This window comes from Lotus japonicus, chromosome 4 (genome assembly GCF_012489685.1).
Source record: "Lotus japonicus ecotype B-129 chromosome 4, LjGifu_v1.2".
NCBI classification, from domain to species: domain Eukaryota; kingdom Viridiplantae; phylum Streptophyta; class Magnoliopsida; order Fabales; family Fabaceae; genus Lotus; species Lotus japonicus.
The window spans coordinates 11,471,522-11,543,124 of NC_080044.1; the positions used below are offsets into that span (position 1 = coordinate 11,471,522).

Here is a 71,603-nt window from a genome sequence, read left to right on the forward strand (position 1 = left end):
TGGATCTGATTGGAAACGAGCACATAAATGAACACTAAATAATATGTCTGGCCTAGATGCAGTTAATTATAGAAGTGAACCTATCATGCCACGATAGAGCTTCTGACATACTTTACCACTTATATCTTCTTTTTCCAGAATGCATGTTGGATGCATTGGAGTCTTGGCCACTGTAGATTCCAGCATATTGAACTTCTTCAGAAGTTCTTTAGTGTACTTGCTCTGATGGATATATGTTCCTTCTGGTGTTTGATTAACTTGTATTCCCAGAAAGTACTTTAATTCTCCCATCATACTCATCTCAAATTCAGCCTGCATCATCTCAGAAAATTCTTTGCATAGAGATTGATTAGCAGAACCAAATATAATATCATCAACATAAATTTGCACAATTAAGATATCATCTTTATAAGTCTTGCAAAAGAGAGTTGTATCTACTTTACCCCTTACAAACTCATTCTCCAGAAGGAATGAGCTAAGTCTCTCATACCATGCTCTGGGAGCTTGCTTCAGACCGTAGAGTGATTTCTTCAATTTGAACACATGGTCTGGTTTCTTTTCATCTTCAAAACCTGGGGGTTGATGAACATAGACTTCCTCTGAGATATAACCATTTAGGAAGGCACTCTTTACGTCCATCTGATGTAGAATTATGTTGTGATTTACTGAGAAAGAGATCAATAGTCTGATTGCCTCCAGTCTAGCTACTGGAGCAAATGTTTCAATGTAGTCTATTCCTTCCTGCTGGCTGTAGCCTTGAGCAACTAGCCTTGCCTTGTTTCTGACTACATCTCCTTTCTCATTTAGCTTGTTTCTGAATACCCATTTCGTTCCAATAACATGGACATTCTCAGGCTTCTTCACTAAGCTCCAAACATCGTTCTTGGAGAATTGATTCAATTCTTCTTCCATGGCCAGAATCCAATCCTTGTCCTGAAGAGCTTCATCTATGGACTTGGGTTCAATTAAGGACACCAATCCTTTCAGACTCAGTAAGGTCTCTTCAGAGGGTCTGAAGGCAGATCTGGTTCTGACTGGTTCATCTTTGTTGCCCAGAATCAATTCCTTAGGATGAGCTGCAGTGATTCTGCTCTTCTTCAGAGTTTGTGAGTTAGAGGGACCAGCTTCTTCCTCTGGTTCATCTTCCTCTGGCTCAACTTCCTCTGGAGCTTTGCCTTTGTCAGAAACATTAATGCTTAAATCTGCAAACTTTTCAACTAGCTTTGACTGGTCAGAGTCAAGCTTATCATCAAATCTAACATGAATAGATTCTTCAATAGTCTTAGCATCAGTATTATAAAATCTAAAACCTTTAGATCTATCAGAATAACCAAGTAATAGACACTTAGAAGACTTAGCATCAAATTTATGCAATCTATCCTTAGTATTGAGAACATAACAAACACAGCCAAAAGGATGAAAATAAGAAATGTTGGGTTTTATGTTCTTCCACAATTCATAAGGAGTCTTATTCAGAATTGGTCTCACAGAGATTCTATTCTGAATGTAACATGCTGTATTTACTGCCTCTGCCCAAAAGTGCTTAGCCATGCCAGTTTCTTGGAGCATGGTTCTAGCCATCTCCTGAAGAGTTCTGTTCTTCCTCTCAACAACACCATTTTGTTGAGGAGTTCTGGGACAAGAGAAATCATGTGCAATTCCATAGGAATCAAACAGACTCTCAAACTTGTCATTCTCAAACTCTCCACCATGGTCACTTCTGACACGCACAATTCTACAAGCCTTCTCGTTTTGCACTTGAGCAATGAAGGTAGAGAACACAGCATGAGACTCATCCTTGCGGGTTAGAAACTTTACCCATGTCCAGCGGCTATAGTCATCAACGATAACAATCCCATATCTCTTGCCACCTATAGACTCAGTTTTCTCTGGTCCAAACAGGTCGATATGAAGAAGTTCTAACGGCCTTGAGGTTGAGACAACATTCTTTGCCTTGAAAGGGACTTTTGTGAATTTGCCTTTCTGACATGCTTCACAAAGAGCGTCTGAAGCGAACTTCAGATTGGGTAAGCCCCTGACAAGGTTTAGCTTGCTCAGCTGAGAAATCTTTCTCATACTGGCATGCCCTAACCGTCTATGCCATACCCACTGCTCTTCATTAACAGACAGAAGGCACTTCACATTCTGAGCCTCCAACTCAGATAATCTGATCTTATAAATGTTGTTCTTCCTCTTGCTGTTAAACAGAACAGAGCCATCGATCTGACTTACAGCCCGGCAGGACTTTTGATTGAATATAACATCATAACCCTTGTCAGCTAATTGACTTATTGACAATAAGTTATGTGTTAAGCCGTCTACCAATAAAACATTATCAATGCATGGACTACTATCTACACAAATAGTACCAGTACCAATAATTTTACCCTTTTCATTTCCTCCGAAGTCAACTTCGCCTCCAGGCTTAAGTTTCAGCTCTCGGAACATACGCTTTTCTCCCGTCATGTGACGCGAGCATCCACTGTCCAGATACCATGATTGGTGTTTCAGTGGAGCTATCAAGGATATCTGCAACATAGATAATCTTGTCCTTAGGTACCCACTTTCTGGGTCCTATTTTGTTAGTTACCCCAGAGGTTCTGATCACCTTGGGTGTCTCAACATAATATTTTAAAGGAATATTTGCATGATATTTAGTCATAGAGAAAGATCCCTTTTTAAGAGGGTTTTTTGCAACTTTAGCAGGTACAGGATCAGGCAATATGGTACCAGAGGGAACAAAGCATTCATACAAGGATTTAGCTTTAGACACAGAAGGCTCATTTCTAATTGGTTTAGAATAGCCAATGCCATGCATTCCATTTCTGCTTACGCCATAGATCATTGAAGCCATTAAGCTTCTATCTACGCTTTTAGCAAGGAATCTTTGAAAAGATTTTTCATACTTAGATTCATGCTTACTATCAGAGGCATCGCAGGCAATAACTTCTTCTAACTTAGCAATTTGATTCTTAAGCACAGAGTTAGAATTAACTAAAGCATGGTTATCATTTTTCAAATCAGATATGATTTTCTCATGTTCAGAAGGAGTTTTAGAAACAGCAGATAAGTTCTTTTTCAGCTTCTTATGCTTAGACAACAAGGAGTTATACTTATCCATGATATCAGACAAAGCATGTTTCAGTTCAGAGGTAGAGAAGGAAGCAAATACCTCATTTTCATCGTCTGAGTTAGGATCTCCTTCTGATTCTGAGTCAGAGTCAACAGCTTCCTTTGACTCTGCTTCCTTGTCTTTGACAATTGCCATGAGTCCTTGGACTTCACCATCAGAGTCAACATCCTCTGACTCTGATTCATCATATGTCACCATCAGACTCTTCTTGGTCTTGAAGTGCTTCTTTGGCTTCTTGTCCTTCTTCAATTTTGGACAGTCACTTTTGTAGTGCCCTGATTCTTTGCACTCAAAGCAAGTGACTTCCTTGATTGATGACTTCTTCTGACCTGAGGATTCAGACTTTCCTCTTGCCTTTCCAGAGCCTTTGAACTTGCTCTGCCTGTGCTTCCAGATGCGGTTGAGTCTCTTGGAGATCAGAGTCAGCTCATCTTCATCAGAATCTTCTGATGCCTCTTCAGATTCTTCTTCTTCAGCTTGAAGAGCCTTTGACTTCTCAACCTTAGCCTTTTCAGATTTGGATTTCAAGGCTATGGACTTTTTCCTGAGATCTTGCATCTCTGAGCGCTTCAGCTCATGGCATTTCAAAATGCTGATGAGTTCTTCTAAACTCATATTCTCAACGTCTCTCGTGAGCTCTATTGAAGTCACCAAAGGCATCCAACTTTCAGGAAGACACCTGATGACCCTTATGACATGATCTTTTGTTGTGTAGCTCTTGTTGAGAGGACGTATGCCAGCTACAAGCAGTTGAAATCTGGAGAACATTTCTTCAATGGACTCATTTGGCTCCATGATGAAGGATTCATACTTTTGGATCAAAGACAATGCCTTTGATTCTTTGACTTTCTTGTTTCCTTCATGAGACATCTTCAGAGAATCAAAAATGCCTTTAGCAAACTCACGATCTGTAATCTTCTGGTACTCCTCATAGGAGATAGCACTTAGAAGAATTGCTCTTGCTTTGTGATGTTGTGAGTACAGCTTCTTTTGATCTGCAGTCATCTCTGACCTTGGGATCTTCTTGCCATCTGCATCAACTGGACGCTCATAGCCATCCACAATAATATCCCAGAGATCTGCATCGAAACCCAGAAAGAAACTTTCCAGTCTATCTTTCCAATATTCGAACCTTTGACCATCGAACATAGGAGGCTTTGCGTTGTAACCATCTCTTTGAGTTTCACTGGTGGTGGCAGACATTGTTTTTCACACCGGCCCGGATCACTGAACACTGTTAGGTGTGGTAATCAGAACTTGCGCTCTGATACCAATTGAAGGTATGAAAAACGGTAGAAAGGGGGGGTTTGAATAACGTTTTCAGTACAAAACTACCACCTTAAAGATTTTAACAAATCTTTTCGAGAACTAAGTGCAAAAGATAGAGATAGAAAAGCACACAAGGATTTTATCCTGGTTCACTTGATAAATCACTCAAGCTACTCCAGTCCACCCGTTAAGGTGATTTCTTCCTTCTTAGAATGAAGGCAATCCACTAATCAGGTAAGAGTTACAACTGCACTTGAAACCTACAAGTGACTAACAATTACACTGACTTAGCTCACACTAAGATTCACTCTCTTAGTCTTCTCTAGGATCCGATCAACCTTGATCTCCTAAAGGAAAATCAAACAACTGTTTGAGGTTGGTGTTTACAAGGGTTTGCTTCTGAATAAGCTGAGTGTAAACTAAATAAATTACAGGATGAAAGAAAGCTTAGAATATTTTGAATATCTTGCGCGTGTGTTGCTTCTCGTATGTTTCTTCGCCACTTCTTTCAATCTTCAGCCTCTATATATACTCCAAGGATTAGGGTTGAGCGTTGCATGGGAAATGCTACCGTTGGAGGGCAGTTCTGGAAAATCCAGCTTCTGCTGTGGCTGAGAACGTTAGGTAGGTCGTCAGGAAGGTACACTTGCTTTTGTACTTGGATAGCGACTTGACCTTTTAACCTAGGAGACTTCTGATCAGGGGAATACTTCATATTGGAACTTGTGAAGCCGGTTGATCAGAGTCAGAGGGAAAGCACAGATCCTCTGACCATTGTATCTTCTGATTCTGAACTCAGAGGGAAGAACATGGCCTTCAGAGTTTCTTGCTTCTGGACTTCAGAGTTTCCACTATTCAGCTTCTGGATCTTCAGAGTCTTCTACACCATCAGAACATCTGAACCTTCAGTGTTTCTTGGCTATCAGAACTTCTGGATCTTCAGAGCTTCTAGCGACTGAGTCCTCATCAGAGTTTGTATAGCTTCAGATCTTCTGAAGCTTTTCCACTGTTCATACTGAACATGGTGAATGCGAAAGCGTTGCTTGGGTTACCCTTTATACACAGTGCTTCTGATTTGTGTGAGATTGAGTTGAGGTCAGAGCCTGTAACTAGCACACTCAGAAAAACACGTTAGAGTAACACAATTGTTCATATCAAAAGGTTAACTTGTAATCATCAAAACATAGAGTTGTACTACTAGATCAAAACTTGATCTTACAAATGGTACTTTTCAACACATGGGGCATGAAACCTATTCCTTCACACACGATAATCCCTTGCGCGTGACACGGAGATGGTGAACACATCTTCAAAACATGTTGGCATGACACATACATAGTCTCCTGGTCATATGGCATTCTCTTTCTTGAAATCATACCAACCATGCGCAAAGGAGCACTGGTTTTCATTGTAAACTTGCCACGCAAGAGAGAATTCATAGATCTTCACATACTCATATACCATAACGATTTTGTCATATTTCCTATCAAGCCATTTCTCCACAAACCAAAATGGAATTCCCTGTGATGGAGCAAATAGCATATTAAAGATTGGATATTAAATACATGGAAGAAATTGGGCATGTAAGAATAACTACTCACCATACATTGACCACAGCTAGATTGAGCAAAAGTAATGCGCTTATTGAACCCTGGACCGAATGGAATTTTCCCAACCCGAGGCTCCTTCTCACAAAACCTTGGGTCAGTCCTTCGAATCCACCCAAAAGGGTGGTCATTGGAAGCATCAGAATCATCAGATCCATAGTCGCTATCAGAGGAGATGTATACTATTTCAGCATCATCTTGGGGAGGAAATTGGCTGAAGCTGGCCATTTCGGTTGTTGAACCAATATGCAAAGTGTGTTGTTTGCATACACGGCTGGTGAGGAAAGGGGAGGGAGTTTATATAATTAAATTGGGGGGGGGGGGGTGCTGTGGGGTTTTGGGAGCACGCTACTGACCTTGGGTTTTGGAAATAGGTTTTCTAAATTAATGCATTAGGAAGATAAAACTGACAAAAGCATTCATTCTGGTCAAAATGCAATTACCCATTAAAAACTTACAAAAGCAATTATGATGTGACAAAAGGATTATTAATATTTGATTTCTTTATAAATATAATTTATTACACAATATCAATAAATAAAATATTTATATTTATTTTTATAATGTGGGTTATTAATATTTTCTTCATACATTGAAATAGAAAATTTAATTAATCAAGTGATATTTTGATAATTAATATTCGACTAACTACGTTTTAAAAGATACTGAGTTTTTATAATTAAATGGGGGGCAGGGCTGTGGGGTTTGTGGTAGTTGTGGGTTTGTGCCACCACATTTCAGACATTGGGTCTGGAATATGGGTGTTGGAAATGAGGGGGGGTGGGCTGTGGGGTTTGTGGTACCTATGAGTTTGTGCCACCACATTTCAGACATTGGGAAGACAAAACTGACAAAAGCAATATTTGTGGTTCATATTCAACTGACAAAAGCATTTATCATGTCACAAAAAAATTATTAATGTGTTCCACTTCGTTATAAATATCATTTATTACTCAATATAAATAAATAAAATTATTTTCTACATTGTAATAATTTTTATTATAATTGTTTTCCATAAATTTCAATATAAAATTATATTAATCAAATTATATTTTTTTTATTCGACTAGGTTTTCAATATTATTTGTCAGAGATTATAAAAATATAAAATTATAACTTATATTTGAATTATTTATTCATATTCAATATCATTTACTAAATATTAACAATTATTAATATTATATATCAAAATTATTATCCATTACGTTTTATATTATACATGATTTTATTTTATTTTCGTTTCTAAGTTATGATCTCGACATTTTATTAAGGCCCAAAAGGTCAGCCCGAAAATGCAAACTTATTACGGGTCTAAATGAACCACGGACACAACAACAAAAAATATTTACACATGGACTACAAAGATAGCCCAATTACATAACCACAAAATGGCCCAGTTAGCCCTCTCAAAATCTGGGTTCAACCAACTACCATCTCCTTCAAGCACTTCCAGTTCCAGAATAACCTGGAATTCATATGTTCAACATCCTGCATATTTAAGCTCCCAAATCCCTAGTTTAAACACAAACACCATGTGTTAGTAGTTCAAACCAGTAATCATTCAACTCATCACATTATTATTCACTTTCGATCAAATAATTTACATGGTAACCAATTTTAATTCCATAAAATTCGCACAATCTGTTGACACTGGTTCATGCTCACACACCAAAACCTTCAAGCCTCCAACAAAATTAATTCATGCAGTACTTAGTTGCTTGAAATCCATAATTTCAATCCCTCACATGGCTAAAACTAGATACACGGGAATTAATTCCAATTCCCTAAATCGAATTCACTAAAAACCCCCAAATTGACATAACCGTATGTAATCTGGCATAATTCCAGGAAGGGAAAACCCAATGTCTGGAAACCGAAACAAACCAATTTCATAAAAAGCAGTAAGTCGATGCATCAATTCCCCACAACCCAACCATTCGTTTCAAATGCAAGCACAAAAAACCCTAATTTCATAAAAACCCAACAAATCGAACCTCAAATCACCAATTCGTTTCAAATCCATCCGCAACAAACACTAATTTCATTCAAACCCCAAATTGAAAACTCAGATCACCAATTCCTTTCAAATACATGCACAAAAAAACCCTATTTTCAAAAATACACCAAGCTCGAACCTCACAAAACATAGTTTTTTCAAAACTTAAAATCTACTCATCTGCCACGACGTGAGGTAACAAAAACTTACGCTTGGGTGGGGGCGAAAAAGGCTACGACATGTGTGCACGTTCTGGAGACGAAACCACCACCGCTGTCGAACAAATTTTTGGACGACGATGTCTATAACAGAGGCGACGACAACTACAAGAGCCCATGGAACCCTAGATCGATGACAAGTTGGGCTTCAAACGATGGTGGAAGATGGGTGTGGGTTTCACAGTGGCGTTTGCTATGGATGAACCCTAGAACATTACTCCAGAAGGAATGGGAAAACGAGTGTTCATTTCGAGAATGGGAGTGGATTTAGGTCTGATTCATTTCATTAGTTGGAGTAGGTACGATTAATATTAATTATTACCATGATTTACCACACTTTTACCACAGTGATTTACCTGTAAACGCTTTTTTTTTACACAAAAATTACAACACCTTCTGAACCGGTAGTCGTCACCAGATCTCAACCACACAAATTAAATATTGATTTATCCAATGGTTCACAAATTGTATACACGGGTATCCCCTTTTCTAAAAACTATTTTACATGGTGGGCACAGGTGCATCCCATTAAAGGGGTGTCACCATAGATTTCACCTTTATTGATTTTTACTTAAAACTAATTTAAAATAGAAGGGTATTTTTTTTGGTACAAAAATAGAAGGGTATGATACTCTTTTCTTTTCAATTTTTAGAATACAAATAACTATATTCTAAATTACCAAAGTTTATTATGAAAGAAAACATGATAAATTACGAAAGATGTGCATTTCCTTCATTTTTAGTTACGTACCTTTGCTTCCACCTTCAGCTAAATTGTCTAACCTAACCATAGACAATACCATACCTCATGAACTCTTGTCATCTAGCTTAATACTGAGACCTAGTGTACCTTTTCCATAAGAAAACTAGAACAAACTGAGTCAAGAATCTCAAGCTTATGTAGGAATTGAATCACATGTAGCCTAGATAGAAAAGAACAATGTTTCTCCTTTGGACTTTGGCCATTTGAAAAATTGTTGGAATCTTGCTAGAATTAGATGTTATCCAATTAGAGTCTAAGTTGATAGTAAGTCTGAAGCCACCAAGAGACGAGTTCAAGCAACCTTCACCTTCCGTTTTGAAAAGGTGGAAGATGTATGAATTTGGAAGGGTCGTCTTAGACCATTGCATCGTTTACTACCACTTATGCTTGAAAAGGTGCTTCCCTTCATGTGTGTGCAAGACTTGGTTGTCACATTCATGAGGATGATGCAAGATAGTGTTGGATCGCTGTAACGCCCCAATTTCTCAACTGAGGAGTCACATTAGTAACCTAACAAAGTCTAAGGACTATTCTGCAATCCCTAAAATCCAAGGGTAATTTTTTTTTGAAAATGAGAATGAATACCATAGGGTTGGAAACACATGATAACTTTATTTAAATAACCTGTTTCCCGATATATAGTAATAATAGCTTACAACACCATAAGTAAGGTTCAGAATAAACATGCGCACTTTAACAGTGGCGGAAGCAAGGCTTTAATAACAGAGTTCTACTAAAGAAAGGGAGACTCAAACATAGTCCACAAGAAGAGAAGCAAAGCTGCTTCTTACACCCCTACTCCACCGCTTACAACTCGATCTCCGACTCGAGCAGCTAAGCCTCGGCGGAAGGATTTCCATCGCCTAATAGCGTTAAGCGCCCAAACAACAAGTAGCAAATAGAAAGGGTTAACTCCATGCAATTACCATGTATAAAAGAGAAAATCATGCTATTCAAATTTAATGACCTAGCATGGTAAATGAACTAGCATCATAACTCAACTCATATATCAACAACTTAACATCATAACATTTATTCAGGCATCAACAATCCTCAACAATATAACGACAAATCAGATATCAATAATCCTCAACAATATAACGACAAATCAGATATCAATAATCCTCAACAATATAACAACAAATCAGATATCAATAATTCTCAACAATATAGATTAACTAAGCTATCAACCACTTAACATATCAGATGACAATAAAACCAACAATATGAGTCGATCAATAACGTCTCAAAAGATGGGACGATGATAGGACCACACCTCCTCATCACCACTTATAACGTCTCACAAGACGGGACAATCATAGGACCACACCTCCTGATCGCCACTTAGCGTCTCACAAGACGGGACAATCATAGGACCACACCTCCTGATCGCCACTTAGCGTCTCACAAGACGGGATAATGATAGGACCACACCTCCTCATCACCACTTATAGCGTCTCACAAGACGAGACAATGATAGGACCACACCTCCTCATCGCCACTTAATAACGCCACGAAGGCCACACAGTACAATCCAACAACGCATATGCACAAATATATATCAACAATTTCAAATCCAATAATCAAGACAGAGTAACCCTATGTTACTCTTAATATCAACAAGCATACGTCAACTCAACTCAATGACAGAAACCAGTAAACGGCCGAAGCCTCTCAGAAAACGGAGACACACGTCTCAATAAGTTTACTCGGTCGAGGCCTTCAGAAAAACATTTGGCACAAGCCTCAGAAACAGTCAACATAAGCAAGCATACAACATTGCAAGCATAGTAATCATAATCCAATGCCAATCAATATAAACATCTTCATCTCAAACGCAGGCAGTGCGATAAAAACATGCAAGACTCAAAGACGCGCTAAAACCGAGTTACCCTTACCTTCGTGGGTAGAAGTTGTGCATGGAAGTTGTGAACCTAGAACAAGGAAACACAATCATCAACACAAGCCTCACTAGGAGAAACACGATCTAATAATACTAATCGAAATCGTAAAGAAAGCTTTTAAAGCTTCAGTGTTCCTATTTAGGCACAAATTGACAACGGAGACTTCGTTCGCTAAAACGAGCATAACTCGAGCTACAGAACTCGGAATGACACGAAACCAACGCCAAAATTTCGACAATCGAAAGAGCTACGCTATAGCTCAGGTCATAGAGACCCAAAAATTATTTTTGGACACGGTACCCTAACAAATAGGTTTCGACCACTCTCAAAAATAGGGTTTCCGAACTTTTTCTTCGATCTAAATCAATTCCTAGGTATTCTTAGGCGATATCTAGGCCAGGGAAACTCTCAGAAAAATTATCGGATTGAAAACTGTCGCATGGGTATTTTGGTCAATATTTTTAGCTTAGAAACTCAAAATCAGAATTTCGAAAAACAAATTAGATGGGGTCGACACCAACGACGATTATGACGACTAATCTTACTGACACTAAGCTCAGTCGAGAGTTTTAAGCCCAAAGGACGGAACTTTAGCCAAAAATGGGTATTATGAGCAGAATTGAAACTCGGCGGCAATTCGGCGAGAATCAGCGAAATGTAATCCGCTAAACATGCTTATGGGCACGCAGGGAATAGGTTTAGATAGAAAGATGAAGTTATTTAGACAGTTTTACAAAAAGCTCAAAACTTTGAGCACAGAAAGACATAGAGAAAAGCGACAGAATTGACGATCAGAAGTAAGGATTAGCATCAGTACCTTGAGGCCTACGCGTAGCAACGAACTGTGCGACGATCAGACAAGAATCGGCGAAAAGTTTTTCTCCTCCTCCTCCTCCTCTTGAAACCCAGGACCGTGTGTGTGTGTGTGTTTGTGATGTTTTTGTTTTTTTTTTCATTTTTTTTCAAGCTATTTATAGGAAATGGAAAATGCGGAAAAATGAAAATTTCGCGATTCCGATTTCTCCTGTGCCATCCTCTGTGAATTCTAAGATAGGTTCTGGCGACAGAATTCCGGAACTCAAAATAGGTTTCTTGGAATCAAGGCAAACGATCCAAAGTCGGTGTAAATCTATTTTACCCGAAAAAATACTTTTTGCAGTTGATGTCGGATGAGAAAACTTCTTTCTGAAGAAAGATTAGAAACATCGAAAGAAATGGGTGTACGCGTGTGGAATCTTCGTTTGAAGCTCCAAATAGAAAAAGTCTTCATCAACCGTTTATTCTAGGTTTCTTGAGCTATCAGGGTTTTAGTTTCGGCAAACCTCCGAGAACTAGAATCGGACGTTCGTACATTCCAGGGTTTCGTGTCGAAACACTCGTCAGGGAAAAGAATAAGAGAAATTCTTATAATCCTCTGAATATTTTTGAATTCCGCTTCTACAGTGCTTTAAGAGCGGATTAGCCTTTTACTAATGCTTTCGCCCTAAGGCGGAAGTGAATAAAGCTCGTTCTATAACCTATAGTGATTATAGTACTATTCTTAGTCATTTCCTGAACTTTCTTCTTCATAACACTAATCCAAACATTAAACGCAAGTCAAGTTCCCCTCACGCTGACACAAAATCCTATGCGTGAGTTGAAAATTAATTATTTATTTAATTCTAAAATCCTAGGTCTTACAATCGCCTCTCACCTTAGCTAATCACATGAAACAGATTCTCTTCATGCCTAATATTCGGATTGCCAGGTTTCATTGGATTGAAGATCATGTCTTCTCATCCAAGGATGTTGTCTTTACTATTATTATTTACTTATATCATCCAACATATATCATTTATATTTTGATGTCGACAAAAGATGGATAGAAATAAGAAAGATATGAGTAAATAAACCGCAAATTCCTAGGGTAACATCATTAAAAAAAAACATATTGCAGATGTGTTTAATATGATAAAATAAACACCAAGATTGGTACTTGAATAATGACTGTTCACGTTTCTAGATCTCCAACCTAGAGAAGGTGACACAATAACTTACGATGGTAAACAATTTTACACCATCAACCAATCAGATTTAAAAGATGTGGTAAAATAATTTTTATGAAATTAATTATATTTTTTTTCTATTTTGATGTCACATTAGAGTAAATGATTGAGGTAAAAGCTTTGCAATGCAAGGGAAGGTCGGGAGGAGGTAATTTATAAAATAAAAAAACAAAGGACTGAAGGAGGAGTAATTTAATTCCGAAATCTAATTTGGTGAACCTATCACGAATCAGTAGCAGTAGCTTTGATTCCGCAACGGGACGGCACGGTCGCGCTCACCATTGTTGCACTCATTCCGATCATACTCCCGTCCCCATAACAAAGTTCTAGAAACCACCAATCAACACTAATCCTCATTCTTCGCCTGGCAGTGGCAGAACATGAAGCTGGGGCTGATTTTCCTCTTCATTTCACTACTGCTCCCATTTTCTTCTTCGTCAAAACCCAGCAACCCATTCCTTGGAATCGCTCCTCAAGGTAGGTTCACCTTGCTCCACACACCACATCGTTCTTATAAATTTCATTTTCAATTTTCATTTTCACATTCAACAAATGTATGTATGTGTTTCGTTTCTCACAGATGACAAGTATTACAAATCTTCCGATGTGATCAAGTGTAAAGATGGATCCGGAAAATTCAACAAAGACCACCTCAATGATGATTTCTGTGACTGCCTTGATGGCACCGATGAGCCTGGTTTTCTTTACTTTCACCACCCCAATAATCTCTCTGATTTTTGTTTTTTTTTTCAATGTTAAATTTGTTTTGAGTGTTTGTGATTTTGCTCTGATTTTTTGGCAGGTACATCGGCATGTCCGCGTGGGAAGTTTTATTGTCGGAATGCGGGGCATTCTCCGGTTTACCTGTTTTCTTCTAGAGTGAATGATGGAATTTGCGGTGAGCCGGATGTGTGTGTGTCTGTTTGTAGTAATGGTGTTATTGTATGCATGGTAATTTCTATGGTGTGGTTTGGTTTGGTGCTTAAGCCTAGAAATCGAAACAATGAAAAAGGGGGGAAATTTTGAAAGAAGAAAAATTCTATCATGCGTGAACAAGATCTTATTCGTACACATTTAGAAGGATGTCTAACCCTTGATTATGCATTTATCGATTACTTTTCAACATTTCTTTTGGTTTATAAACTGAACATTTTGGATGTGGCGCCCTTGTTTTGAACTTATATTTTAACTTGATGTTCTCACTGGCAATATTGTAGTTTTCTGTAACATACATATATCGCGAGGAGATTGGAGATGCCTATGGTGAAAAGCTGACACTTGATCTAGTAACATCGTGCATTTTTGTACAACACCTTTAAAAGCATTTTTCTTTCTTTTGTACCAACTTTAAAAGTTTTGTCTGCATCATGGTTAAAAATCGTTATTATCCAATGAATTGCTAGTCTGTAGTTTGGATTGTTTCTAGACTCTTTTGTTTTGTTAGCTCTGAAGTAATTTATTTCGCTTTCCTTCCATAATGTGTAGATTGTTGTGATGGAACTGATGAATATGATGGCAAAGCAAAGTGCCCAAATACGTGCTGGGAGGCTGGGAAAGTTGCTCGGAATAAGCTGAAGAAAAAGATTGCCACGTATCAAGAGGGCGTCAAAGTGCGAAAGCAAGAAGTTGAACAGGCTAAATTAGCTATGGAGAAGGATGAGGCTGAACTTTCAAAATTGAAAAATGAAGAAAGTGTACTTAAAGGGATTGTGAAACAGCTTAAGGGTATCACTTTCTTTTGTTACACCATTTCTTGTATATTACGCGCATTTTTTGTGAAAGGAATTGGTCATAAAAATAATGATAATCTATGAAAAGAAGAAAGGAAAACAGGATGAGTCAAATGTTTGTGACTAATTTACAAATGCTTTATGCTGTACTAGGTAGGATCAAGTGAATGTATGGAGAAATCTGATGAGTGATTCATGAATGCTGTTTTTGTCATGTTCAGTTTGAAGTGTTAGATGCCTTCATTGGTTTAGCGAAAACCTTTAAAATGCATAAGTGTGTGTTTAAAAACTCAGTGGGTTTTCACTTTGGGGGGAGCAGTGATTCTGGGAGAGCTATTGGGATTAGTTTTGGGGAGAGAATTGATTTTGCGACGTTTAACGTGGATCCAAACACCTAAATTGAGCATAAATGAGCAAGAGTGGGATATTATGAACCAACTCTTCTGTTACACATTCAACATATGGAAACACCCTAATTATTACCAATTGATGATTCACATATGACAAAGTTAGGTCATCATCATCAGTATGATTAACATGGGGAAATTGAGGATTTTTCTTTTGGAATTTTTGAAAGTATAGTTGATGATGGGATGGTATTTTCCTTGTTTTGAAAATTCACAGATTTCATGCTATGTTGAGGGTGTAGATTTTCATTCCTGAGAAAAGCAATATACAGTTTTTTTAAAGATTTATCGTATGATGGCAAATTTCTACTGTATCAATATAATTCTTTCTTTAACAAACTCTATTCCTCCATTGCAGAGCATAAAGAACAAATAGAGAAGGCGGAAGAGAAGGAGCGTTTAGAGAAGGAAAAAGAAGAGAAGCAGAAAAAGGAGGCTGAGGAGAAGTCTAGTGAAAAAGAAATTAAAGCTGATGAAGATGTGGAACATAACAATGAGGTTGAAATGCCTTCACATGTTGAAGACAATGATGTGGCAAGTAACCATGATAACATTGAAATTCAAGAAGACTCTCCCACAAATCAGGTTTGATTGAATTTGCGATAAGTTACAGAACTTGACAGTACAATCTGAATGTGCCATATTGAAGAGTTCTGTTCTAACTTTTTAACACACTAATCTGGTATTTAGTTGTTACTATGAAGCAAATTATATCTATATGATTTTCCTGATCTTTTATTAAACCCTTAACATCCTTACATCAACTATGTTATAATTAAAAAACAAAGTAATACACTGTTATGTTCCTTGATGAAACAAACTACCCTATCTCTTAAAACATATAAACATTTTGTTATTAGAAGAAAGTGTGGGGGAATGCACTTGCAAATGCAGATGGTGTGGCAAACCGTTCCTAAAATAGTTTAGGACTCATGTTTAGATACTGTATGATAATATGGATTAAGCAAAGAAAACCAATTAATTCACCGTGAAATTTCAGATGGTATCAGAGCTCCCGATTCGGTAGACTCTTCTTCCACATCAAACCTACCTTCATTGCAGTGCCATAGAGAATCCTTCATTGTTGTTGTTACCTACTTTAGTGCACCTTAATCTCACAACTTTGTACAGCGCTGTTGCAGCTGCCGTGACTCGCTGTCAGCCGTTGTCCTCACCGGATGGACCGCTGCTCGTTTTCCAGCTGAACCCCCTACACCCACAGCCGTCGATCACCAGACGTGCCCTCACAAGTTGCCTCTTCTCCTGAACATCAGATCCACATGATACGCATGAAGCCTTTGTTCGCATCGCCCTTTTGTCTGCCTTTGCTCGTCAACCTTTTCTGCACCTTTTTCAGTCATTTCCCAGACCTGTTGCCCCTTTCCCTGGAGGATCGTAAGGATGAGTTGAGCACACTTTAAGTAACCTAAATGCCTTTTTCACGTTTTGGTCCTTGGAAAGGGTGAGCTCTGTTTCCAAGACAGAAAACGTAAGAAAACAGAGAGTATAACGTTAATCCAAACATATTCTAAGCTGTGGGTAAATGACACGTGAATAGTTTATATTATATTTCTAATCGCCCCCTCATGGAAGAGCCCATTAGGCTTGGAGTTTGGACAATGCATAGAGGTTCTGATACCATGTCATGAACCAACTATTCCAAAAGCTTAAGCTGTTGGATAAATGACACATACATTATACATCTAACAAGACCAAAAGAGATTCGTCTGCAAGCTGCACACAAAATCTTACAATACCTTAAGTGAATTCTAGAAGGAGGAATTCTATAGGACTAGATATGTGAAACTTGAAGCTTATAACAGATGCTGACTATGCAAGGTCAGTTGTGGGCAAAAGGTCGACTACTGGGTATTGCACATTTCTTGAGGAAACTTTCTTGGAGAAGCATAAAACAAAGTGTAGTGGTACATTCCAGTGCAAAAGCGGAATTCCGAGCCATGGTACTAGGTGTATGTGAGCTACTCTAGCTCAAAACCAATCTAGAAGAATTGTAGATCAAATGGGAAGAACCAATAAGGCTCTATCGTGATAACAAGTCCATCAGCATAGTCGATCATCCTGTGCAGTATGATATGACAAAGCATATTGAAGTAGATAGGCGCTTCAAACTGGATAGTGGCTTGATATGTACTTCAGACATGTCCTCTCAAGGTCTACTGGCAGACATCCTCACCAAAGGACTAAGCAGCCACTTCTTTGAGAAGATTGTCTCAAGGCTAGGAATGGATAACACCTATTCACCAGCTTGAAGGGGAGAGTGGGAAACCATGTGTGTGTGAGTGTCCCATTTTAGGAAAGTTGTATAGTGGTTACAGTGATTTATTTCCTGTACAAATTTGTGTGATTAATCGCTTAAATCAGGGGTTCTTTGATTTTTCCTGTTTCCTAAAATAGTTTAGGGCTCATGTATACATTTTGTATGATCATTCAAAGTAAGCAATGAAAACCAATTCATTCGCCCTAAAATTTCAAAGATAGAAAGATAACTAATAATGATTGTTTTGTACCCATCATTTGGCAAACAAATTACTTCTCTCTACACTTTGTTCCTTCACTTGTGTGTGTAATCATGTTGCACTTTCCCATGTTGTAGCTAGTGGTTTAGTTCTTCTATTTTAACACTGAAAGCTTTCTTATAGGACGGAGCAGGGGACAAATTAGCAGACGCACTTGATAATTCTGATGGAGCCACTGATAGTCCTGGAAGTGAAGGATCTTTGCATCATAAAGTAGAAGAGGTTTTGTTGGTTGTAAATTTTATTTTCTTCTGAATCTTTGTTAATTCAAGTGGCTTTTCCTGCCATGCATATTAGATAGAAATGTTGTTGATCATTTTCAATTGGTTTTCCCTCAATGTAGAATGCAAAAGAAGCTGAGGAAGAGCCTGCTGTTAAACCCGAAACTGATTTATTGACCGGAAAGGAAGACTCTTCTGAAGAAGTCATCAATACGGTATTCCATTCTCCTTACTTTCATAGCATGATTGGAGTTTATTCATATTTAGTATTCCTCTCATAGTTTCACATTTCAACTAGTTCATGCTGTTTGAATTACTTATTTGATATGATTAGGTAATAAAAAGATGTTGGTAGGCTCTTCCAATCTGGTTGGTTATTGTCGCATAACTTCTCCCTAAAATAAGATTATTTTTTAGCACAATATATAGCACATGGTACGTAATACGAGAAAGAGTTAAGTCAGCCAGAGTGAAAGGTCTCATATTATTTTATTGTCATAACAATCACCACCACCATCAAAGCCTTTTCCTTCTTGGTGGAGTTGGCTAATGAATCAAATGACACCATCAAGTCCTGTCGCTGATCATTTTTTATGATAGACCGTTTTAAACCTAGTTCTCTCTTAATGGTATGATTTTGTTTTTATTTCATTGTACCTTTAACTATTGAATCATCATCTGTTAGATATATCGTATAAAATCATTCATGTGTCTTGACCCAACAACTTAAGTTTTTGGGATAGTTGGTTCATGAAATGGTATCAGAGCCTCTATGATGAAGTGGTTTAGAGTTTGATCCTTCTTGTTCTCATTTGTCGGATCCTTGTTGTTCTCATTTGTCGGATCCTTGTTGTTCTCATTTGGGCTGTTCCTTTTCCAGCCGTACCACCAGGTTCGAGCTTTCCCTCTCATCGACATCCAAGCCCATGTTAGCTTCTTCTCTGAAACTTCAAGAGCCTGAAAATAGTGCTCTACCTTGATTAGCCACCAATAAGCATTTTCTCCATCAAATTCTGGAATCATCTTGCTTTCCCTCTTGTAACTAACTTGTCTCCTTTCCCATTTCTTCAAGATTCATGGTTCCACAGCACTTGGATGGGTGCTCTGATACTAAATTGATAAGAACTGGAAGATGAAACAGAAACTTTATAAAGATAATAGAGAATAATTCTCTTGGTTTTTTACTAACTCAGATTTTTGAGAGCCTGTCTCTCCACTCAGGTTTTCGAGAGCATGTCTCTCCACAATTATCATTCCCACAATTTTCTAAATGCCCTCCATAATCAGTTTTGCCGCCTATTTATAACAATTGAACATACCCATTCCTAATAGTCATAACTACTCCCAACAGCTACATCAATTCAAGCATGACTATTCCTAACAGTCATAAATTGTTCACTCCCGACAGTCATAACTAATCATAAGATTCACATCTATTCAGGTATGACTACTCCTAACCGACACATCTGTTCAGGCCTAATAACTGTTCGTAACAGACACATCTGTTGGTTAGCACCCGTTGGGTCGCAACTGTTGGGTCGAGCACCTTATCAGTCAGCAACCCACCTCTATGTAGCACCAAGGTCCTCTCTACTTTCTATTGAGAACTTTAGCTGCGCAATAAGTCACCCAATCATCAGCCTGTCTCAAAATCCAACTAAAAACTTACCACTTTTTTATTGTCTTTGAAAATCTTTAACTACCTCATTCAGTATTAGTACTTATTCATCATATTTTAGGAGTGATTTTGTATGAATATAATTACGATGGTTAGAGTGCATGGCTTGGCTTATATTTAAAATACTAGCTACTAGTTTCATAACCTTTGGCATTGAATATACTCAAGCTATTGGTCTTAGAAGTGGTTATATCTAAAATTAACAACTTAGTTCATGTTGTGTCCTTTTTGAACTCTTGTCTTCAGTTCTTACGATATCTCCTGCTCTCGAGCTATTCTTTTCTTTACTATATAAACTGTTGGATTGCTCAAAAGTTATGGGTAAAGTTTTAGTTTAAAAATACATTAAACCTCACAATTTTAGGGGAAAGATGTATCTGAAAATACTGAGGGGTTATCAAAGGAGGAATTGGGCAAGCTTGTTGCTTCTCGTTGGACAGGAGAAGATACTGGTAAGAAAAATGCCGAAGCTGATACCTCATTAGACAATGAACATCAGGATGATCTCCCAAACGTCGAAGAATATGAAGGATATGCTTCTGAAACCGACGATGACAATCACAAATATGACGAAGAAGATGAAAACGAGGAAGAATATCGAGAAGAAGAGCATCATGATCATGACCTTAGTTCCTCCTACACTGATACTGAACCAGACTTGGCAGGTTTGTCATATATAATAATACAAATTTGCTTCTAAGTTTGGTATATTGATAGACTTGTGATTAGATAATTCAAATGAACTCAGATGATTCCACAACAGATAGTCCTTCTTGGTTAGAGAAGATACAGAATTCTGTACGGAATATTTTTCAGGTTGTTAATATATTCCAGACTCCAGTGAACCAGTCAGGTACACGTTTAACATTTTACTACCCATATCTTTTATCCGGATAGATTTGACTTATGCCTTTCGCTTGTTCTTTAGATGCTGCTCGTATACGCAAGGAATATGATGAATCAAGTACCAAGTTGTCTAAAATACAGTCTAGAATATCGAGCCTGAAAAAAAAGCTAAAACAGGATTTTGGTTAGTATGACACTGGTGATATTTGTCAATATCATAGCATCTAAATCGTTGATGTATTAGTGATGAAATTGGGGAATAAACTGAAGTTAAACTTCAATATACAGGTCCAGCAAAGGAGTTTTATTCATTCTATGACCGATGCTTTGAGAGCAAGCAGAACAAGTTGCATTTTATCTCCTCTACCAGTTTACTCTCTCTGTTGCATTTAGCATTTTTTGAATCTGAAAATTAGGTAGTCCTATTCATCTCACTTTCTTGTGATGGAAACTTGGGTTCAGGTACACTTACAAGGTCTGCCCCTATAAACAGGCTTCTCAGGAGGAGGGCTATTCCACCACCCGCTTGGGGTAAGGTTTTGGTTGCTAGTTGTAATTTTTGTTAGACTTCTTTTCTCCAGTTCAAGAGAATGCAAGCATTAATTGGTTAAAATAAATATTTTTTTCCTCTAAAAATACAAAATAATTCAGTTTCCTTCGTTTTACAGTCGCTGGGACAAATTTGAGGATTCGTACAAAGTAATGGTATTTTCTGAAGGTGATAAATGCTGGAATGGCCCTGATAGGAGTTTGAAGGTATATGTTTTCAATTTTGAAAATTATATGCAGTCGTTTCTTACAGTTTTGCTGGACTATTTTGTATGTATTCCTTCTGAAATAATTAGATTCAGTGAGTTGATTAGATGTAAAATGTTTAGAAAAATTATATAAAATTCAATTTTTTCTATAAGCATATTAACAGATATAGTAGTGCATCCTGGGTTTGCCACTGATTCTCAGGGGGTTCTAGTTTGTGAACTGTGCGAGTACATTTTCAGTTTCCATAAATTCCCATGAAAGCTGGCTCTGAATTTGTGGACCTTCTTTGATTAATGGCTTTATGTTATTAACAGGTCAGGCTGAAATGCGGGTTGACATATGAGATTACTGATGTAGATGAACCAAGCCGCTGCGAGTAGGGATTGATATTTTCTGCTCTTTTTGTCAATTTTTTCTATTTGATGCTTTTTCTTTTTCTCATTCCTGTCTCATGGGCCATCACAGGTATGTAGCTTTATTAGCTACCCCGGCCCTTTGTCATGAAGAAAAGCTGAAGGTACTTAACTGATTACATGATAACAAATGTTGTCCTCACCTTTATATGGTATTAATGGGTAACTTTGGAACGTAACAGGAATTACAACACAAACTAGACAAACTGAATTCGGAAATCCCAGAAAAACATGATGAGTTGTAAACATTCAGGATGGATTTTAGCAGGTAAGTTTACTGGGCGGTGCGCAGAGTGATTCATTGCATGTGTGGGATACACGATGAAAAACCACGCAGAGCCAAAGTCATGGTGGAGAATTAACTTCCCTTAGTTTTTCTGGCTGCCCATCGTGATTTTAGCTTTACCGTGGTTTCCTTTGAGACTTGAATTCTGAGATATCAAGTTATATTTTTTGAGCAGGTAGTATGGAGATCATAGAGCAACTGAAGAAGTGGTTCCCATAAGTTTTGTATGGTAGAGCTTACCCAAATTTGATATTGGTTGGGGTTAGGGAGGGCATAGGAACGGCTTTGACTTGATGTTTGGTAATCCTTATGGCCGCAACGTTCTACTAATGACTAATCCCATTGCACATTTTTCTTTTATTAACTCACAATGACTACCTGGTCTCTCTGTCTCTCCTTGTACTTGTCAATTCCATTTCCAAATACTTGATAGCCAAAGTAACTTATGCCAATTTTTTGTTAGAATTGGATTGGCAATATGTCAATTTTTAGATGGATAAATGGTTCGAACAACCATCATCTCTCTAATACCATACTGGAAATATGTGGAATTTGCATATTTTGTTTGCCTAGTCTCATGAGACATATAATGATATGGTTTAGTGTTAAACAATTCTTAAATTTTTTTTGGTCTAACAATTCTGGCATTCGTCTCAACCTAAAAAGCTTGTAAGGGCATCCCGGTCGTTACACTCAACTCAGTTTAGGGGTGTTACTTCATAAGGGTGTTTTAAGATATTGCTCCAAATGTCTGATACACAAGATGGTGAAATAACTTGTTCATAAATATCTTTTTTCAAAATTAAACATGCAATTACCAAATAAAAAAATTGTCCAAGAAAGTCATTGTGAATCTATATAGGAAAAGGCATGACATTAAATTGAGAATAAATACAATTAATTTTTATTGGATAAATGGATGATGACAATATTGATCTGAGTGAGTACAAAATGTATAATACACAACAAAATACTCACTTTGGTCCCTGAATGTGTCACCCGTTGTCAACTTCGTCCCTAAACTTTAAAAATCCATTTTGCGGTCCTTAAAAGTGGCAGACGTCAGTCAAATTAGTCGCTCCGTTAGTTTTGGTCAACTAACAGAGATGACGTGGCTGTTAAATGTTGACGTGCTAAACGTTAGACAAATTAGTCCTGAATGTGGTAAATGTTGAGCCACACAATCTAATGCATATATTATGAATTTAATTATATTTATGTAAATGTTAGATGTTAAATTGAAATTGAAATGTAAATATTTAAATTATTTTTCTTCATTTCCTCATCTTCATCATTCTTCTTCCTCTCCCTCACCAGACCCTAGAACCTAGAAACCAGAACAAAAACACAATGAGTTCTGAAAAGATTCCCATGTCATTTGCCCTTGCTATTGCCATTAGGTTTTCCAACGCCTATTATTCTGATTCCCCATTTTCAAATTATCAATTCCATTAGAACCCATTTTTTCGAATGACAAGTGTTACCCATGAACCAAAACACTATTAGCAAAACATTGGAATGATACAAAAAGATCTAACGAATAAAAAAATCAGCAAAAGACATCATATCAACGAACAAAAACAAATTCCCACCATCAAAATCGCATAAAAAACCAAAAAAGCGCGTCAAAAAAGGAAATTTGGAAGGGGCATGGAAGTACCTAAAGAGGGTTAGGGGTAATGGAAAGGGAGCATTGAGATTAAAGAGCAAACAGAAAGGAAGGAAAAAGATGGAGAAGGGGCATACGAGGATTGTAGAAAAGAGAGAAGTGATGAAGAAGAGGAAAAGCGAGGTCACCGTTGAAGATTGAAGAAGGCAAGAAGGGTATGTTTATTTTGTGTAGAGTGAACGAACACAACACTTCCATTGGGTTTTCCGTCAGAGAGATCAAAGCAAACAACATCGTTCTTGTTGTAACTCAATGCAAACACCTGGTTTCGATCTCACTCGAGTGGTGGCTGATAGTGTCTGTGGGTTCTGTTGAAGATGGTTGAAGTGAGAGGAGGGGAGAGAGGGAGGGAGAAGGAGAAGAAGAAGGGGAAAAGTCTAAAAACTCCAGGTGCAAAGTCTAAAGTGCCTATAGAGCACCATGGAGCAAAATATTAATTGTTCACCCTAGTGGACACTAGGGATGGCAACGGGTAAGATCGGACACGAATTTTACAATTACCAAATCCAAGCCCAAACACAAACCCTTATGGCGATAAAATGAAATCCATGCCCAAATCCATTGGATTTCGGATTCACCCGAAGCCCAAACCCAAACTCATTAGTTACGTAAAATAGCAACCCGATCTTGAATGTACTTTCATAAAAAAAAGTGAAATTCATATAAAGAAAAACAAAATTACTATTCATCATCCTCATCCATCACCAAAGTGAGACAACAATAGTTTAGAGTTTACTTTTTCAAACATACAAAAGTACAATTAATCATCAAACACTAAGAACAAAGTTTATAAATATATATGTATGAGAGTTTTTTTTTGTAATTTTATGTTTCGGGTATCTTTGAGTTTGAGTTTGGGCAGGTATGGACACATATTTAACTAATACCAAACTCAAACCCATAAATGGCTACAGTAACCGGCAAAACCCAAACCCAAACCCAAATCCAGTCAACTCGAATTTTACCCGTCAAATCGGATCGGATTTGGGCGGATACTCATGGGTTTGAACAAAATTGCCATCCCTAGTGTACACCTAAAGTAGGTCAGCCATATGTCCAGCCTTCTTTTTTACTTTATTAAAAAAAATTAAAACATCAAGAGTAAAATACACTCACCCCCCTCAAGATTTGTGAGAATCACACTTAGCTCCATTCTTATCCAAAATATGGACTCCACCCCAATAATAATCTCACAATTACACTTAACTCAATTATTCTCTAAATTCTACACTCCACCCCACCCCCTTCAACACCATCCAAAAAATGCTAACGGAATATTCTTTTAACTCAAAATTAATTAATTTAAATATAAATACATTACATTATCTTCTAACTAAATAATATATAAACTTGTTTTTTAAAAAAAAAAGTAGCACGAGATAATCATTGCTCATTCAAGTAAACAAATCATTGTTATTTGGAGAGCAGCACAAATGATTTACAATAAAGCATGTTCTGGCCTTCTTGGTGTAATTCCAAATTCATAGAACTAGAACATTTCTTAAACGAGAACAACTTCTGTTTTACTTCTTCCAGATCTGAGTTACGTAGCTTCCAGCTAAGTTTGAAATCATCCTCTTCAAGGCAACAACATTTTCCATCACAAATTTGGCAAAACTTAACTCAATGTCAGAACCATCAAAACTCAAAAACTTTACCACTAAGTTTACTAAAAAAATTTGTCAATAAGTTTACTAAACTTTCAAAATATAATTGTGTTATGACGATATGTGATTACCTTAGTTATTAGGTTGTATGAGCACTTAAGCACATGGCATTTTAAGTTCTAAAATATATGTTGTTTAAGGTTATACACAGGTATTAAGAACTCATCATTTGATAAATATTTTGACTGAAATACTCCATATTTAAATTTGAGTTATATTAGAGAGAGAAATATTTTGACCATAATAAACATCAAGTTTAATTATTATTTTTTATTTGGAGGTATTCAAAATATTTTATAAATATTTAGAATATTTACAAAATTATAGTACAATTATTATTTGGTTAGAGGATAATGTGATTTATTTATCATTTATATTTTAATTAATTAATTTGAGTTAAATGAATATTCTGTTAGCATCTTTTGGATGGTGTTAAAGGGGTGGGGTGGAGTGAAGATTTCAGAGAAGAATTGAGCTAAGTGTAATTATGAGATTATTATTGGGGTGGAGTGTATATTTTGGATAAAAATGGAGTTAAGTGTTATTCTCACAAACCTTGAGGGGGTGAGTGTATATTACTCAAACATCAAATATTTGCAAACTAAAAAGGCCCATCTACCTCATCAAAAGGGACAAAATAATACACATGATATGTTTTTTTTTAAATAATAATACACATGATATGCACTCATAATATTTTATTTTTGACGGTGACACTCACAATTTGACACTTATATAATCTTTTTAAATTTTCATTCAAAAAAGATTTAAAATAATAATAATAATAATAATAATAATTTGACCTTGTACTAAAAATCTTTGAAATCTTTTTCCCCTGTAGGAGTATATATTTATTCGCCGCATCTTGTCCGATTGTGCTTTTCTTGGAGAACAAGTGGCTTTACTTTCTTCGCTATAAAACGCAGACTCAGAATCAGGTTGCTACTAATCTCAGATGGCGACGACGGCGTTGAACGTTCCACAGATGAGGCCCAAGACGAAGATCGTCTGCACGCTCGGACCTGCATCGAGGTCTGTGCCCATGGTCGAGAAGCTTCTCCGAGCAGGCATGAACGTCGCTCGATTCAACTTCTCTCATGGCTCCCATGAATACCACCAGGAAACGCTTGACAATCTCAGGGCCGCCATGGAAAACACCGGTATTCTCTGCGCCGTCATGCTCGATACTAAGGTATCAAACTCTTTTTCGTTTTCTGTTTTCTTCCAAACCCCTACGTTTTGTTTGATTGATGATTGGTTACGTTTCTGATAGGGATTTAGACTGCGTTTTTGTGTGTTAATGTATGAGTTAATCTGAGATAGTGTTGCTTAATGCACCTTTAATCACACATAGATTAGGGTTAACTGTTCAAAAGATGGTAAGTATTCACAGCCTGTTTAGTTGCCAATAGATTAGTTATTTTTTTAATAGGCGAATGAATGTTAGTTGTTAGTAATGTTAAGTAAATTAGTCGAGACAATGCTTTTGCTTTTACCCGAGTCAATAATGAAAAGGAAGTTGAACTTACTTTTCGCTTAAGGAGTGAGAAACAGGATCCGATGAGTAAATAAATGGACACTTATTGAAGGAAATTGTTGGATAGACACTTGATTGGATGGGTGATGTGAAGAGGAGTCATATTATGTGGTAATATATGATGAGAGGTATAGGAAGAGAGATGTGACATATGATGTGGTCGAGAAAGAGAGATGGAGATAGAGAGAAAAACGATGACTACTGATTGAAACATAAAACATTCATTGCATTAACTGTTAGGAAAGCTGCATTTTCTAATAAATATATGTCATTTTTTTATTGCTTAACCAATGATTTAACTGCTGTCATTAACATCTAATTATTAGAGTTTGATTTGATTGAAATCAATTTTAATAATGTGTAGTTACATGTCAAATCCCTTCTAATCTGGTTTTATATCGAGCTCAATGGCGTAGTGGGATGAGGCTTTGTTGTTGTTGTTGTTGTATAGTTACATGTCATGATTAGGTCGGTTCACTCTCTCACCTGGTACTCATATATTAGTCCCATCAAGTGAAAGATGATAGGAGTTGGTTTTATACTCAATCTTACATGGATGGTTAATATCAGATTTAAGTAAAACCAATCTTGATAATACATGTTCGATTAGTTAAGTTTATGTTTTCTCTATTTCACATGAACAGACTCACACATTATCCATAATTATGAAGAATAGTTTATAACCTGATCATTTGGGCATATTGTGTTTCTTATCATGCATTGAATGCTTATTCGGAATGAATCCAAGGCATAGCTGTTGTTTGACCTAATAAAGTGAACTACATTCTCAAGTTCCTTTCATATCCATCTTTCATTTTATGTATCTATCTACATTGATGTAGGGGCCTGAGATTCGAACCGGATTTCTCAAGGATGGCAAGCCGATCCAACTTAAACATGGTCAGGAAATAACCATTTCAACTGACTATAGCATAAAGGGAGATGAGAATACGATCTGTATGAGCTACAAAAAGTTGGCTGAGGATGCGAAGCCTGGGAGTGTCATACTCTGCTCAGATGGCACCATATCATTTAAAGTCTTGTCATGTGACACAAAATTGGGTTTGGTTCGATGCCGCTGTGAGAATTCTGCCATGCTTGGCGAGAGAAAGAATGTTAATCTGCCTGGAGTTGTAGTTGATCTCCCGACTTTGACTGAAAAAGACAAGGAAGATATCATGGCCTGGGGAGTTCCCAATAAAATTGACATGATTGCGCTTTCTTTTGTTCGAAAAGGTTCTGATCTGGTGGAAGTTCGGAAACTGCTGGGACACCATGCTAAAAACATTCTTCTCATGTCAAAGGTATGATATGTTATTGTCATCGTCATCAATTCATCATTATTACTTATTATTATCATGGAAAAAATTAGTGATTTTGGAGCTGGTTTGAAAATGTGTCTGAGTCAAGTATGATGTCAAGAGGTTCAGGCATTATCATTGTTAATGTGAGTTATTGGATAGCATCAAACAAATTTTTGAAGATCTTTTAAGGGACTATCTTTCGAGATTCTACTAATGATTGTTATCACTGATACATGTTAAATTTAATTACTTATTTCTGATCATTTTTTTCCTCTCTATTACTTTGAACGTGTGTGGCAGGTTGAAAATCAGGAAGGGGTTGCAAATTTTGATGAAATCCTTGCAAACTCAGATGCATTTATGGTGGCACGTGGTGATCTTGGAATGGAAATTCCAATAGAGAAGATATTTCTTGCACAGAAAGTGATGATTTATAAGTGCAACATCAAAGGAAAACCAGTTGTTACTGCAACCCAGATGTTGGAGTCAATGATCAAATCTCCTCGGCCAACAAGAGCTGAAGCTACTGATGTTGCAAATGCAGTCCTGGATGGCACTGACTGTGTGATGCTTAGTGGTGAAACAGCTGCTGGAGCTTATCCAGAACTTGCTGTTCAAACAATGGCTAAAATATGTGTTGAAGCAGAGAGCACCCTTGACTATGGAGATGTGTTTAAAAGGATAATGGAGCATTCACCAGTACCTATGAGCCCATTGGAGAGTCTAGCTTCTTCTGCTGTTAAAACAGCCAACTCAGCTAGAGCTGCTCTTATCTTGGTTTTAACTAGAGGAGGAAGTACTGCAAAATTAGTGGCGAAATACAGGCCAGGCATGCCAATTCTTTCTGTTGTTGTTCCTGAGATTAAGACTGACAGCTTTGACTGGTCATGCAGTGATGAGGCCCCAGCCAGGCATAGCTTGGTATTCCGAGGATTAATTCCAATTTTAAGTGCGGGTTCTGCTAGAGCTTCTCATGCAGAAACAACCGATGAAGCTATAGAATTTGCGATTCAACATGCCAAGACAAAGGGTCTGTGCAATAATGGAGATTCTGTTGTGGTTCTGCATCGTGTGGGTAATGCATCAGTCATCAAAATCTTGACTGTGAAATGATCTCCAGTTAAGAGTACGGTGAAATTCTACAGCAGTTTTGACAAAAACAATTTTGTGGGGAAGTGGTCATCACATACATTTTCTGGTTTACATTGGATGATGCAAAACATCAATTAATTTTTTAGGATGGTTCCTATCCATATCTTACTGTTTTTCTTTTTGATGTTTGATTTATAGTTCTTGGTTTTCAATTTTGTGGCGACTTCTTTTCATTTGTTAAGATTACGTACGAAAGATTTGGTATACTGAAAGTGGCCATCTTCAGGATTTTGATTTTCTTACTGGCAGTGTTTCAGATCTGAAATTTGTGGGTACGCATATATGCACAATTCTCATTTTATGTTCCCTTTTTCACTTATATTTTCACTTTCGTGCAAACTTGATTATGGATGAAAAATCATGTCAATTTAGTGAACTTATATGAATTTTATGTTGAAAGGAGAGTTAAAGTGAGTGTTGTTAGCACTACTCTTATAAGGTATCTAATTGCTAACAAATCACAATATTTTGAAGGCTTGGAACTATATGTGAATATGTCCATTAAGTCTTGGCACTATATGTACTACATCCATTAAGCACATTCCTACCTGAATTGTGGCTTTCTACTGGTTCCTTAGCCTAGTTAGCTGAAGACTTATGTAGCGTTTGGAAGCTCAATAGAACGGAACAGAACATAACAGGACCACACAATTAATTACATATATATCCTTACCATGTTTAATGTTTGATTACATTAAAAGTATATTCAATAGAATAACTTTTTTATATATATACAAATATAACTTATAAAACTTAAAAATTATTATTATTTTGACTTTCATCACGTTCTCCAATATTGATTTTCAAATTTCAATCTCGTTCATAAGAACAACGTCAATATTGATAATGAATACTGGTTTTCAATCTCATTCATCATGCTCTCCATATTGATATTGATATGATGTTATCGTGCAGTCGAATAAATTGTTATAAATAATCGTGAGAGCAATTGATGTTACTGGTAAATGATGAAAAAAAAAGAAGTGAATTGATAAGGTGATATAAGTTTTAAATTCATGGGCAATTTTGTCTTATAATTGGGTGTCCTGTTCTGTTCTCTTCCGTTCGACCATTTTTTACAGAACTAAAATGTTCTATTCCAAAGCCTTATGTCATGTTTTGTTCCATCTTAAAAACATAACAAACACTGAATTTATTCTTATATGTCTACCAAACGCTGCCTAAGTCTTCTAACATATATGGGCTAGCCCCACTTTTCAACCACTATCTATATATTGCGCTAAAATCTCACTTAAAAATGTTGATTTTATAAAAATAAAAAAATAATTGGCACATCAAAAAGATAAATTGCACCCTTAAGAGATTGATCCATGGACCTTTTCAACCAACCCGCATGTCACTTAGCTCTTACCACTTGACATATCGTTGGAGGATTGATTTTATAAAAATTAAACCAATAAATGTGTTAAAAATAATGTATTGCCAACATATAAAAAAATGTACCGTACACTATAACATAACCAATTCTGCTTTTTGCGGTTAATTTTTATCTATCAATTAATGATTTAATTTTTCTAAAAACGTATAAATAGAGTTTCAAATAGGGCTTTTCTCAGCAACTTAGTGCAAAGCCCTCCAAATTCCGCAGCTGTGGGCGGTGATTTGTGAATGGAAAGCAGAACAAAGAACTTGTAAGATTCAGTTGAGTGATTCTTGAATTTGCATTATTCATGATGATGGACGATTTGCCGGACGCACTTCTTTGCCACATACTTTCTTTTCTCCTAACCAAGAAAGCCGTTGCCACAAGCGTTCTCTCCAAGAGGTGGATTCATTCGTGGCGATCACTCACCATTCTCTACTTTGACGATCAAGACTATTTCATCCTCAGAGGCGGCGAAGATAAGGGCCATGCTCACTTTGCTCAGTCCGTGAATGCAGTCATCCTCTCCCGAGATGATCACCAACCTATCCACAAATTTCGCCTCAATTGTTTCAATGCTAGTTCTAAATATCTTGATATTCTCAATGTCAACGCATGGCTTAATGCGGCAGTGGATCGCCATGTTCAGACCTTAGATATCTCCCTCTGCTGTGAACGACGAACACCGTTAATCTCGTATGTCATATTCAATTCTACCACTCTTGTGGTTCTCAAGCTGCAGCTGTTAAATTTGGAACCTCCGGTTTCCTCTCTTGATGTTGACCTTCCGTTGCTTAAAGTCCTGCATCTGCAAAACGTGGTTTTCTCAAAACACGATTGTCTCGCAATGCTTCTTTCTGGATGCCCTATTCTTGAGGATTTCAAAGCAAGGGATTTATGTTTTGGTACTCATGTTACTGACAAGGAGTTTAAAACTTCACCTAAATAATTACATTTTTTAAGATGCGTTACAACCTTAAAAACATAGAGTTATTTTGAAACGGAGGAAGTACACAACTAAACAATCATACAGAATCCACCTCTCTCCTATCTCTTCTCCACCTCAATCTACCAAACACAGTATTAACCATTAAGTTACTATAGATCCACACAAGCAACCTAATTTGGTTATATACTAGGAGTATGCTTTTTTTTTTTACCTAAATTGGTTTTGCAATAAAAATATTCCAATAAAAAAGGAGAATCTAAATGGAATAAATTCGACGAATCCAATCCAATATATAAAAAGAAAAGAAAAATAGACAGTACCACTGTCACGGAAACCCAGCAGCCAACAAGGGTCAAACAAGCGTTGTCTGATCGGGAACAAGTGGCTTTCCTTCCTTTTTCGAAAACCAATCAGAGTTAGGTTGCTGATCTGAGATGGCGACGGCGACGGCGACGGTGGCAGCAGAGAAGAAGCCCAAGACGAAGATCGTCTGCACGCTCGGACCCGCATCGAGGTCTGTGCCCATGGTCGAGAAGCTTCTCCGAGCAGGCATGAACGTCGCTCGATTCAACTTCTCTCATGGCTCCCATGAATACCACCAGGAAACGCTTGACAACCTCAGGGCTGCTATGGAAAACACTGGTATTCTCTGCGCCGTTATGCTCGACACTAAGGCATGAAACTCTTTTCTTTTCTGCTTTTTTTAATTTTTGTGATCTTGCGTTTTCTTTGATATACTTGCTAAGATGATATGAGAGTCGATCTGATAATTAAAATTAGATTTAAGAATATCATAAATTCAACTAGTTTTTCAAACAAAGATTCAGAGATATCGAAGAGGGTAGCTCAGTTGGCAACGCAGGCTGCCTGTGTGGGAAGAGCTCTCGGGTTTGATCCTCACACAATATACTTTGGGGGAGGATAGGAGCCTTAACTAAACTGTGACTAAATCTCGAATCTGACGGCATCCAGAAGGTGACTTGGATACCGGATGTTTATACCGAAACGAAGATTCAGAGATGATATAATTAGCGACTTTAATTGAAATTGATAGTACAATTATACTTGATAGTTAGTTACCTTTACCTAATACCGTTAAAGCACTTTGAATTTCTCGAGCTTGGTTCATTACCTCATGATTGTTGAAGCCCATGGCTGGTTTCTCATTGAATCAACTATTACTATAAAAAGAACTTTAGAAGATATGCACCCTTCAAACATTTTCCCACATTCCTTTTCCAAAACAACTTTCTCTTCAAAACTTGCAAACTTGTTGGATTTCCATTCTTTGCTCATAAACATTCTTATTAGAGCTCTCTTATTATCATGAATCCACACCAAGGTTACAGAAGATATATCAAAGTGAGTGATGTTTGGTCGATCATTCCCTTCCGTGAACTTTTGGAACAAATATATGAGAAGCCCTTGAATATATGTAGGTTATGATCATTCTCCCCTTTGAATTTGTCAACTCATGAATGGGTATCTCCTTCTCAAAGTCTTATGACATAAATTAATGTAGTGTGCTGCAGAAGGCGTTTAATATATTTCTTCCTTTTCTCCATCCACATCACTTTAGCAACTTTTTGATTTGCTGCTATGTATATTACAACTTTAACTACATTGTCATGACCAACCTCTTTCACAACTTTGTCAAGCCATCTTAAGATTTTGTCCGCTGTTTTGGATATGTGGGATGAATAATAGGCTTTAAGACCATTGTAAAACTGCCTTCTTACCTATCTTTCATTTTATGTCTATCTCATTGTTGTAGGGGCCTGAGATTCGAACTGGATTTCTCGAGGACGGCAAGCCTATCCAACTAAAACAAGGTCAGGAAATAACCATTTCAACTGACTATAGCATAAAGGGAAATACGAATATGATCTGTATGAGCTACAAAAAGTTGGCTGAGGATGTAAAGCCTGGGAGTGTCATACTCTGCTCAGATGGCACAATATCATTCAAAGTTTTATCATGTGACAAAAAATTGGGGTTAGTTCAATGCCGCTGTGAGAATTCTTCCGTTCTTGGTGAGCGAAAGAATGTTAATCTGCCTGGAGTTATAGTGGATCTCCCAACTTTGACTGAGAAAGACAAGGAAGATATCATGGTCTGGGGAGTTCCGAATAAAATTGATATGATTGCTCTTTCTTTTGTTCGAAAAGGTTCTGATCTAGTGGAAGTTCGGAAACTTTTGGGGAGCCATGCTAAGAACATTCTTCTCATGTCAAAGGTATGTTTGTTGTTTTTTTTTTCTTCTGAAAAGATAAGTGATTTTGGAGCTTGTTACAAAATGTGTTTGAGAATTTTGAATCAATTATGATATCCTGGAGATTCCTGTTACTTCCACATGATAGGTGTGATTGGATATCCTTAACAAATTTGTAATGTTCTTCAACGAAAATTGGAGTTTCCTCTGAAATTTGCTACTTCAAATGTATGTGGCAGGTTGAAAACCAGGAAGGGGTTGCAAATTTTGATGAAATCCTTGCAAATTCTGATGCATTTATGGTGGCACGTGGTGACCTTGGAATGGAAATTCCAATAGAGAAGATATTTCTCGCTCAGAAAGTGATGATATATAAGTGCAATATCCAGGGAAAACCTGTTGTTACAGCAACCCAGATGTTGGAGTCAATGATCAAATCTCCTCGCCCAACCAGGGCTGAAGCTACTGATGTTGCGAATGCAGTCCTGGATGGCACAGACTGTGTGATGCTTAGCGGTGAAACAGCTGCTGGAGCTTATCCAGAACTTGCTGTTCGAACAATGGCTAAAATATGTGTTGAAGCAGAGAGCACCCTTGACTATGGAGATGTATTTAAAAGGATAATGGAGCACTCACCGGTACCCATGAGCCCATTGGAGAGTCTAGCTTCTTCTGCTGTTAGAACCGCCAACTCGGCTAGAGCTGCTCTTATATTGGTTTTAACTAGAGGAGGGAGCACTGCAAAACTAGTGGCTAAATACAGGCCAGGAATACCAATTCTTTCTGTAGTTGTTCCTGAGATTAAGACTGATTCTTTTGATTGGTCAGTCAGTGACGAGGCGCCTGCAAGACACAGCCTGATATTCCGTGGGTTGATTCCGATATTAAGCGCAGCTTCTGCTAGAGCTTCGAGTGATGAAACAACTGAAGAAGCTATAGAATTCGCAATTCAGCATGCCAAGACAAAGGGTCTGTGCAATAATGGTGATGCTGTTGTTGTTCTGCATCGTGTGGGTAATGCATCAGTCATCAAAATCTTGACTGTGAAATGATGATCTCCCCTTAAAGGAGCTCTTCAGCTTTGTTTGGCTAAACTCTTTGATTGTTGGAAAGAAGTCTTGTCATGCCTTTTCCAGACTACATTGGATGCGAAACGTCATTTAAACGCATTTATTAGTCTGGTCCCCAGATTTTTCCTTATCCATATATCACTATTTTTGCAATATTTGCCTTATTATTGTAATAATCATTTGGTAAATGGCGACCTTCTTATCATTTGACATGATTATCATGTATGAACCTTTTGGTAAACCGAAAAAGTGCCCGACCTTGGGGTCTTGGTTTTTTATAGTCTTAATGTTTCTTTTAGCGTAGGTATCCACCGCCGACATTAGTGACTAATTCTCTGGCTACAGGTGCTCGCACTAGGCGGTAAACAACTAGCTATGAAATGCGCTCCATTCCTATGGGTGAGCATTGAACTTCTACCTCATGTTTAAGGGACACAAAATGTTTATCATGGTTTTTATGATCTTGATGTTGACAGAGTGCTCCATTATCTGTTTTGGTCGAAATTTGTATGGTTTTCAGATTTTAATTATCAGGTATTAATTTGAAATTTGATACACTTCAATGTTTGGATCCCCCCTCCTTTGTTGCTGCATCACTGTACTTAGATGCAATTAGCTAGTTTTTCTCTTATGTTAATTTTCCTCTTGTAACAAAAAAAAATACTGGAATAAGATACTTTTGATTGATTTTTTTTTATTGTTGATTGATTTTTATTAATAGATGCTTATTGATGCCTCAAGTCAAAAAAATTAGAGAAAAAACAGTCCCTCAAAATTTGAATTACGTGTAGTTTAGTCTCTAATTTTTAAAAAAATGTATTTGGCTAATTAAATTTTGTAAAGTGTGCAAAATAACCATTTCACTAATATTTTAATTAATTATTCATGTTCAATTTATAAACTACCCCGCTTACCCATGACGCTCTGTCCTTTGTTTCTCTTTATTTTATTTCATACAATTTTTTTTTTATCTTTGACGGATGTCACTACCTGTTTGAGAAACAATTGCATGTCATTTGTTATGTTCATAAGCAAAGTGAGTTTTATTACCAATGAGATTTCCGCCATGACATTTACACTTTTTTCGGTTTAGAAGAGAAAGAGAAGCAGAGTTAAAAGAAAGATGTAAGAAATAAAATAGGTTTGGCTTGATTGCACATTTGGTCCCCCACATACACCCTTTCACGATTACGGTCCTCCACAAAAATCAATTGCATAACACCCCTTAACAAATACCTTCGTTTGCAAAATTGGTTTTCCGTTCACTACTTAACAATTTCTGAAGAAAAAAAATTCAAAACCCAAAAATCTATCATCTTCATCTTCTCCTCCCACGATCTTCATCATCTTCTTATATCTGCTCCATCCACTACTTAACTTTTTCTATTTTTTCTTTTATTTCTGTATATATAAAAAGTAACTTTTTCTATTTATATCTTTATATATGAACTGTTTCGAGAAGGAAATAAATGGAATAAATATATTTTGCCTGCTTTACCTTGTAACTACAGATTTACTGTTTTAAAAAAAATCTACAAATTCACTAACTGCCTTTCTAATCAATCACTGGAAAAAAAAGAAGCAAAGCTAAACAAGAAAACCCAGAACAAAATATTACATTCCAGACATCTTTTCCACCTAGATGCAGCACGCAAAGCTAGAATGCAGCGTGCAAAATTGCTTAACCATATGCAGATCGGTCAGTAATGGGAAACTCGAATCTTTTGACACGTAACTAGAATGGCTTCCTTAGCTCAACTCAGGCATATTCAGGTACTGCTTTGAGTTAAAACTTTGGATACCATTTTTACCATAGAATTCACCAATCAGGCACCTCTCTTTCCGACATTTACCATGAGAAATTTGCGAAGAAATGCATATGATACAAGACCCTCCCATACAGGCTGATGAATAATGAAAGAGAAACTCATACCCCGATAAAGGAGTAGGAATAATGCTTTTTGAGCTCTAATTTTGAACAAGTTCGATCTTGATTTATACAATCTCTTCCTGCAAAGGATCAGAGCATATAGTGACTGTCTAAAATATAAATACAAAATCCATAGAATTTGAAAGATAACTAGATCATATTCATAATAAGAAATTTAAATATCAACCAAGTTTTGATATGGGGGTCAAGATGTCAGTAGACACATAGCATCAACTCCTTTCTTTGAAGTAAGAAACAAAAGTGAAAAATATACGGGCAATGACCTAATTTACTTGAAACAGAATTTGTGTGACAAAAAAACATCTTATGCAGTACTGCCATATATGTGAACTGTTGTAAATTCTAGGTGCTTGCATACATGAAATCAGGGTAAATACAATATAATGAAGTTATCATGTTGCAAAAAGTTATTAGTCTACAAAAGAGCATATCATCAACAAAAAGGCATATATCAATCAGATACTTACATCCACCGCCTGGAAAGATTTGCACTTGGATGACTTCTGAGAACCATTAGAGGCTGATGTTGACTCATTCTGGGTAATGTCATTATTACACATCTACAGAAAAAAACCAAATAAAATGAGAAAGATAAAGCATAATTAGGATTATCCAAAGAGAAAAATATGATGGGCCCACAAAACTTGCATCTCCAATCAAAGTATACATACAAAAGAAAGAAAAGAAGGGAAGGGGCATAAAGTGCACTCAAAGAGAACAGAGAATTCTAAACACAGTATTTGAGAAACTAAAAATGAATGCTCGGATCAATGATTGTCCAGTACAAGATTATATATGCTCTAAATGGTGACAACGATTCACTAACAGCTAACCACACTAACTGCAAAATTGACTGGAACTAACTCCAACTAAGTCCTAAGGTTAGGGATTTATGACTTAACAACAGATAAGGTTGGGTGTATTTTACATTATTAGCTTTAGCAAATTGACTTACACTAAGCAAATTCTTAGTTATTTAGGGAACATGCAGCTGGTATTTGAGAATTAAGCTAATCGAGGGGATAATGGGAGACTTAAACCATGTGGAACCTTGTCAAGAGATGGATAAACCTTGTCCATTGCCTATGATGATTTTCTCGGGGTCCTCAAATGGATAGCATTGCTAAATATTCTGAATATTGGGCAGTCCCTAAAATGGCTACCAATTTGGTGAAACTATTTGCTAAATGAGTTGAGGCTTAGGATATTCCAATAATAGGAAAAAGAATTATTTTAGGAAGGAAGTGCAGGGATCTAACAGAATGGACAGCTGTTGTGAGGGGATTGGTGGTTGAGATGTTAGGGAACATACAAAGGAACATAAATATGAAGCAAATGGGGGCCGAGTGGGGAAAATGAAGCAAATGGGGGCCATGTTGCGGCGATATGCCTGAAAGTGTTTACGGATACTTCGGTTGGGGTGTTGGGGATTATGCAAAGGAAGTGAATATGAAGCAAATTGGGGGCTGGGTCGAATAGGCCATCTTTCAGGTTCTATGGGATTGGATTGGATGTAGCCACTGGGCAGCGAAGTCACTCTTCTCTGATACAGTTTCCTTCTTTTTCAGTATTTTGGTTTCTGCAAATAAACTGTAATCAGACCTGTTTTTTTTTTCCATGTTCTTAATCTATTCTATAGTTATCTCATTTCCTATCAGAATGGTAATATATAAGAATATGATAATAAATATTAAATCTAAAGTCTTCTGTCTAATTAAGGTTCCTCAAAGGAAATGAAAATTCCAACAGATATCAAACCCTTCCAGTGTGAAAACTTAATAAAATGCCAGTGCACAGGTACTAGTGTAGATAAATAGCAAAGCAAAGTGTCTAACCAATAACAATTGATAAATATTGAAGCAAACATAAGTATATGGTTCAGTGAAAAATTTAGCCTACCCCAGATGTATATTTGTTTTCTTGACCATCCTCAAACAGAGATGAGTAATATGCTGGATCATATATAGAGCCTCCGAGTATCTCATTGGAATTAGAGCATTGTCTAACTACAGGAGGGGCCACAGGACTCAAAAAACTATTCCGTAAGTCAAAATCAGCTACTCGAGAAGCTGTGTCTACATAGGAAGCACCCAGCCTGTATATTTGAATCCATAACAATGAGGAAAATAGCCTCACTATAAAACCAACAATTTGCATTGCCAGAGTAAGTTTCACTGAAAATATGAAAAATGCTGCATAACTCGCCTCAGAGATATTCCTGCAAACACAACGCTTTTCATCAGATATGAATGAAGAACACAATCATAGTCGTTTTTTTCAATTCATAGAATCATAGAAAATTGGGTCATATAAATTTGTATTATATACTCTGTTCACTGCGCACAGCAGTAACTTCATATGATAATTAATAATACTTGATCTGGATATACTAATTTTTTTTTTGTTACAGATCTGGATATACTAATTTAAGATGCGTGTTTTTGAAATTAGTGTTGAGATTGGGAAAAGAAAGAATGAAGACTTTAAATGATATCTTATTAGAGTACTATGGTGTGTAATGAGATGTGATACAAAATACTATCTCAATGGTCGTAATTATAGTAATAACGTGCTACTGTAGCATATAAACACAAGATTAGACCCACTAATAAATAACATGCCTGTCGAGAAATATAATGAAATCAGGAATTAAATCCAAAGATATGTTCCTCAATTAGATGACTAATTTATTTGGTTTGTGGATTTAAGATATATTATGAAACAAGCTAACATACTACAAAATACTCAGTGTTTATTTGGTTTGTGGATTTAAATGAGAAAATGTATTTATTGAGAGGATTTTAAATGATTTGATGCAAAATAAATTGTTTGGATATTTAAAGAAAGAACTTTTAAAATAGTGAGTATTTTATTAGGGTAATTTCTTGACCTAAAAAACAAGGGATTTAAAATTTTAACACCTTACAAGGAATTTTGAAAATAATCATGTTTTACTTCTCACAGAACCCAATTAATTTTTCCTTTCCTTTCCTTATAATTCCATCCAGACAACATATTTTATAAATTTCAGCAAGACAGCAACGGAAAAGCATCAATTTAATTTCTTATTATTTTAAATTCTTCAAAATTTTGAATTGAATCATCCAAACATAGAGTCAAGATATTCTAACATTACCCCTCTAGTTCAAGTTAACTACACTACAAGCTTGTTACAAATAATAATTAAAAACAAAAAATAACAAAATCATACAGTGGGCTCTACAAAATATAGCAGGAAAAACAACTCAAGGAAGTAGCAGATACCGGAGAGATGTGCATTGCAAGTAAGATAATTTAGCAAGATGGCTGAGATGATGATCAACTGAAAGAGTCTGTTTTAATATCGCATGAACAAGCAAGAAGTCACTTTGCTGGAAATTCTCCCAACAGAAATTTTCTAGCAAGAAGTTTGACGTGTATTCCTTGGTTAGTTAGTGAGTTAGTTAGTTAGGAAGTTAGCTAGAGGGTTAAAGAGGAACGCTATAAATAATGAGACTTAGAGAGGAACTTCTTGTCTGGGATCATGTGTAATTGGGAAGTGGGAACCAGGTTCTCTCATATAACCTGGAAATTCATTTAGTAAATTCAATACAATCAGTTTCCTTCATCTTCAATGGCTGTTCCTAGCGCAATTATACTTCATAAGGACTAAAACCTCTCCAAGTTCAAGAACAACATCAGAAAGCTTCAAACAAGAAAAAAAGAAAAGAAAACATAGGAGACCCAATGAAATTAGAAATTAAATCTGGCATTAAATCTAAGGCTGGTATAATCATCATTGAGTCAAAAAGTCACTGTCGCAGTGATATGTCACCACAATGAGGAACAATGCACAATAGCAAAAAGAAGGAAAAAGTATAGTTTTGACCGTCATCAAATGCAGAACCAGTTGAAAGAAGTGAATGATAGATACAGTCATTTAAAAGAATTAGTTAGTTAACAGAATTGAAGTTATTTAGTGGGTTAGGAGTAAGGCATGTTGCCTATAAGTAGAAAGATGGTTGGGAGGGAGACGTGTCTAATCATTTGAGAATGTATAGGGCCTTTAGGCATTGGGAGGCTTGGTACACCCTCGAAGTCCTGCTATTATACAAGGGAGGATTTTCCCGATTTTGAGAAATAAAGATACAAGTTCCTATCAACTGGTATCAGAGTTTCAATCTTAGAACTGTGGGCAGTGAATCATGAAGAAGTCAGAAGTTGTTCAAGGTTTGGAAAGGTGGAAGAAGGACATCCTTGACATTCTTGAAGAAATTAGAAAAATAACTGCAAGATGGAGTACAAAGCGTATGGAGATACCAATTTGAAGGAGGGAATGCATATAGGTGGCCTATCAATGTGGAAAGGAAATTTGATACCATGAGTATATCTAAGGAGGAGAAACTAACTTGGGAAGCAGAAGCTGCGAGAGACTTACACTTGGTGGCTTAGGTGGAAAGGAAGCGATCCACATGCAAAATGGCGGGAGTTCGTGAAAGCTTTGCTCAAGAAATTCCAGCCAGAATTTGATCCAAACTTGTTATTTCGAGGCTAGAGACAAGTGCAAAAAAGGAAGAAATGGGAGAAATACTTTGTCAAATTATAAACTACAACTAAGAAATACCGCATAAATCAAGAATGGAGGATTTTGAAGGAAAAATTAGAGGGTGGAGTACAGAAGTCTCAACGAGAAAGAGATCCAGAAAAAATGTTCTGGGACCAGCAGTACAAGGCAAGTTTCGCGGACATGAAGACCAAGCTTCCTTCCGCCTGAACTTCCGTACTATGGTGCGGGTATGGTGGTGGTCAAACAGACAGGGGCACAGATATGTGGACCGAGAAGACTTAGTGTGCAGCGGCCAAGGAGACCCCTATAACCAAAGGAAAAACATCAAGATCAAAGACCATGTTTTGGCATGAAAGCGCCCAGGCATAGACGCTGTGCCAGAGTGTAGCGGATATACTCTCCAGCCACTTGCTGAGCAAATGGGCTGAGCCCAAACAAACTGAGAGAGTTGGATAAGTGCAAAGGAATTACCTTATGGACTTATTGGGCCAAATTCAACCTGGTGATGGTATTTAAGATCAAAGGACAATAGATCTTCTGGCAACACACGGGATGTTTCAACTGAGAGGGCATTCTTACATGCCAATGACTGGATCTTTATGCTTTCAGCAATGTGATCCAGGAGGAGGCTGTGATTGTCCCCATTATGAACCTTTGGAAGCATTGTTCAGTTTCTGTGCTTGTACTCAATCCTTCCCCTTGAGGACAAGATGAATGTTTAGGGGGGGGAGTATTGATAGCTACAGTCAGTTAATAGAATTGTTATTTAATAAGTTAGTCAACAGAATAATAGTTTGCTAGTTAGCTAGTGGGTTTGTGAGTAAGGCATGTTGTTGAAAGGGAGGGGTGTCTTTGGGACTTGGGAGGCTTGGCAGACCCTTGAAGTTTCTGCTATTGTCTCTGTAATAAAGGGAGGATTTTCCTATTTTGAGAAATAAAGATACTAGTTCCTCAAAGAATAACTGAGATTAAGAAAAGGTTGTCAAGAAGTTCTGGATTTCAGGGAATTCTAGCAATGAACAGAGCTAAGTCACGTAGGACGATACCACTGTAAGATGTTGAAACTAAAGTTCATAGGGATTGAAAGAGGGGAATCAGAGGATAAAGATTCTTATTTCTGAATATTTAATGAAATTCTCAAGAAAAAGACCATATCTAGGATTAAAAAGGGGGAAGTTAAGGCATGTAACATGAAAGATTGTAACACAGGTTGTAAGTTCCAAACTAAAATGGAAAACTTAGATTCAAACACATACAGACGCACATATAAAACACAACATTGTATCAGGGATACTCAGATCCTACCTAAAATGGAAAACTTAAATTGAAAGACCAAAACGTGTTTAAATAACATATATGAGCAAAATAACCATATTACCACAATAGAAAGTACATGCATTCAAGTTTGAAAGTAGGTCCATGTTCTCTGACTACAGAAGGACATTACCAAGTTGAAAGAAATAAAATTAATGTCTAAAATAAGAACAGAACCAAAGAAAAATGAGTTATGAAACGTGCAAAACAGAACAACATCAAATTTAGAGAAAAACTTTGAACAGGCCAGGGAAGAAGCAGAGTAGAGTGATAATGAATTTCAAAAAAAGATGACAGTAATGTAACCGGAGTGCAAAGGTGGAAATGATGACTGAAAAATGCCAGTAATGATGATTACCAAAGGATACTTGGAAAACAATGATTGAAGGATATTGACCACTAAAGGACGTTGGTCACAACTGACAACAGCTGTAAGGAATATTGCAGCATACACTCAGTATACCAACTGCACTCATTGTCATAGACTAATTGCTCATTGCCTCATTGTACTCACTGCACACACTGTAATAGCGGCCACTGTTGGTATTATCTACTACATCTAGTTTTAACCAACTGTAATAAACTCTAGCTATTGCTTGGATTCCTTGTATATATTTTCCCCCAGTCTTATAATTGCTACAGTACTCGAGAATCTCAGTTTGTGATCACAATCTCTCACTCACTTTCTCTCTGATTCTCTTAAATCTAAATGTGGCATCAAGAGCCCCTAATCCATTTCAATGGCTTCCACTCTGAATCTAATAGGAGCAAATCCTATGTAACACACTTCCAGAGATAAAGCCCTGTTTGGTCTGCCAGATGCAACATGTCATTAGTACGAAACCTATTGCATGTACAAGAATGACTTAATCTTAGCGGGAAGTTCACTTAGAAAATGAGTTTTCTTAGAGAGAAATTTCACTGTTTTGTTAGGAATTGGAAAAAGGACAAATGAAATGAGTCTCACAGTGCAAGTGTTTCCAAATTCAGTTCTTTTTGGTCATTCAGGTATTGAGAGAAGTAGAAGCCCAAAAATATGTTGGCACCTGATAGAAGCTGGATGAGGGATTGTTTGGAAAAGAATGTCAATGGAGGTAAAGAAAACCCTCTAGAAAGACATAACTCGGACGCAAAGATCTGCCAAAAACATGTTACAAGGGCAATTAGTCTGCTCTAACAAGACACAAAGGTCAGCGGCAGGAAAGAGACATCTCCGTGGGGCATAAGTTTCAGTGGCCTCAAGTATGTCAGTTTGAGTAATTCACATCCCATCCTGCCCACTCTCGGGTAATTTTCTCTCTGCAACCTGAAGCCACACGATTGATACACTAATGGGAAATGCCACACTCAGTCCAACTTGATGCCACAATTGCAATGCTGAGATATACATACATAGCTATCAAATGAAATGAAAAATATCCAAGAACTCACTCTTCTTCTCTCTAGTCCCAGTTTGGATTAGCTTCTAATTTATAGGAGCTTTGCAACTGATATAAGCATACGGTTCATAATAAACGAAAAATTACCTCATAAGTTTATAGGTATCTATCTATTAGGGTTCTAATTATTAGGGCTGTTAGGTTAATGAAAAACAGTATTCATTGGTTCTTGGTCTCAACTATATAGTCTACACTCTACCATGGTTAATCAAAAATAAATTACAGTACGCACCAAATTTCGTGAGTGAAGAGAATGAACCAAGAAATATCGAGCAAAATGGCGCAGAAGAGAAGGAAAGCATAGGTGCGGCCAAGGCTCTGACTGCTACTCTCAATGGCAACCAAAGCGAACAACGCGATTGCAACATTTATGAGCGATACACCATTGTACAATGCTCCAAGCGATCCAATCAACGCGCATCCAATCTAGCATTTTCAGAATTCAATACATTAACATGAAATCGTGAATGCGCGTGCGGTGTCAATGAATGAATTGAATGAATAGATAGATACATACATACCTGAATGTAAATGAGGATTACAGCGAATGATTGAAGCCTATCGTAATCGCGAATCCATGGCTGTATTCGATCTCTCAAATTGAAACAGAATGAACAACCACAAAGCACCATAAGGATTAAGCTTTCTTTCAATCAACCACAATAATCAAAATTGAATGCTTCTGCAGCAGCATCATCAAACAGTGAGGTTTTTATTTCTTCTGCAAACTACGTTGTGTTTCGCAATCTCGCTCTTTCTTTTTTTCTTTTCTTTTCGTAGTATCTGTCTCTGCTGGCGAGAAATGAGGATTTGCCAATTTTGGGGAGCGAATTGGCATAATAGCGCAGCAATAAGTTGTAACCCCTTTTCTCCCACCTGTGAGTCTGTAACCAACTTTTCTCCCCTGCACTCGCTCCCACGGCAATTCAATGGTTTTTGTTTTTTTGTTAAGGATAATTTCGTCCTTTTAATTATTATTTCATTTTGACCCTTAATAAAATAGTAATAAGTTTAATATTGTATATCTAGTATCTACCCTTTATATGTTAAACTAGTATTTTTTACCCGTGCGGGGATATTCATTTTTTTATGGCGTAAAATTTTAAAATATGTGTTATTATTGTTATATGTATTAAAAGATAATGGACATTGATATTAATATCACCCACATCTATCATTTTCATCCCCAATGTGTATCACACTTTAAAGTGTGTTACATTTTCTACCGCTACACATTAGGGTGGTTGGTATTAATAAGAGGGTGTGTAGTACTTTTAACAATGGCCAAAGATAATTTACAAATTAATAAAGGATATAGTTTAATTTTAGATATAAGAACATATTAATTTGTAAATACTTTTTCATGATAAATGTGTTGGTTTTTGTCTTTGGAGAAAAGAAACTATTATATATATATATATATTTATATGTATTTTTCATCCTTATTTATGTTAATCAATAAACATATAAAAAGAAATCTAAGAAATAAAATGGAGTAAAAAAAAAAGAGAAAAAATGAAAATACATAAGAGTTTTAAGCTAGGCAAATTTGATGTGAATTTAGGTAATGTGAATTTAGGTAATTTTCATATAGATTTTTATTTTTTGTTTCATGTAGAATGAAAGTAACTTTCCCCTAAGAGAGATAACCTCATAATGATATGAATGTTCTCGACTCGAATCCTTCAAAGAAAGACGTCTTACCCAAAAAGAAGGTAATTTTCATTTTTCTGTGTGGAGGTAACAGTAGTTTTCATATAGAATAATTGTTCATTGAGCACAAAAACATTAAAAAATGGAAAATATAAATAGGTTTTGACTCGGAAAGTTTTAATTCAAGTCCTAGTATTGTGACCTATGAAATACATAGAGATATTCATTTTTGTTTATAATGTGTATTTTTTCATATTCTTAGTTATTTTTATAGATTTACTAAAAAGAAGAATCATGAATTATAAGAATACAATTCATTTTAAATATAAAAATTGTTGAATCTGCTTCACACCGGTGTTGTCATGCCTGAAGCCGATGAGTTTAGTGGATGTTCTTGGAAGTTTATGCATCTTGGAGTTCTGGCGGATTTGTTTTGCGTTTTTTTAAGCCAGGAAAAGGTTTTTACTTAGATATCCAAATAACTTTACTATGGAGTATGTATATGAATCTCAGATAGAAAAGAAGAACTTACCTAGAATAAATTGGTGCCCTTGACTAACTAAATCCCAAAATAATTTGTGCACTTGGTATTTTCATCATTTCACCTTGAATTAATCTCAGTTGCAAGGTCTTCAGAACTTACACTTAAGCTACTTAACGCTCAATTCCTAATATGCTTCCACCAAACATGGTTCCTTTCAACTGTGTACCCAACCTCGAACTCCATCATCAATATCGCAAGTTTTTGGTCTTACACGGATGAACTATCACAACTAACATTTCTTCGTTATTTTCTTGGCTTAAGTACACCACCATCTGGTCTGCGTATAAGCCTCAAAGTGTACACACCAGTTGATTGCCTCTGCAATTTTCATTCTTATTTTAACAAAATAAACCTAATGATTTAGGGGAGTCTAAAAAATTTAATATAATCAATCAATGTATGAAAAAGACTCACGCCGAATAGTGTAGCGCAACATTTATATGCATATTTGTCTTCCCATCCTTTTCACTTTCTATTAATCCACATTTTTTCAACTAAATGCCCATTAACATCTAACATAAAAAAAGATAAAGATTAATAATAAACTACAATGTGGAGCATGCAATTGCTGTTGTATGAGAAGTAACCTAGCAAGTATTATTCATTAGCAAAACCCGTTTTGCTAGATTATTTTAACCGTTTGGCTAGGTTTTGGTTAGGTCTGCAGAATCCTAGAGGGTATTTTTAGGCTGGTTTTGCTTTTTGGATCCCCTTTGAGGAGGGTGAATATCATGTATATCTCCTCATCTTTATTTCAATACATTTTCACTTTCAAAAAAAGTATTAGTCATTAGCAGTTGTCTGAATTTTAGGAAGTGGTACATTATCATATTTTGCTCCATAAATTGTGTCACTTGTAGTCTCTTTAACTTTAGAGATGCCCATTAAAGTAATCTTGTATTTATACTTTGTGACTCTACTTTTCTTAGCAGAAGTTTGAACCACAAAATTCTGAATCATATAAACTTGTCATTCACACAATGTGTCACTAAACTGTGCTATTTGACTCCGGCCAAAGGTTGCATGGATCTTCGAGTGCTGTTTTATTTTCAAAATGAAAATTTTCAATAATACAAATTCATGGTTTTGTATGGTAAAAATAAATAGTTTGAATTAGGTACCATGAGAATGGGAAAAACTATTAAAACAAAATACATGTTCATCGATTAAGAGCAACTTAATACTATTAACAACTTGAGGTTTTTTGAAATCTCTTATTTCCCACACATGGAGCACGCAAACTCTAAAATATCGGATACCTTATGCAAAGTTTGGGCCATAAAAAAGAAAATATTTTGTTAGGTGTTTCAATTTTACATGATGAAATCAAGTTGAAAATCATCATGAAAAAAAAACATGTTAGAACACATATAAACATTCTAGGCTAGTACATCAATAGTTACCCCTTGAATATATGTACCTGAGAAAAGGGCTTGAACCTTGAGCCTTTGAAAAAACAAAAGCATACATAAACAAAGATTATGTGAATAGCACATGTTGAATGAGTATTGACACTTATTTATATACTTGTAGAGAGAAGGGTTATCGTATTATTTTGGTAAGATGTTATTTAATATTAAGTTTGTCTTTTTGAATTTCATAACTCATAAGAAATAAATAATAATAAATTTATTTAAAATATTTTTGAAGTTAATAGTATAACTCTATAGAATGACATTGATCAAGGAAGTTCAAGAGGAAGAGATATGATAATTTTTTTATTGAATGACCTTTAACTTTTAAGGTTTAGTATTACTATTAATTATCAATTGATTAGAGCTTAAACAAATCTAAACTAATAAAATGTATCCTATGGAATGCCATATGTTTTTTAGTGATATCATATTTAATATTAATTTTGTCTTATGGAATTTCATAACCAACATGAATTAAATAGTAATAAATGTTTTTAAAATAATATTGAGATTAATAGTAGAAAGTTATAGACTAACATTGATAGAGGAAGTTCAAGGGGAAATGGATAGGGATTTTTTTTTTCTTTTTCTATCACATATTTGGGATATTTATTTTTATAATTATGTATATTTTTATTTAATATTAAATTTTTATTTTTAAATTTCATAACTCATAAACAATAATAAATTTACTTAAAATAATTGTGAAGGTAATAGTAGAAGTTCATAGAATGGCATTGATGAAGGAAGTTCAAGAGGAAGGAGTATATGAGTGTTTTTTTTTATTGAATGACCTTTAACTTTTGAGGTTTATTATTAATATTAATTATTAGTTGATTAATGTTTCAACAAATATAAACTAATAATATGTGTCTCATAGAATTCCTACTCTCAAGCGGTTAAAACTATAAAGACGAAGAAATGAATTGAAATTGAAACCGAAAGTTAGTATTTAAATAACATTTAATATACTTATATTATGGTTGAGTTATAACATAAAAAATTAAGATTCAAATAATTTAACTTGAATGTCATTGGTCCTTCAATTTCAGTCAAAAAATTAAGGATTTCATTTCAATAGGGAAATGATCAAAAACAATGAAGTACACTCAACCAATATAGTTGATATTTATATAAAAAAAAACCAATAGAGTTGATAGATAAAAGAAATAAGAAGGCAGAACAAAACCAAAAATTGAAAAAATAATGTAAAATTAGTGCATTTGTAGTGTAAGTGACACCTAAAAATGACAAAATAAATTAAACCTATTGTATTCGAAGAGAAGAAGGACGATGAAGATGACAATACTGTATAAAATGAAATAAAATAAAGATGACTCTCATTCAGTAGACCAAGTTGACAATCAAACAATTAAAAAGTACAAAAGATGCAAGAAACTTACATATTTTCAAGATAGTATATTGGAAGAACAGAAACAATAGCAGTAAAACCTGAAAGAAGAAAAAATTGAAATGAAATCAATTAAATGTAAAATAAGAACAAAAACTTCATTGTATTAGATTAGAAGAAAAGAAAATCAGTTAGTTGATTTAGTTGATAATGAAAATGAAAAGAAAAGCAAGAAACTTACATTAACTAAAGATTGAATTGTCAAAGAAATGGAAATAACATCATAAAATTGTGCATGAAAAAAAGTGAAACACAATAAGAGAAATGATAAAGAAGAAAACATAATCGAAGTTAAGAAAATATCATAGTAATTTTATTAATCCATAAAAAACTCTTACCGGATGGACGGTGATGATGGAGAAGAACATCAATGCCTAAAGAATGAAAACTGATGAAGAAGAAGAAGTGACTGATAAAAAAGAAGAGATGAAGTAGAAAATTTTCTAACCTGACAGAAGATCTTCTTATGTAGGGGATGATGCTTTTGGTGAATTCAAATGAGAGAGATTTCTTCCATAGAAATAGAGGTTTTGGAGATCAAGATGGGAAAGATGAAAAGAATCTGAAAGTGGAATGGAAAGGTGTTTCATATATGGGAGAAAAAGGAAGAGACTCTTGCTATTTTTGTAACCACATTCAAGAGTTATAAAAGCAATAAAGAAAACAACCAAGAATGTCAAAAGGTTTCTCAAAGGGTTTTGTAAGAAAATGATGCACGGTTAGGATTAGAAGCAATCAACGGTCAAGATTGATTTTATAATTAATTATTCACAAATTTACATATATGCCCATGAAAAAATATTCACTCATGTGCATTGATTTATTGAATTACTATCTTACCCTCAAAGTTACAAAAACTCTCCCTTTATATAGTTTATAGATAGATTAGAGCATTTAATTGGAAATCTCATGAAGTACCCAATGGGCATGAAGTGGTATGAACTTCCTTATTTAAATTAAATATAAATCAAATCAAATTAATTACTTTTTGCACAATCAATATTATTAGTATTAATTACTTTTAAAATGTATATTTAATTAACTGTTGCTGAACTTTTTACTTCAATCCATATTAAACAAATTGTGATATTCAGGTTCGATACCCACACAATACACTCTAGGGGAGGGATGAGAAGCATTAACTGTGACTAAATCATGAATCTGACGACATCTAAATGGTGACCGGATACCGGATGTTAATACAAAAAAAAAATTGTGATATTTATCAGGATTAAATGTGCGTGATCGAGCTGACTACACAATCATCCAGCTGAATTCTGTCACAACAGATAATAAAGATTTGTTTTAATTAAGATTTAAAACGAGAGTTATTATTTATCCTACATGGCATGATGTGATTGGTTGTAAGTGTAAAATTGTTTTACATTTTTTTTTGGTACATTGAAAATATAACACCTCTAGGGATTAGTCCTGGACCTTCTCCTTATCAACTCACATGTCTCATAGTTATCATTCATTAATTGTTTCACACTAACAATGCATGTCCATTGAATTCTATTTATAAATTATTATTACATTAATTTTATCAAGATGATTGGTTTTTCAAAATGTTTAAAATTAAATTTTAAACTAAAAAACATAGATGTCATGTAATCCTTCTTCAACACTAGTCTATATTAATTCTCCAAGAGCATTTGGTACACGATTTAGAAAACGATACACAGGAATTCTATTCTCGGAAATATTAGGATGAGAATGTTAAATTATTTTAATAATTAATGTGGCCCATGTAACTTATAGAACTAACTTTATGAAAAGATCCTCAATGTGATGGTCATTAGGATATTAAAGCAATTAAAGTTAGTTGGGGGTTTCAAAATTCAATTTTGAATTCCCTCTCCTCTTCCTTCAGAAAATTAAAAGATAGTGGGTGGTTACAATAACCAACCTACAATAAAGGGTTTACTGAGCAGTTTTCAAAGTAACGTATTCTGCTTCTCTTCTCATCCATCAGAGAAGGACTGAAAGTGGAAGGCAAAGAGGAGAGAAAAAGATTCAGAGAGCATTAAGGATTTCTTCATGGATTCTGGCATGAATCCAGGTTAGTTATCTCCTCCCTTTAAAGTTAGTGAGAATCATATAAATTAAAAATCCTGGCTTAGGTTTCCTGTATGTTGAAAACCCTAGAGTGGATAAAACTTGCTTACAATTGGTATCAGAGCCTTAGTTGAAAATTGTATGATTCTCCATGAAAGGTGTTTCTCCAATTTTTATGAACCCTAATTTTAGAATTCGAAAATTTATGGATTCAAATATAGTATTTTTTGTTTCCGCTGCCTTGTGCTAATTGACTGTGGCTGACCGAAACTGTATTGCAATGGCCGGAAGGTTTTGATCCTCGTAGTCATATATCTGCATTTAAGTATATTACTTGTTCTCATGGCTGCATGTATTTCGAGTTGTTATATGAAATCAAATATATAATTTGATTTTGATGTATCGTGCAATTCGAATGTCTGTTATGCTGAAATTTCTTTTCGTAGCTTTCCTGTGGGTGTAACAAAAGCATGTAAAAGAATGGTATTACCATATATATTGTTTCATCCAGGTTAATTAGCTGTAAAGATATTAATAGTATTACAGATATTGAATGTTGGTTCTAGATTTCAATGTTTATGAAATCATTGCAAAATCTTCCTTCTGAAAGTCATAGCTTCCGCATTATTTAGACAAATTTTGCAGAAAAGATAATTGCTTGTAAGGTATAAATTATGAAATTAAATTTATGAAGGATTTGTATCATCAAAGTGATCAAATGTGTTTATTTAATTTCATAATGTATGGTTGCAATTTACAGCTCATGATTTTGATGCTATGAAAGGATTTAATGGGCTTATGATGTTTTATTATTATAAGAAATATTTGTGTCACCCAAAGGTGAACCATTACTTATAATGTATGGCATTAAAGAAAGAATTGACATACTTGAAAAATGTGATTATATATCTAAAGATTTATAAACATGTTAATTATTTGTCTATTAAAGTAGTTTTTAATAGCATCATTATTGTTTGAAGTTATGAATTTAAGTTACATCCAAAGATGGGCTTAAATGCATAGGTAAAGATATTTGTTTGAATCCATTTAAGTTACTCAAAGCATTAATGTGTAAGCTTATCAATGTTTTGCAGCTATGACTTCTTTGTCTGCTGGGGTTACTGGTGTGATTAAGTTCAATGGTCTTAACTATGCTGATTGGTCGGAACAGATTCAGTTTCAACTGGGTTATACGGATTTAGACCTAGCAATAGTTACAGACAAAAAGCCTGCAGCCATTACTGAGACCAGTACGGATGATGACAAGTCTTATTATGAGGCTTGGGTAAGGTCTAACAGGCTGTGTTTGAACTTGATGAGAATGACAATGGCTGAAAATGTTAAGCCATCCATGCCCAAAACAGACAATGCAAGGGAATTTATGGCAAAAGTTAAAGAGTTCTCACAATCAGACATAACTGACAAGTCCATTGTGGGAACTCTAATGAGTGAGTTGACGACCAAAAGGTTTGATTGGTCTCAACCCATTCATGATCATGTGACTAGCATGGCAAATCTGGCAGCAAAGCTGAAGTCCATGGGTATGGATGTAAGTGAGTCTTTTCTCGTGCAGTTTATTATTAACTCACTTCCTTCTGAGTTTGGTCAGTTCCAGGTGAACTACAACACCATTAAGGAAAAATGGAACTTTCAGGAAATTAAGGCCATGTTGATTCAGGAGGAAGGGAGATTAAAGAAAGAGAAAGACCACTCCATTCATCTCACGACTCATGATGGAGCTAGTAGCAGCAAGGCTAAACCAGGTAGAAAGGAACAGAAGAAGGACAAAGCCTTAAAGGTTAAAGAGGGCCGAATCCATAAGGAGCATGTGTGCTACTTCTGTAAGAAGGCTGGACACTTCAAGAAAGATTGTCCGAAAAGAAAGGCTTGGTTCGAAAAGAAAGGTACATTTTATGTTTCAATTAGTTTCGAATCAAACCTTATTGAAGTACCTAATAATACCTGGTGGTTGGATTCTGGTGCAACTATTCATGTGTCACATATTATTGATAAAGGTTTTTTCCTTGTTAGTACTGCTTTGGAACTAAACCCTTATGATTCAATCATAGCAAAGCAGATACGGGTTTATCGTCCTCAGGGATTGTGTGAACATTGGTTCCACGAGCTAAATATTGATTTGAGCAGATGAGAATATGTTTGATAAAATTGTTTTTGTTGTTTTTGAATATAAATGAAAGCAGTAAAAGAAGGTTTACTGAGGTAACAAAGAAGAAAATGTATTTAGATATGTCGTCACCTAGTCCTTTGATTGTTTTCAACTCAAACACTTATGTAATGGTTCATTTCACTTATGATGCCGAGAGCTATCCACCTAACTATCCCTAGCCTAGGTGAATCTATCAGTTGGAATTCCTAGACGTAATCCCTTACCATCTAGAAAACCCAAAAGGAATAATATAACTCAAGTTCTCTCTCAAAGACATTCCCAATGACCAATCTATCCTAATACAAGGTATCCTAGGCTTGCGAATCTCCGTTCTCACCCGGAAACTCCTATTAGAACTCAGAACCCCACCTGTCACGTGGAAATTCACTATTGCTCTTACCTAAGATATTCTCACCTTAAGACAATTGGTTCAGTGAGTGGTTTCTCTCTTGAACCGGACCTGCATTTATCTCCCGATCTCATGCTAGTCCTCGGAAATCTAACGCAAATCAGTGATACTTGAAGCACATAAAGCAAAAATTTAACACACAAATTGTGACCTAAGACATAGGTGTTTTACCTTCATTGAACTAAGCATACACTAATTCATATCAACCTTCCGATCTATTTATAAATTAGTGAACTCTTTTGATTATCAATTGATTGGTTAGAGGCATGAAGCATAGAAAGAAACACCATACATGAAAGATTATCATTTACATTTATGAAAAGAGTTTACAACAATCAAAGCATCAAGTTATAACATCCTAAATACAAAAATAGAAACAACAAGTACAAGGGATAAGGAAGAAAAGATGAAACCCAGAAGAACGGCGAAGGATCCACGGCGATAGAAGCTTTCCCAAGCTTTCCATCGCCCCCGAGAGGTTGTCACGGTCCTTCGGCGGTCGCCGCCACGCTCCGGAGCTTCAATCTTTCAATCCTAGACCCAGGGACCCTTCCCCCATGAAGCCCAGCCTCCTATGAATGTTTAGGGAGGAAAAAATGGAAGAGAGATGGAAGAGATATGGAAGAGATTTCGTGATCTGCCTTTTATAGAATTTCTGGCCGACCCTAGTTAGCTCAAGCCAAGCTAAGTTGGCTCGAGCGAACCTTTCTTCATGCTGAAGTAGTTAAGACCGCCTTCAGTCCGCTCAAGCTAACTCAAGTTGGCTCAAGCGAACTATGCTGAAAATCTACTGTAAAGTGGTGGCTTGAGCCAACTTTTGAGCGAACTCTTTCCTTTGCTTATTTTTCAGCTCTGTTTCCAGTCCGCTCAAGCTAAATTTGAGCCAACTTTCCTCACTTTATTTTCTTGCTCAAGATTCAAGCCTTCTTTAAGTGATCATCTTACTCCTACATCAAAATTAAGACTTTAAATATTAAAAGCATAATATTTACATTATTTTTATGCTAAAACTAAATATTTTCTAAGCAAGCTACTTTGGGGATAAAATGATCAACAATGCAAGTATACTGGTCAAATAAGTGCCTATAATGATAATGAAAAACACGTAAAAATTGCACTTATCAATTATGCAGGGATTCCTTTCGATCCAGCCCATAAGAGGAACTGAAAAGTTTCTGTACATGGGAAACAGGATGAAAGCACGAATTGAAGGAATTGGGACTTACAGATTGATCTTGGACACTGGTCATCAGTTAGATCTAGAAAAGTGTCTATATGTTCCTGGATGTGCTAGAAATCTTGTTTCAGTAGGAAAGTTGGATCGCTTAGGTTTTGATTTTAAGATTGGACATGGTGGTTTTTCTTTGTATAAACTTGCGTACTATTACGGTTCTGGTACTTTGCTGGATGGTTTATACCGTTTCAATCTTGATGTTAATTTTGTTGAATCTCTGTTTAATGTTGAGCACAATAGTAGTGTTAAATGTACCGCACGTAATGAATGCTCTGCTTTCTTGTGGCATAAAAGATTAGGTCACATATCCAAAGAAAGGATGATGAGGTTAATGAAAAGTGAAATGTTGCCTCAATTGGATTTTGCTGACTTGGATATATGTATGGATTGCATTAAAGGCAAGCAAACCAAACATATATCAAAGAACCCGGCTACAAGAAGTAGTCAACTCCTTGAGTTGATACACACTGATATCTGTGGTCCTTTTGATGTTCCATCTTAGGGTGGAGAAAAGTATTTCATTCTCTTTATTGATGACTTCTCACGTTATTGTTATATGTATCTACTGCATGAAAAGTCTCAATCAGTGAATGTCCTTGAGATATTCATTAATGAGGTGGAAAGACAGCTAGATAGAAAAGTGAAAGTTGTGAGGTCTGATAGAGGAGGTGAATTTTATGGTAAATTCAATGAAAGTGGACAATGTCCAGGTCCTTTTGCAAAGCTTCTTGAAAGTCGGGGCATATGTGCACAGTATACATTGCTCGGTACACCACAACAAAATGGTGTAGCAGAAAGGCGGAATCGTACTCTTATGGATATGGTTAGAAGTATGTTAAGTAATAGTAATGTACCTTTTTCATTATGGATGCATGCATTAAAGACAGCCACATATCTGCTTAATAGGGTTCCTAGTAAAGCGGTTCCTAAGACTCCTTATGAACTGTGGACAGGAAGGAAACCTAGTTTAAGGCATTTGCATGTTTGGGGTTGTCAAGCAGAAGTAAGGTTATACAATCCCCATGAAAAGAAGCTTGATGAAAGAACCATTAGCGGTTACTTCATTGGCTATCCTGAAAAGTCAAAAGGGTACATATTCTATTGTCCTAACCATAGTACGAGAATTGTAGAGTTTGGTAATGCTCGGTTCATTGAGAATTGTCAGTTCAGTGGGAGTGATGAATCACGAAAGGTGGATATTCGAGAAACTCAAGATAATTCAATTGATGTTTCTCCTCATATTGTTGTTCCTCTTGTATCACAGTCACATAACACAAGGAAACAACAAATTAATGTTCCAAATCCACAAAATGAACATGAAAGTAATGAGCCAGCTGACAATGTACAAGTCACAAATGAACAAGTGGAAGAAGAGGCACATGAAATAGTATTAAGAAGGTCTGAAAGACCTAAGAGATCAGCTATTTCAGATGAATATGTGATTTATTCACTTGAGAATGCATGTGACTTGAGAATTGATAAGGATCCAGTCTCGTTCAAACAAGTCATGGAATGTAGCAATTCTGAAAAGTGGTTCAATGCTATGAAAGAAGAGTTGAAATCTATGGACGACAATAAAGTATGGGAACTAGTCGAGTTGCCTCAAGGTTCAAAACGAGTCGGATGCAAGTGGGTCTTTAAGACTAAACGTGACTCGAAAGGCAACATTGAAAGATATAAGGCTAGACTTATCGCCAAAGGTTATACTCAAAAGGATGGCATTGACTACAAAGAAACCTTCTCTCCAGTTTCTAAGAAGGACTCTTTGAGAATTGTCATGGCTTTGGTGGCTCATTATGACCTAGAGCTTCACCAAATGGACGTAAAGACCGCTTTTCTGAATGGTGACTTGGAAGAAGAAGTTTATATGGACCAACCAGAGGGTTTCTTGACCACAGGAAAGGATAATTTGGTATGTAAGTTAAAGAAATCAATATATGGACTAAAACAAGCTTCCCGACAATGGTATCTCAAGTTCAATGATACCATTACATCATTTGGTTTTATAGAGAACATCGTTGATCGGTGTATCTATATGAAGGTCAGTGGGAGCAAGTATATTATTTTGGTTTTGTATGTTGATGATATCCTACTTGCTGCTAATGATATGAGTTTGTTACATGATGTAAAGAAATTTCTCTCTAACAACTTTGAAATGAAAGATATGGGTGAGGCATCCTATGTTATAGGAATAGAAATATTCCGTAATAGATCAGAAGGATTGTTGGGATTGTCTCAGAAAGGTTATATCAATAAAGTGTTAGAGAGATTTAGAATGAAAAGTTGCTCCGCAGGAATAGTTCCAATTCAGAAAGGGGACAAGTTTAGTAATATGCAATGTCCTAAGAATGATTTGGAACGAAAGGAAATGGAGTCTATTCCCTATGCATCAGTGGTTGGGAGTTTGATGTATGCTCAAACATGCACTCGGCCAGATATCAGCTTTGCTGTTGGAATGTTAGGCCGATATCAAAGTAATCCCGAAATGGACCACTGGAAAGCTGCAAAGAAAGTCCTTAGGTACTTACAAGGCACCAAGGATCACATGCTTACATACAGGAGGTCAGATCACATTGAAGTGGTTGGCTACTCGGATTCAGACTATGCTAGATGTGTAGATTCAAGGAAATCTACATTTGGTTATGTATTTTTGCTCTCTGGTGGAGCAATATCATGGAAGAGTGCAAAACAATCAGTTATTGCTACTTCAACTATGAAGGCTGAATTTGTGGCTTGCTTTGATCTTAGGGCTTGGTATTGTCGACAGTATAGAAAGGCCGCTAAGAATTTATTGTGATAATTCTGCAGCTGTCTTCTTCTCTAAGAATGATAAGTACTCTAAGGGTGCAAAGCACATGGATTTAAAGTACTTAGCTGTCAAAGAAGAAGTGCAGAAACATAGAGTGTCTATTGAGCATATTGGTACTGATATGATGATAGCGGATCCGCTAACTAAGGGATTGCCGCCCAAAACATTTTCTGGCCATGTTGTAGAGATGGGCATTATAGACAAGTCCTTGTTAGCATAATATTATAGAATGCATATGTACATATGATGGGTTTGCTTGTATGGACATGACACTTATGAATTCAATTAAATATGTGTTTCTGTTTGTTTTACTTGTTATTCATAGTAAGGTGTATACGTGTATGGCTTAGATGAGATAACAAGTTGTGTTTTGTTTGAAAACATTAAAGTTGAACATTGCAGGAAGTGTTCATTAAAGTTGTTTTGATTTGAGTTGGTTCTGTGATACATGGAAGGGATCATGTTGCATGATGACTTGTGACCGCCATGATCCGATCATCTCATTTCAATTAAAGATGATGATGACCTGATAAATTTCATCGTAAAGTGCGCATTTATGGTTTGTTGAATCTTCAAGTCGTCACATGGGCCAAGTGGGAGATTGTTAAATTATTTTAATAATTAATGTGGCCCATGTAACTTATAGAACTAACTTTATGAAAAGATCCTCAATGTGATGGTCATTAGGATATTAAAGCAATTAAAGTTAGTTGGGGGTTTCAAAATTCAATTTTGAATTCCCTCTCCTCTTCCTTCAGAAAATTAAAAGATAGTGGGTGGTTACAATAACCAACCTACAATAAAGGGTTTACTGAGCAGTTTTCAAAGTAACATATTCTGCTTCTCTTCTCATCCATCAGAGAAGGACTGAAAGTGGAAGGCAAAGAGGAGAGAAAAAGATTCAGAGAGCATTAAGGATTTCTTCATGGATTCTGGCATGAATCCAGGTTAGTTATCTCCTCCCTTTAAAGTTAGTGAGAATCATATAAATTAAAAATCCTGGCTTAGGTTTCCTGTATGTTGAAAACCCTAGAGTGGATAAAATTTGCTTACAGAGAATGCTATTTCTTGGCATCTTTAAAAATTGTGCTTGGTTAACAAATTTAATTATTGAAAAATCCTTTTCAACAGACATGGAATAATTATAATATAAGTTTGATTTTTTTTTCACTGAACTCTCTCATCACATACAAAGATCATGTTTGGGTGGCCGCCGCGCATCCTCCCAGCGCGGCGGCAACCCCCTCTCTCTAGTTCATTCTTTCTTAGCTCTTCTTCCCATTATCTCTTCCCCCTTTAGGTGGTGTCTTTTTTGTTTTATCGAGGGCTCTGCATCGCCTTTCCACTTTCTCATTCCCTTACCTTGATTTGAAATCTTTCCTCGTTCCCCTGGTCAAATTAAAGGTGTGGAAGAGTGGGGTTGCAGTTTTCTTCTCGAGGGTGGTTTTCGTAGAGCATGGGTGTGATAAAGGACCTAGGGTTGTGGCTAAGAGAAGTTCGCCGAGTTTCACCGTTATGGATGCGCTCTGGTTCAGGGTCTTCAATGGATGTGGTTGGTGGTGGTTCTATGGGCTTTGGTGTGGCAGCTTTTCCCCTTGCTCGGCGTGGCTCAGGTCAGCGACATTTTGCTTCTCTTTGGTGAGGCCGATCAGATCCAAGATGATGTTGAGACTGGGTCATTGGGGTTTTCTACTATTTCCTTTATGTTCAGTGCATCTTTGGTTGTTTTTGATTCAGCGTTGCTACTCTCTGCCTCTTCTTACTTTTGGTGCTAGCTGAGCTACTCTCTGTTTTGTGGGTTTATGGGTTATGCCTCTCTGCCTATCGTGCCTCTCAATGCCGGGATGAAGCTCTACCTTTGTTGGGTTTGTGTGGTTCTTGTGGTCCGTGATGGAGTCCCCCTCTTTTTGGCTGATTAGTTCATGCTCTATGTCTCTAGGTTATAGGGTTTTTTGTGCTCACTGCTCAGGTTGCTTTGCTGATGGGTTTGTTTGGGGTGTTTTTTTTTTTGGTTTTTGGGATGCAGGGTTGGATTTGTCGATCTTCGGATTGTTTTCCGTGATTTCAGTTTTTAGGCGTTTTATCTTTCATGGTTGGGGTTTGTTCAATGTACGCTGTAGATTGATTTTTGTTGGCACGTTGTACTTCACAATATTTTTCAAAATTGAGCCTTATTTATATATATTATTTCACTTTTGAAAAATTATAAAATACATTTGGTAAGAAATGCATATTCCTAGGCGGTAATGTGGTGAATGGTGAAGGCGTTGGAGGGTGGTGAACGCGGTGGTGATGGTAGTGGTGGAGGGTGGTATTGGTCGTAGATGGTGTTGGTGGAGAGTATTGTGGTGGCGGTAGTGTTGTAGGCGGTGGTGGCGAAACTGGTAGTGGCGATTCAGGTGGTGGTGGTGGTGTTGGAAGGTGATGATGATAGTATTGGTGGTGGTAGTGGAGGAGGGTGGTGGAGGTGGCGGTAGTGGCAGTAGCAAGGTGTGATAATGATGGTGGCGCGCGACATCTGCGGTGGCAGTGTTGGAGGGTGGTGGTGGCGGCATGGATTAAATATTTTCATGTAGCTTATACGTTGTACTCTATGTACAATGTTTTTTCCATTCAACACCCTCCTTTTTTCATTTTTTTACACTCCACGTCATCTTCTCTCTCTTCCACCTAAAAATTCAACACACATTCAACTTTTACTCACTACAATGGTTTTGTTTAATAAAATTCAACACCCTACTCCACCACTTTTATTTCATATTCTTATTTTCTTTTATGTTTTTATTTTTGTGATTATATATTAATAACAATTATCGATTTAAATTAAATTAAAATAATTAAGAGTTATTATTTTTTTCTTTCTAGTTTAGTAATTTATTTCAGTAATTTTGTATTCTTAATTAATTTTTTCTTGCAAGTAAAAAATACGAGATATATGGATAGTCATTATTAAAACAAGTGAAATTACAAAAAAAAAATAAAAATGCAATACAATACACTAAGCAAACAAATCTATTTAATCACGAAACATTCTGATCTAGAGGGGAAAAATGCTGTTTTTTTTTTGTATCCAAATCAAATGAATCAAGTCTCTATTTATAGAAAAAAAAATGATGATTTTTTGTGAAAAAAAAATTAAAAAAAAAATTTACTACGAAATAATTGACCCCAAATAATTAGGATGAGATAAGAATCTGTAAATTACAACAACCAATGAGATTTTGCCATGTGGGATGAGTGTGACCAATTTACTGTTCATTCAACATGTTGAGTATTAGACCATTTACAATGGTGTGTTGAAAGGGGAAGAATTTGGTGTTGAATGGGTGCAATGGTTTGTTGAAGAGTGTTGAAAGATGATGTGGTCGAGACAGGTGATGAAAACTCTCAACATGTTGAATCTGCCAAGGCTGGGACACGTGGCAATGTGTGATTGGCTGTCTGGATTTTTATCATCTTAATCTTTTGAACTCAATTAATTCATTGCAAAAAAAAAATTTCTGGAAATTTTTTTTAAACCAAAATTCATGATTTTTTTTCCTCTATAAATAGAGACTTGGTTCGTTTGATTTGGACACAGAAAAAAAAACCAAGTTTTTCACTATTATTATTATCTTTCTATTAGCCTTTGTTTTGAAATGGATCCCAACAATTACCATTTCAACACCCAGAATTCTTCTAAATAAAATAAATTACTGTCTATATTTAAAAAAAAAATGAAATTGTTAAGTGTTTATTGTTTTAATTTAATTTAAATCGATAATTGTAATTTTATGTAATCATAAAAAAAATATAAAATTAAATAAAAATATGAAATAAAAAAGTGGTGGGGTAGAGTGTTGAATGAAAAACCATTGGAGTAGGTAAAAGTTGAATGAATGTTGAATTGGAGATTGAAAATGATGTGGAGTGTTGGGAAGAGGAAAAATAGTGTTGAGAGTGTTGAACCATTGTAAATGGTCTTACACACCCTTTTTTTTTGATAAGCCAAAATATTGCATTCAATTTAGCACAAGGGGTGCTAACCCAAATACAATGAGAAATGGACTAGAATAGACTAGAACCATCAAGAGAGTAAGAGAACAAGAAATACATGACAAAACAGAAGCAAAATATAAAATCAATGTCAAACCAGAGTGGTAATGACATGCTAAACCTTGGCAACTATACTGTGAGCAACCTTGAATAGGTTTAAATTGCAGTCCCTATTACCGCTCATCCCCTCATAACGCTTGAATACAGGAGCTTGGATTCCTCAACCATTCAAACCGAGAGTAGGTGAATCCATCCGTTTTTGTGCGTAGCCACTGCCAAGCTTTCAATTGTGCCAGCTCTAGTGCTTGATTCCTGTCAAATTCTTCCCCATTAAAGATAACTTTGTTCCGGAGTAACCATACAGTCCACACAATTGCCATCCAAATAACACTCTCCCACTCTTTGTGCTTTAGTGATGCCAGTGGAGGGGAACTGAATCAGATGTTCCCGTGGTATAGGTACCAATGATGATAGAACTCCCATCCGATGAAAGCAGTCATACCAAATCGGGTTTGTAGCATGACAGAGGTAGAAAATATGAGTTGTAGACTCCTCTACCAACCCGCACAAAGGACATAAAGCATCCTCCTCATTCGTGATCACCTGGCGTCTTGTCTGAATCCTGTCTTTCAACATCCTCCAAGAAAAAAGCTCTAACATTAGATGGAACAGGTACTGACCAAACCAGTTTGAATACTGGATCTGCTTCCTTCAGAGTTTGTTCCTGCAAAAACAAATAAGATGAGTTAACTGAATAAATCTCTTCCCCATCATGCCTCCAACTCCATTTGTCATTTTTATTTTCTATTAGGTGCACCGCCCTCAATTCTGACATAAGATCATCTAGCCACCCCTCCTCACGTCCTCGTAACCTCCTCCGCCATTTGAAGTTCCATCTCCACACCCCACCTGACCACTGCCCCATTGATTTCACACACTCCCGTTTTTGAGTCGAGAGATTATATAATCTGTGGTATCTTAGGTCCAGAGATCCAGCTCCAATCCAATTCTCCAGCCAGAACTTGGTAGAATCACCCCCAAGAACTGTTTTATGTACACCAGTTTCAAACCAATTACAACCATCACTCATGCATGCAGCTTTTACATCTCTCCACCAAGCTGATTCGCCATATTTGGCACTCCGAGCCTTGATAACTTTACACCAAAGGCTTTCTGGCTCACTGAGAAACCGCCATTTCCATTTTCCAAGGAGAGCCATATTAAATAATCGCCAATCTTTGATCCCCAAACCACCATGGTCCTTGGGTTTACAGACCTCAGACCATTTTACCCATGCGATCTTGCTCCCCATGTCCGCCCCACCCCACAGGAACCTCCTCATAATTCTGGTACAGACATTCTGAACACCCACAGGTAGTTTGAAAAAAGATAAGAAAAACAGAGGCAATGCAGACAACACACTCTGAATAAGGCAGATTCTTCCCCCAAAAGAAATATGTTTCTACTTCCAAGTGGAAAGTTTTCCATGCAGCTTATTGACAATCGGATCCCAGGTGGCCAAATTATTTGATTTCCCCCCCCCCCACTGGGATGCCTAAATATGTGAAGGGAATATTCATGATTTTACAATGGAGCACAGAGGCAAGTCTACTGAGACAATCCCTATTCACCGCCACCCCCGCAAGCTTGCTTTTCTGAAAGTTCACTTTCAGCCCAGATATAAGTTCAAAACATCGCAGTATGCATTTCAAAGTTGTCACATTTTGCATGGAAGCTTCACCAATAAATACAGTGTCATCCGCGAATTGAAGTATTGAGATAGCTAGACCTGTAGACTCCTCAAATTCGAATCCAGTAAAATGCCCCAGGCTGACTGCATTATTAAAGAGACCAGCCAATCCTTCTGCTATAATTAAGAACAGGAACGAGGCAAGGGGGTCCCCTTGTCGTAGTTCTTTCTCCATTCTGAATTCCTCACAGGGATTTCCATTCACCAATACCGAAACCGAGGCCGATCCAATACAACTCATAATCCATTTCCTGCTAAAATTCATTCTAGTCATCATGTACTCCAAAAATTCCCAACTCACTGAATCATATGCTTTTTCGTAATCTACCTTGAAAATTAGAGTTGGTCTCTTTGCCTTTTTTGCCACATCCAGCACCTCATTCAACACAACCACACTGTCAAGCATATGACGGCCACCAAGAAAAGCGAATTGAGTGTCACTGATAAGCTTAGGAAGAACCTGTTTCAGCCTCAGAGCAAGTAGCTTGGAGACAACCTTGTATACACATCCAATTAATGAAATTGGCCGAAAATCATTTAGACTTAATGGAGAATTAACCTTCGGTATCAATGCTATGAATGAAGCGTTGCTGCCCCTCGACCATGCCCCTCTTTTCCAGAAGTCCTCAAGCACTTTCTGAAAATCCTTCTTTATCAGATGCCAAAATTTATGTAGAAATCTGAAGTTAAAGCCATCAGGCCCTGAGCTTTTGTCCCCTCCGCACTCCCAGACAACATCTTTTATTTCATCCTCTTCAAACCGGCAAATTAAGACATCGTTGTCTTCCTGTGAAAGCTGTGAGAAAGATACCCCATTCAGATGCGGACTTGCCCATCGGTTTGCTGTAAATCTTCTTTCAAAAAAATCCTTCACCTCATCTTTGACTTTTTTCGGGTCCTCTTCCCATACCCCTTCAACCATCAGCCCTACTATGGTATTTGAGCGTCTTCTCCAATTGATGAGCGAATGGAAATACCTGGTATTTTGATCACCATCCTTGAGCCATTGGGACCTCGACTTCTGACATAACAGTGATTCCTGTAGCTTTAAGATTTGCCAGAATTATGCCGTCACTGTTTTACGCAAATTGATCTCCTCCTCAGATAGCCCCAACTCCTCCTCCTTACTATCCAGATCATTAATTTGTAAAATTGTTGCCTCCCTCCTGGTTCTCAAATCCCTAAACACTTCCCTGTTCCAGCTCTTCAATTTTACTTTCAGTCCCTTCAATTTTTCTTTAAGTCTGTAAGCGCCCCACCCTGTAATTTGGTTCTCCTCCCACGTTTTTTGCACAAAACTGTCAAATCTGGAATCATTCATCCAGCAGTTAAGTACTCGAAAGGGCTTCGGTCCCCAATCTTGGTAGTTGGATCAGAGCAGCAGCGCACAGTGGTCTGAAATGTCTCTGTTCAACCCAATCTGCGCAGAATGAGGCCAATTTGCTAGCCACTCAGGGGATAACAGGAAACGATCAATTCGACTTTGGGCTTGCCCGTTGGGCCTGTACCATGTATACTTTCTGCCTGACAAGGGAAGGTCCAGCAACTCCATCTCCTCAATGAATCTATTGAACTCTGCAATGTCCCTTCGCTGAGAGCCAATGTTTGTCGCCACTCCCCTTCGTTCCTCCTCTGCCCGTACTGAGTTGAAATCACCACCCAAACACCAGAGGGATATTGGGCTTCGATTTTTCCATTCTACTAGTTCTCTCCACATGGCCCTTTTCTCCTCCAACCTGCAAGAAGAATAAATATTAACAATTGCAGAGGTTTCTGACATGTCCCCCCATGTTCCCACCAAGCCTATGAATCCATGCCCAAGCACACACTCCAATAGATGAAAAGTGTCTCTCTTCCAAATGCAGAGAAGACCACCTCCTTTATTAACAACTGGTAATGCTTTCCATTCCAACTCCGAGTCCCTCCACATTTGTGTACAATCGCCCACATCCACTGATTCCAACTTTGTCTCTTGAACACACATCATATCAATTTGTTCTTTGACCAATAGTTCTCTAATTATTCTCCTCTTGGCACTACTGCCCAGTCCTCTCACATTATATGACACAATCTTCATAATAAATTATTTGCGTCCTCGTTTGGTTCAGAACCAATCTGCTCCATAGCCCCTGGAGCATCCCTATTTTCCAATTCAACTAATCTTCTAATGATCTCTTCTTCATTACCTCTCACTGTGACCCCAATCTCTTTTCCCAGTAGTAATATCTTTTTTTCCTCTGCCTCAATACCCCTTAGCCATACTGACTGATTGTTAGTTCTCGCCCCTGTTGCTGACGAGGAATTACAAGGGGAGAATAGAAAGTGTATGTACCTTCTTCTCTCTGAAGTTGTCGATAGACTCCTCACAGCCCCAGAAGGCTCTAGTGCAACCCCCATCCCAACGCCTTCACCTCTTGAACCCGACACGCTCTGGGACCATCGGAGAAGTCGGAATTGGTTGCTCATTGTAACGCCCCAATTTCTTAACTGAGGAATCACATTAAGTAACCTAACAAAGTCTAAGGACTATTCTGCAATCCCTAAAAACCAAGGGTATATTTTTTTAAAATGACTAAATACCATAGGGTTGGAAACATTACATAACTTTATTTAAATAACCTGTTTCCCGACATAATAATGTACATAACATAGAGTAGTTCACAACACCATAAACGGGGTTCCAAAATAAGTACGCTCACTTAGACAAGTGGCGAAGATAAGGTTTAAACAACAGAGTTTTCAGATGGAGAAAGAAACTCAGACATAGTCCACCAAAAAGGGAGAAGCAACTGCTTCATCCACCTTTACTCGACCGCCCACAGTCACGGTCTCCAACTCGAACAACTAAGCTTCTGCGGAAGGCTCTCCATCGCCTAATAGCGTTAAGCGCCCAAACAACAAGTAGCAAATAGAAAAGGTTAACTCCATGCAATTACCACATAATAAAAAGAAAAGCATGTTATTCAAATCTAATACATGCCATGGTAAGTAAGCTACCAATTTAATTCAGGATAGATGACAACCCATCCTATCGATCATGAAATCGAATCATATATTTAACAGAATTAAACATATCAGCAAAATCAACGATATGGTTTTAAAACAGATACCAACAAAACTTAACAACATAAACTAACTCAGGAATCAATGACTTAACAACATAGGTTAATTCAGATAACAATAACTTCAACAATATAACATCAAATCAGATATCAACAATCCTCAACAATATAACGACAAATCAGATATCAATAATCCTCAACAATATAACAACAAATCAGATATCAATAATCCTAAAAAATATAACAACCAATCAGATATCAATAATCCTCAACAATATAACATCAAATCAGATATCAATAATCCTTAACAATATAACATCAAATCAGGTATCGACAATCCTCAACAATATCGATCAAACAATAACGTCTCACAAGACGAGACAGTCTTGTGAAAATATCCACTCCACTGTCACTAAGTAACGCCTCGAAGGACGGGATAGTCATGTGAAAATATCCACTCCACTACCACTTGATAACGCCTCGAAGGACGGGACAGTCATGTGAAAACATCCACTCCACTGCCACTTCAAGCAAGTCAAAACATCTCATCCAAAAACAAGCCTCGAAAACCAAAAATCATACTGATATTTCTTTGAAGAATTAGAAGATTCAGCGGGAAGATTATCGTGTCTAAAATACGTTGGAATCAGTAGGAAAAATCGGAATCGCGAAATTTTCATTTTTCCGCATTTTTCATTTCCTATATATAGTTTGAAAAATGAAAAAAAAAAACATCACAAACCCACGCACACGACCGTGAGCTTCTTGGAGGAAAGGAGGAGATTTGATTTTTGCCAATTCTTGACCGATCGTCGTTCTGTTCGTTGCTACGCGTAGGCCTCGAGGTACTTATGCTTTTCCTTACCTCTGATCATAAATTCTGTCGCTTTTCTCTATGTTTTTCTGTGCTCAAAGTTTTGAGCTTTTTGTAAAACTGTCCAAATAACTTGATTTTAGTGTCTAAACTTATTCCCTACGTGCCCCTGAGCATGTTTAGCGGATTACATTTTGCCGAATGTCGCCGAAAGACCGCCAAGTTTCAATTCTGCTCAAAAACCCATTTTTATGCTGAGGTTCCGCTTTTTGAATCAAAAACTCCCGACTGAGCTTAGCGTTAGTAGGATTAGTCGTCATAATCGTCGTTGGTGTCGACCCCATCTAATTTGTTTTTCAAAATTCTGATTTTGAGTTTCCGAGTTAAAAATATTGACCAAAATACCCCTGCGACAGTTTTCGATCCGATAATTTTTCTGAGAGTTTCCCTGGCCTAGATATCGCCTAAGAATACCTAGGAATTGATTTAGATCGAAGAAAAAGTTCGGAAACCCTATTTTCCATAGTGGCCGAAACCTATTTGCTTGGGTACCGTGTCCAAAAATAATTTTTGGGTCTCTATGACCTGAGCCATTGCGTAGCTCTTTCAATTGTCGAAATTTTGATGCCGGTTTCGTGTCATTCCGAGTTCTGTAGCTCGAGTTATGCTCGTTTTAGCGAACGAAGTCTCCGCTGTCAATTTGTGCCTAAATAGGAACTCTGAAGCTTTAGAGGCTTTCTTTACGATTTCGATTAGTATTAGTAGATCGTGTTACTCCTAGTGAAGCTTGTGTTGATGAATGTGTTTTCTTTGTTCTAGGTTCGCAATTTCCATGCCCAACTTCTACTCACTCAGGTAAGGGTAACTCAGTTTTAGAGTGTCTTTGAGTCTTGCATGCTTTTATCGCACTGCCTGTGTTTGAGATGAAGATGTTTATATTGATTGGCAGATGATTATGATTATTATGCTTGTTTATGTTGACTGTTTCTGAGGCTTGTGCCAAATGTTTTCTGAAGGCTTCGGCCGAGTAAACTTATTGAGACGTGTGTCTCCGTTTTCTGAGAGGCTTCGGCCGTTTACTGGTTTCTGTCATTGAACTGAGTTGGTATGAAATTGAATTGAGTTATGTTCGTTGATAATAGGAATAACATGTGGTTACTCCGAATAAATCATTGGTTTGGGCATTGTTGTTGATTGACTTGGCATATAGGGCTTGGTCTTTAAGTGGCGATGAGGTGGGGTGTGGTCCCGCGTGATTGTCCCGTCTTTCGAGGCGTTATAAAGTGGCGATGAGGTGGGGTGTGGTCCCGCGTGATGGTCCCATCTTGTGAGATGTTCTAAAGTGGCGATGAGGTGGGGTGTGGTCCCGCGTGATTGTCCCATCTTGTGAGATGTTCTAAAGTGGCGATGAGGTGGGGTGTGGTCCCGCGTGATTGTCCCGTCTTGCGAGACGTTATTGATCGATCCATTTTGGTAGCAGCATGTAGTTGCATTATAGGGAACTAACACCTGACCCTATGTTGTTGGATTTTAGTTATTAGTTTATTGATATCTGATTTGATGATATGCTGTTGAGGTTATTATTATCTGAGTTAATCTATGTTAAGTTGTTGATATATGAGTTTAGTTATATTGCTGGTTTTGTTGATATCTGGATTAACTTAAGTTGCTAGTTTATTTACCATGATAGGTAATTAAATTTGAATAGCATGATTTTTCTCTTTTATACATGGTAATTGCATGGAGTTAACCCTTTCTATTTGCTACTTGTTGTTTGGGCGCTTAACGCTATTAGGCGATGGAGAGCCTTCCGCTGAAGTTTAGTTGTTCGAGTTGGAGATCGTGACCGTGGGCGGTCGAGTAAAGGTGGTTGAAGAAGTTGCTGCTTTCTTTTTGGAGGACTATGTCTGAGTTTCTTTCTCCATCTGAAAACTCTGTTGTTTAAACCTTATTTCGCCACTGTTTAAGTGTGCGCACTTATTTTGGAAACTGGTTTCTGATATTGTAAGACACTATTATTATATGTCGGGAACGGGTTGTTTAATTAAGACTATGTTATGTATTAAACTGTGTTTAGTTGTTTTGAAAAGAAGAAAAAAATTATCGTGTTTTCTTAGGATTACGAAATAGTCCTTAGACTTTGTTAGGTTACTAATGTGACTCCTCAGTTGAGAAATTGGGGCGTTACACAAACAACAATCTCAAATTCAATAATCAAATCAACATAACCACATGTTATTCATATTATCAACCAACATAAATCAATTCAATTACATACCAACTCAGTTCAATGACAGAAACCAGTAAACGGTCGAAGCCTCTCAGAAAACGGAGACACACGTCTCAATAAGTTCACTCGGCCGAAGTCTCCAAAAAACATTTTCCTAGTTCAGCACAATAATCATAATCCAATGCCAATCAATATAAACATCTTCATCTCAAACGCAGACGGTGCGATGAATACATGCAAGACTCAAAGACACTCTAAAACCGAGTTAACCTTACCTTCGTGAGTAGAAGTTGTGCATGGAAGTTGCGAACCTAGAACAAGGAAACACAATCATCAACACAAGACCTACTAGAAGTAATCAATCTAATAACACTAATCGAAACCGGAAAGAAAGCTTTTAAAGCTTCAGAGTTCCTATTTAAGCACGAATTGACAACAGAACTTCATTTGCTAAAACGCGCATAACTTGAGCTACAGAACTCGGATGACACGAAACCAAAGCCAAAATTTCGACAATTGAAAGAGCTACGCTATAGCTCAGGCCATACATACCCAAAAATTATTTTTGGACACGGTACCTTAACAAACAGTTTTCGGCCACTTTAGAAAATAGGGTTTCCAAACTTTTTCTTCGATCTAAATCAATTCCTAGGTATTCTGAGGCGATATCTAGGCCAGGGAAACTCTCAGAAAAATTATCGGATCGAAAACTAGAACAGGGGTATTTTGGTCAAGATTTTTAGCTCGGAAACTCAAAGTCGGAATTTCGAAAAATAAATTGGATGAGGTCGATACCCACGACGTTTATGACAACTATTCCTACTGACGCTAAGCTCAGTCGAGAGTTTTTTATTCAAAAAGCAGAACCTCAGCATAAAATGGGTATTTTGAGCAGAATTGAAGTTCTGCAGCGATTCGACGAGATTCGGCGAAATGTAATCCGCTAAACATGCTCTTGGACATGCAGGGAATAAGTTTAGACAGAGAAATCAAGTTATTTGGACAATTTTACAAAAAGCTCAAAACTTTGAGCACAGAAAGACATAGAGAAAAGCGACAGAATTTACGATCAGAGGTAAGGAAAAACATCAGTACCTCGAGGCCTACATATAGCAACTGTCAGTGCGACGATCAGTCAAGGATTGCAAAAAGCTCTTCTCCCTCTTCTCCTCAAGCTCACCCACGACCAAAGCATGGAAAAAGATGAAGATATTTCAAATTTTGGCTATTTATAGATTGGTCAAAAACGCGGCAAAACAAATATTTCCCGATTCCGATTTTTCCTGTGCAATACTCCGTGAATTCTGAGTGGGTTTCCGATGTCAACTTTCCAGAACTTGAATCAAGGTTTTGGAATAAATGAAATGATCCAAAAAGCGGTATGAAATAATTCAACCCGAAAAACTACTTTTGCAGCGAATTTCAGATGCAAATACTTCCTTCTGAAGAAAGATTGGAAACATCGAAAGAAATGGGTGTACGCGTGTGGAATCTTCATTTGAAGCTCCGAATAGAAAAAGTCTTCATCGATTGTTTACTTAAAGGTTCTTGAGCTATCAGGGATTCAGTTTCGGCAAACTTCCGAGAATTGAAATCGGTCGTTCGTACAGTCCAGGGTTTCGTGTCGAAACACTTGTCAAGGAAAGGAATAAGAGAAATTCTTATATTCCTCTGAATATTTTTGAATATCGTTTCTACAGTGCTTTAAGAGCAAATTAGCTATTTACTAACGTTTTCGCCCTAAGGCGGAAGTGAATGAAACTCGTGCTATAACTTATAGCGACTATATAACTATTCTTAACCATTTCCTGAACTTTCTTCTTCATAACGCTAATCCAAACATTAAACACGAGTCAAGTTCCTCTCACGCTTACACATAATCCTATGAGTGAGTTGAAAATTAATTATTTATTTAATTCTAAAATCTTGGGTCTTACACTCATCAATGAAGGGTTCTGTTGCAATTGCCTTGAGGACCCAATTGGATGTGTATTCAGGTCTGGCTTT

At 36.7% G+C, this 71,603-nt stretch overlaps 6 protein-coding genes across 9 annotated transcripts; 4 read left to right on the top strand and 2 right to left on the bottom strand.

Moving 5' to 3' along the window:
- The first annotated feature begins 13,119 nt into the window (after positions 1–13,119).
- LOC130711536 (glucosidase 2 subunit beta) lies at positions 13,120–22,370 on the top strand. 4 transcript variants are annotated; one of them, XM_057561208.1, is made up of 17 exons: positions 13,120–13,411; positions 13,515–13,631; positions 13,737–13,832; positions 14,420–14,659; positions 15,430–15,656; positions 17,732–17,839; positions 17,952–18,044; positions 19,872–20,172; positions 20,271–20,360; positions 20,436–20,537; positions 20,642–20,699; positions 20,816–20,884; positions 21,022–21,109; positions 21,427–21,488; positions 21,578–21,629; positions 21,708–21,793; positions 21,987–22,370. In XM_057561208.1, exons 1-16 carry the CDS (start codon positions 13,315–13,317, stop codon positions 21,768–21,770), a joined length of 1,863 nt encoding a protein of 620 aa, XP_057417191.1. In that variant the 5' UTR covers positions 13,120–13,314; the 3' UTR covers positions 21,771–21,793; positions 21,987–22,370. The 4 variants fall into 4 exon arrangements, with proteins under 4 accessions (XP_057417191.1, XP_057417189.1, XP_057417192.1 ...); XM_057561206.1 differs by having other exon boundaries at positions 13,121–13,411; positions 20,256–20,360; XM_057561209.1 differs by having other exon boundaries at positions 13,121–13,411; positions 17,732–17,830.
- Positions 22,371–26,020: 3,650 nt separating this feature from the next.
- LOC130711978 (pyruvate kinase, cytosolic isozyme-like) lies at positions 26,021–29,455 on the top strand. Its single transcript, XM_057561790.1, has 3 exons — positions 26,021–26,339; positions 27,527–27,988; positions 28,289–29,455. Exons 1-3 carry the CDS (start codon positions 26,103–26,105, stop codon positions 29,099–29,101), a joined length of 1,512 nt encoding a protein of 503 aa, XP_057417773.1. The 5' UTR covers positions 26,021–26,102; the 3' UTR covers positions 29,102–29,455.
- Positions 29,456–30,837: 1,382 nt separating this feature from the next.
- On the top strand, positions 30,838–31,473 carry LOC130712286 (putative F-box protein At1g58310). Its single transcript, XM_057562121.1, has one exon. The coding sequence runs from the start codon at positions 30,838–30,840 to the stop codon at positions 31,471–31,473; it is 636 nt and encodes a 211-aa protein (XP_057418104.1).
- A 304-nt stretch (positions 31,474–31,777) lies between these two features.
- Positions 31,778–35,035, top strand: LOC130710733 (pyruvate kinase, cytosolic isozyme). The gene is made up of 3 exons (XM_057560084.1): positions 31,778–32,147; positions 33,248–33,709; positions 33,925–35,035. The coding sequence occupies exons 1-3, from the start codon at positions 31,908–31,910 to the stop codon at positions 34,735–34,737; spliced, it is 1,515 nt and encodes a 504-aa protein (XP_057416067.1). The 5' UTR covers positions 31,778–31,907; the 3' UTR covers positions 34,738–35,035.
- Positions 35,036–36,207: 1,172 nt separating this feature from the next.
- Positions 36,208–44,914, bottom strand: LOC130714934 (uncharacterized). The gene is made up of 5 exons (XM_057564915.1): positions 44,527–44,914; positions 44,238–44,431; positions 38,606–38,924; positions 37,174–37,266; positions 36,208–36,765 (listed from the first exon to the last, which is right to left on the bottom strand). The coding sequence occupies exons 1-5, from the start codon at positions 44,635–44,637 to the stop codon at positions 36,751–36,753; spliced, it is 732 nt and encodes a 243-aa protein (XP_057420898.1). The 5' UTR covers positions 44,638–44,914; the 3' UTR covers positions 36,208–36,750.
- A 19,639-nt stretch (positions 44,915–64,553) lies between these two features.
- On the bottom strand, positions 64,554–65,567 carry LOC130712288 (uncharacterized). Its single transcript, XM_057562127.1, has 2 exons — positions 64,906–65,567; positions 64,554–64,797 (listed from the first exon to the last, which is right to left on the bottom strand). Exons 1-2 carry the CDS (start codon positions 65,565–65,567, stop codon positions 64,554–64,556), a joined length of 906 nt encoding a protein of 301 aa, XP_057418110.1.
- Between the last annotated feature and the right edge of the window lie 6,036 nt (positions 65,568–71,603).

Excerpts from the sequence above, each read along its gene's own strand:
- LOC130711536 (XM_057561206.1), top strand. The coding sequence starts at position 13,315 with ATGAAGCTGGGGCTGATTTTCCTCTTCATTTCACTACTGCTCCCATTT. Across the intron at positions 18,045-19,871 it reads CTGAAGAAGTCATCAATACG|GGGAAAGATGTATCTGAAAA; the intron begins GTATTCCATTCT and ends TCACAATTTTAG. Across the intron at positions 20,885-21,021 it reads TATTCCACCACCCGCTTGGG|TCGCTGGGACAAATTTGAGG; the intron begins GTAAGGTTTTGG and ends TTCGTTTTACAG.
- LOC130711978 (XM_057561790.1), top strand. The coding sequence starts at position 26,103 with ATGGCGACGACGGCGTTGAACGTTCCACAGATGAGGCCCAAGACGAAG. Across the intron at positions 26,340-27,526 it reads CCGTCATGCTCGATACTAAG|GGGCCTGAGATTCGAACCGG; the intron begins GTATCAAACTCT and ends ACATTGATGTAG. Across the intron at positions 27,989-28,288 it reads ACATTCTTCTCATGTCAAAG|GTTGAAAATCAGGAAGGGGT; the intron begins GTATGATATGTT and ends CGTGTGTGGCAG.
- LOC130712286 (XM_057562121.1), top strand. The coding sequence starts at position 30,838 with ATGGACGATTTGCCGGACGCACTTCTTTGCCACATACTTTCTTTTCTC.
- LOC130710733 (XM_057560084.1), top strand. The coding sequence starts at position 31,908 with ATGGCGACGGCGACGGCGACGGTGGCAGCAGAGAAGAAGCCCAAGACG. Across the intron at positions 32,148-33,247 it reads CCGTTATGCTCGACACTAAG|GGGCCTGAGATTCGAACTGG; the intron begins GCATGAAACTCT and ends TCATTGTTGTAG. Across the intron at positions 33,710-33,924 it reads ACATTCTTCTCATGTCAAAG|GTTGAAAACCAGGAAGGGGT; the intron begins GTATGTTTGTTG and ends TGTATGTGGCAG.
- LOC130714934 (XM_057564915.1), bottom strand. The coding sequence starts at position 44,637 with ATGGTGCTTTGTGGTTGTTCATTCTGTTTCAATTTGAGAGATCGAATA. Across the intron at positions 38,925-44,237 it reads CTCTTCACTCACGAAATTTG|GAATATCTCTGAGGCGAGTT; the intron begins GTGCGTACTGTA and ends TTGTGTTTGCAG. Across the intron at positions 37,267-38,605 it reads AAAACAAATATACATCTGGG|ATGTGTAATAATGACATTAC; the intron begins GTAGGCTAAATT and ends TTTTTTCTGTAG.
- LOC130712288 (XM_057562127.1), bottom strand. The coding sequence starts at position 65,567 with ATGAAGATTGTGTCATATAATGTGAGAGGACTGGGCAGTAGTGCCAAG. Across the intron at positions 64,798-64,905 it reads CCTCATTCTGCGCAGATTGG|ATTTGACAGTTTTGTGCAAA; the intron begins GTTGAACAGAGA and ends GAATGATTCCAG.